The sequence below is a fragment of the Pungitius pungitius genome, chromosome 19, assembly GCF_949316345.1.
Source record: "Pungitius pungitius chromosome 19, fPunPun2.1, whole genome shotgun sequence".
NCBI classification, from domain to species: Eukaryota; Metazoa; Chordata; class Actinopteri; order Perciformes; family Gasterosteidae; genus Pungitius; species Pungitius pungitius.
In genome coordinates, this window is record NC_084918.1 from 16521220 (window position 1) to 16593308 (window position 72089).

At 44.1% G+C, this 72089-nt stretch overlaps 2 protein-coding genes across 4 annotated transcripts in view; both read left to right on the top strand.

The window, feature by feature from the left end:
* Positions 1-797: 797 nt before the first annotated feature.
* cubn (cubilin (intrinsic factor-cobalamin receptor)) lies at positions 798-39249 on the top strand. Its single transcript, XM_062559374.1, has 66 exons — positions 798-1108; positions 1678-1807; positions 3323-3418; positions 3611-3649; positions 3753-3854; positions 3982-4085; positions 4572-4698; positions 5572-5740; positions 6029-6160; positions 7129-7224; positions 7574-7698; positions 8907-9099; positions 9204-9322; positions 9421-9655; positions 9958-10139; positions 10289-10451; positions 11083-11273; positions 11493-11649; positions 11958-12133; positions 12250-12415; positions 12776-13001; positions 13245-13375; positions 14662-14851; positions 14962-15122; positions 15245-15426; positions 15572-15728; positions 16078-16265; positions 16436-16595; positions 16732-16913; positions 17150-17318; positions 17895-18076; positions 18531-18687; positions 18884-19000; positions 19075-19401; positions 19469-19601; positions 19678-19883; positions 21264-21445; positions 21626-21818; positions 22055-22252; positions 22466-22612; positions 22983-23173; positions 23690-23858; positions 24738-24912; positions 25260-25438; positions 25740-25949; positions 26249-26389; positions 26989-27173; positions 28801-28972; positions 29289-29492; positions 30101-30250; positions 30322-30443; positions 30667-30892; positions 31109-31296; positions 33852-34008; positions 34253-34402; positions 34487-34672; positions 34793-34922; positions 35112-35329; positions 35489-35688; positions 35962-36124; positions 36354-36562; positions 36683-36827; positions 37170-37351; positions 37534-37699; positions 38147-38382; positions 38917-39249. The coding sequence occupies exons 1-66, from the start codon at positions 987-989 to the stop codon at positions 39022-39024; spliced, it is 10974 nt and encodes a 3657-aa protein (XP_062415358.1). The 5' UTR covers positions 798-986; the 3' UTR covers positions 39025-39249.
* Positions 39250-47731: 8482 nt separating this feature from the next.
* palmdb (palmdelphin b) overlaps positions 47732-72089 on the top strand; it is a 34263-nt gene continuing 9905 nt past the window's right edge. Inside the window, exons 1-8 of one of the 3 annotated variants that reach the window (XM_037455671.2) lie at positions 47732-47958; positions 58266-58316; positions 60483-60563; positions 61414-61544; positions 63377-63491; positions 65197-65221; positions 65773-65883; positions 67591-72089. The exon at positions 67591-72089 is cut by the window's right edge and continues 552 nt beyond it. In XM_037455671.2, the coding sequence (XP_037311568.2) occupies positions 58272-58316; positions 60483-60563; positions 61414-61544; positions 63377-63491; positions 65197-65221; positions 65773-65883; positions 67591-68831 (1749 nt within the window). In that variant the 5' untranslated portion in view covers positions 47732-47958; positions 58266-58271 and the 3' untranslated portion in view covers positions 68832-72089. The remainder of the gene's footprint in view (positions 47959-58265; positions 58317-60482; positions 60564-61413; positions 61545-63376; positions 63492-65196; positions 65222-65772; positions 65884-67590) is intronic. The other 2 variants (XM_037455670.2, XM_037455669.2) reach the window with 2 other exon arrangements.

Below are 72089 nucleotides of genomic sequence, written 5' to 3' on the forward strand. Positions count from 1 at the left end.
CTGACCCCATGACATTTTTCGAGGTCAAGGTTTGGAAATGAAGATTGGCAGATAGCTGAGAATATTAGTGTGGTAAATACATGTTTGTTTTTAGAACCATTGCACTAGATCCTTTTCAGTAAAAGATTCAAACCCAGTTTGTTATTATGAATATTCAATATTTATTTTAGCTACGTTTATATCTGATTAGGACTTTAAACATACATTGTATCTCTACCTGGCAGCATCACAAGCAGGCTGGTCTTCACCTCTAATGTTGGGCCTCCTGTGCTGCAGGGCCTTGTTACAGCGTCCACCATAAACACGCCTTTATCTTTATTGGCTGCCTCACATGATTTCAGGCGATTAAACGGAACGCCCATTGAGTGTGTGTGTGTTAGAAGATGTCACCTCAGGGAATAAGCAATGATGGGATATCATAAAAGACTGAGAATACTTGAGTGTGGTTTATAACAATAATAAAACATATACATGCATCAAAAGCACTTTTTAAACTGTAAAACTGGTCAGAATTATTATGCAACTACGAGCAGTCATGTCTGATACGCATTAAATATCTCCATACAGCGCTCGCTGTTCAGGACTTCCAGATATCTGAAATCCTACACACAAGGTTTTAAAGATAAATATATGAAGCTAAATTTGAATTGTGACTGATCATAAATCATGTTTTCTGATCACAGCCTGCTGTGACAAATACAGTAAACAACTTTTTATGAGGATAATTTGGATTTTGTATTCACCACATGTACATCTTCAAATTGACTAACATCGGCATTTAAAGTGCCACACAGCAGGTTACTCATCACCTATAATCATGTGAGGGACAGTCTCACTAAATAACAAAGTTAACCATCTTTGGCCATTTGCGACGTTCTTTATGGTTGTGCGGTCAGGTCAAAGTCTTTGCATGAGCATTAGAGTGTGGCAGCTCATCAAACCCCAGTAAAGTAGTTTGGAGTGTTGATGCGACACATCTCCTCTCTATGGCTGGAACACTGCGGCTTTCATGGCTGCTCTCCATGCTCATTTTCCTTCTGGTGGGACTACAGGGGGAGCCGAGGGACACAGCACCAAGAGCGAGAGAGAGGAGCGTCGGCAATGACCAGTGAGTTGGGCTTTGTCTCTAACCAGAACGTCTTAGAGTGGGCGATTAGTAATGACGACGTCCACCAACATTACTCTGCAGAACCTTTGTGCTGGCAAGGAACAACAGTCAGTTGGGTTAAAAAAGGACCTACTGATATTTAAGTCAATGTTAAAGAATCAGCCTTTAATATCCCTTAGTAGGCCAATTGCATGCAGTTTGTAATTGTATTCTCTGTGATTTCAACGACCAAAATCTCATTCCCAAAATGAGTAGTAATCAAAGAAAATAGTATGTAACTATAATCGCCATCATGCTGCAGCTGTTTTATCCACCATTTCCTCACTCCTCGATTCTCGCTTGAACCGGAAGTTTCATACCAGAGATGACAGATTCCAGATTAATCTGTATTAAATCTAAACTCTTACTGACTGACTACTGCCAGGTTCAAGCAGGATTTCTGATGGAATTTTATATCTGCACCTATAACCTAAACCTCTAATGGATGTAACTGTGGTGGACCTAAAAGACACTGTACCAAATTTACCAGCACACGGTCTAATGAGGCAAGTGGTGCTTTGACCCTGTAGGCCGCGTATGCTCTCAGATGATGGTCATCTCGTCTTCACAACCGGAGACAGTAAAGAAATCCGCTTCAAGACATCAGCATCAGGCCGGGTTAAAGTGGATAATGAAGACCTCACCCAGCTCCTGAGCCAGGTAACTTTACACTTTATCCTTGACTAACGTGCACACATCATGTGATGAATAAAGTAGGTTGCCATGCAACAGCTGCCCCTGTGGAGAAAAACAAGTTGTATTTGTGCTGTTTGTTTTTATACTGCAGCAGGTAATTGCTAGTCACATTTTGTGGGTCTGTGGTTTAGCCCCTCTGAATACTGAATGCTCCGGTACTAAACATAATTTGTTAGTGTTCGTGACAATTTTAGACATGTGTGTGAAGGGGGAGGGATGTGGGTACTTATTAATAATATTTTATAAAAGTGTCCTCATTTATTAGGGGTATTTTTGAAACCTAAGTGTGATATTCCCACACAAGCCAAAACAAAGGAGATGATTGAAGGAATATCTCTGTAAAAGCCACTGTGTCCTGTAAAACAGTCCACTAGGCAAGTTGGTTAACTTAAAAGGTTGGATGACTTGCTACTTGTAGCTTTTGATAACACTTAAATTAAATTGCTCATTTAGCGCAAATCAAATATTTGCAGCTAATAAGACTGAATTAATATAACTATACTACTACTAAAACTGTTAGTGTAATGTTTTGAGGTGATTTAATGGTGTTAAAATTGGCTTTAGCTTCTTTGTGTCACGGTTTGGCTTCGCTTCCTGTTTTAGTTTGAAGTTTCATGTCTCTTGTGGTCCTGGGTTAACTTCACTTCCTGCCTTGTCTTGTGATTGCGTGATTGTCTCCACCTGTGTCCAATCACCTGCACCTCCCTTGTGTATTTAAGCCCTGTGTGCCTGTTGTCCCCTGTCGCGTCATTGTCTAAATGTCAGTCCTCGTTGGAGCACGTTTTTGGTTTGTTCAGGAATAAAGAACACTTTGATTGGAAAACTCTGCGCTTGAGTCCTCCCTGCATCCTGCTTCAGCAGCGATCTTGACACTTTGTTACAGAATAGACTGCTTATTTCTCAGTAAGGCAACATGGACCTATAGACCGTTTCAGAACAATTTTATTTAAAATAGCCTTTTATGATACTTTACCCAGCAGAACATTTTTTTTTTCTTTAACCAAGTCCCATTGAAACCAATACTCATTACAAGGGAGACATGGTGTCAGGGTGCTGAGGCTGAGGTTGCTGTTGCTGGTGCGCAAGGAGGACTCAGACGCAGAGTTTACGGGTTTCCAAAAAGGTGCTCTTTATTCCAACAAAAAACAAGACTCCAACAATCAAATTGTTACTGGTTACTGATGATTGCAATTTTTTGTTATGATTTTTACCTTTTTTGACATGTGCTATATAAATTAAGGTCATTTCTAAATCCTCCCTATTTGAAACAATAGAAATAACAGGACTTTATAGAATTAAGCTTTTACATGGGAAGAATGACAAGTTAGTAGAAGATTTAGTAAAACATTTCCTAAAAAGTTGAGTACACACTACTTAATCTATTTAATTACATTAGACGTTCGGGTTTACAATGCAAGGATTTCTTCAGGAGCTATTTTGTTTTTAGCTGATTTGGAGTTTTTAACTGTCTGATTTTAGATCAAAACCAACAAGGAAGATATAAATGACATCAAGGTGAATGGAGGAGGTGTTTCCCCTGAAATTACCAACAAACTAAACCAGCTGGATACCAAGGTAGGACATTAAAGCCTGGTTTAATGCAACAAACATTGTTTTTATTTATGTAATCACATTTTAACACAATCCAGACTGTTTTGGGTTTATAATGTGAACTCTTTGGAATTCATCTGTACAAATATAATACCAGGATTTGTCCTGAATGCACTATACATGTCCATAGTACATACGTTACATGGTGCTTTCCAGGTGTCAACACTTCAGAATAAAGTGACTACACTCGAATCGGTAAGATATATAAGTCTCAACATGTACATCTGTTAAGGCTCAAACTCAAGACTGTTCCATATAAAGTATTTCCCGTTGCCTTTCTTCTCCCTTTTTCCTCCAGACAGTCCAAAGGCTGTCTTGCACCAGCAATCCTTGTCAGAATGGAGGAACATGTCTGAACTTACTCAACTCATACTACTGTCTTTGTCCCAGTAACTGGGCGGTGAGTTCTATTCTATTTGGAGCTGGTATTACACAATGAGGGATCACTACAGGTTAGTCTCATTTATAGCAGCTTGTTTTGCTGATTCTGAACCAGTTGGTCCTTCAACTCTGTTTGTGTGTTTCAGGGTCTTAACTGTGCAACAGATGTGAATGAATGTCAGGTGTTTTCAGGATCATTTCAGAGTTGTCAGAATGGAGCAACCTGTGTCAACACCCCCGGCTCATTCAGGTATGTCTAATGCTTCTCATATTACTTTACTGTTTACTCTCTGCAACAAAAGGAAGAATAACCTCCTTACAAAGCAGCCCCACTGCATTGAATCAATTGAAAAAGAGTTTGCCACACACATGTGCATGGACATGTCCAAGTGGCCTTTCCTAGAGATCCGGCTTGAAGGTGTGGTACTTGGACAGTTGTTCCACCAGATCAGCCAACCAGAGGCAGCCAGATACAAACAAGCATTCACACACACCGCACCCCCCAACCCAGAACCGAGATCTGTCTCCCCAAATCAGTCACATGTTCATATATGCTTCCAAATACCTTTGTGTTTGTGACCAAGCAACCCTGGTTTGGCCTTACATTGTTATATTTACTTCATCATACATTCTGTTACAACACATAATGTATCATTTGCTAGCCTTAAACATGTTCTTTTTTATCCAGATGTTTTTTGAGTCATGTACAGCTACTACTGTTTGTGTTTGTGTGCAGTTGTACCTGTTCTCCCGAATGGTCAGGATCCCTCTGTACGGTGCGTTATGATGACTGCAGGAATGCGGGACAGGACCTGTGTGTACATGGCACATGCATCGATGCAGACCGGGTCACCGCTGGACAGGTAACCGGTGACCAGAGCCTCTCGTGGAAACAGCTTCCCAGACGATAGTGCTCGTCCGTTTTCCTCAGCAGTTTCATTGGCCGCAATTTCTGTTGTTGGGAAATTGAGTTTAATTTGATTAAAGTGGGCTCCAATTTACTTGAAGAACTAGCTTTGCCAAGTGTGCAAAGCTCCTTTTGTATGAAAACGAATGCAAAGACAAAAAGAGTAGCTCATTGTGCATAACTGGTGTAGGGATGTAAAGCTCTGCCGACTTCATGAGGACCAGGGACCTTACTCCAACACTTTGTTGTCTTTGTCCGTTTAGTCGCAATGCTTTTGACATGGCCAGTTGAAATGTCATGTTCCTTTGTTTCCACTGTGAAATCCCTGCTCTTCCCATCTTAACCTCTCACTGGAGAGAGAGGAAAACCAAAAGAGACCTGACATACAGCGGAGAACTGTGCAAAGGGTTCCTCCATGTGTCAAAGTGGCAAACGGACCACTGCTATGCTAAGCTAGCTAGCTGGAAGAGTCCCCAAGATGATCAAATGTGTGTAGTTTTGTGTTTAAAATGACATTAACAATTAAAGAACAGTCAAAATACAATACATTACTCATTACCAAGATTAATGAATTTCAAAAAGTGTGATTAATTAATTTTTTTAATCCATTGACAGCCCTACTACTGTGTATATATGTATGTGGGATTTCTTTGTTTCTCCCAACAATACCAGTAGCAAAAGCAGTAGCTTTTCAGTAAAACTGTGCTCAATACAACTAACTAGAGCATTTGTATTGACTGCCGATCTGTTCTTAACCACTGCTCTCAAATGACAAGTCAGCATTATTTATTCTGGTGTTGATATGACTGATTATTTTTCCAACAAACAGCCTAAATATCAGTGCATCTGTGAGAGTGGCTGGGATGCTCCAGCTGGGAACCCATCCTGTGTGTCTGATGTTAATGAGTGCAACCTACCCAACAAGCCCTGCTCCACCAACCCTGCTGTTTCATGCTACAACACTCAGGGATCCTTCTACTGCGGCGCCTGCCCTGCTGGTAACCGTTACAAGCTCCACCGACACAATCAGCGCTCAGTGACTTGTCAAGCACTCTTTGCATTCGCTACACACTACTCGACACCAACCGACAAGATAGAAACCAAAATAACTTTGGTTCTATCAACAAAGATTCAAAGTGAAAATATCCACATACGAGTTTGCCACCTTTCTCCATTTCCCCAGCAGTTCTTTTCTGTAACCCCCCTGCTCCCCAATGCTCTCATTGCGCAGTACCTTGCCCAGCCCTATTGAATTTATACTTTTTTTTAAATTCTCTAATATTTAGGTTGGCAAGGCAACGGCTACAGCTGTCAGGATGTGGACGAATGTTTGACAAATAATGGCGGGTGCTCCTCCACTCCTGTGGTGCAGTGCCTAAACACCATGGGCTCTTTCCACTGTGGCCCCTGCCCTCCAGGTATTGTGAAGCTTCCCCTTCAGTTCAAAGAATGTAATAACTAAGAAACCATACACAGTGAAATATGAATAGAATCATATATTTTTTTCTAAATAGAGAGTCCTCAGTCTGAAGCGACTTACTTACCAGAAGATCCTGAAAGTTCTTCTCATCCAACAGTCTTTGAAAACTTCCGGACTGTGTTCTTTGTGTGAAACCGGATGTGATTGGCTGCGCATTCAAAAGTAGCTCCTCCCACTTTGACCTCTCTCTCCTCTCAGTCTCTGAACGTTCTAATACATTCAAAGGAATATACCTTAAAGCTTCTTCATGTATCATGTGACATAACACAGCATGGATAATATTGGTAATACACTTAATTAATAATACATCTTAAATCATCACAGTTCATCACATTTAAAGCATTATGTTTAAATCAGTTTATATGGTAGAAAAATCAAACATTTGCCTCTAAGGGCTTTCCTACATCCTTTTGCTGTTAAACGGCCGGACAGGAGAAAAAACTTCCCAAAAAGAAAGAAATCCATCAAGAAAGGATTAAGTGTCCTTCCCCTGGCTTTACCTTTACATTGTGAAAGGATGTGTCCAGTAATGAATTCATAATGCAGTCATTCAACATACTAATAGAATTCTAGTTTGTGTGAAATTAGATATTACAACAGATATTATCATTTTCACCGCGAGACGCGCTCATCTGCTTAACGGGGGGGTTACTATTCTAACTACAGTACTATGAATTCTGTGTGATATCTGGATATCCATCAGAGTGGTGGGTGAGCCTCTGTGTGTGAGAAGGATGGTGCAACTCAGCGTCTACTGTTCTAGTCTCTGCAACAGGACGCAATGATCTATGGATCAGAGACTAGTAGAAGATCATTCCTTTTAGTTCATCTCAAGCATGTCACCAAGCCTTAGGAGCTCCAATGCTCCCTCCCCTGCTTTTAAATACAGATGTTGTATTTGTGCAGGCTACGAGGGTGATGGGAGAGCGTGCACGCAGACCAACATCTGCAATATCAACAATGGAGGTTGTTACCCTTCAGCCACATGCGCTTCCAGCCCAGGTAAAATCAAACATTATTGAATTACTTTGGTCTTCTCTGGGAATGTTCTTTGTGGTATGGGAGCCAGGAGTCAAAGAAGGTAAATGTCATTTCTAAATTGGCTAGGTGGTCTTATTATTGATCATTATCAAAGCACAACTATTTAAAAAAGAATAATTTTTCTTCTTATTTATCTATTGAAAATAGATATATGGAAATGCAATATTTTTCTTTCAATAGAACGGATTCACTTTTAACTCAACATGGATCACATTTATTTGATTTGACAAAGTAACAAACTGTTATAATATTTTGGGACATGAGCACACGCCCTTCTCCTCCTAATCCGACCCCCCTCCCCCCACTCCAGGCACCAGCCTCCCTGTATGTACCTGCCCCCCAGGCTACGTAGGCAGTGGTTATGGACCAACGGGTTGCTCCCAGACGAGCAACACGTGTGAGACAAACAACCCCTGTGTCCACGGACAGTGTGTGGTGAGTGTGTTCATGATGATGTGAGAATGTCTCTTAACGTCATCTGCATTCAAGAAGAAAATGCTGAAAGTATTCTATATTTATTATAGGCAACAGATTTCATGAAATGCCTCAAACCAACAATGAATGTACCCTACTAACAAGTTGTGTGGATGTGTGTCTTTTTCCTCTGTGCCATAAGGCTTCATTGTTACTATCTATAAAACCACTTATTAAGGCATTCATTGGATAAGTCTCTTGGATCCTGTGATTCCATTGTGATTGCTGCCAGAAAAACTCCCCTCACTCCCCCTCGTCATTTAATATGTACTAAAAAATCATCATATTTCATACAATCCTAAATATAACATTTAACTAATTTAATATAGTCCAAAATCTAAACTCGCCGTGGACTCTCTGGGGAGCATTTCATTCGTGCTAGATGCGAGGGGGGGCGTGGCTTATTGCACTGCCGTCTAAAGTCTAAATAGTTCCACTATAGTGTTAACTCTGCCTGAAATCGATCTCACGGCGTCTTGTCCGTAACCCTGTGGCACGAAACGCTCGCGCTGCGTTTGACGTCTTTCCCGACGTTCACACCAAAGTTGAGACCCTCCCCCACAGTATGATGTGGACAGTACTGAGTTGAATGCATAATACACTTAAGGCGCGTTTCCACCGAGCAGTACGGTTCGGGTCGGTACGGGTCGGTACGGGTCGGTACGGGTCGGGTCTGTTAACCATGATTTGGCGAGCGTTTCCACCGCCAACAGTACCCTTACTTGATGGCGTGGTATTGGACGGAAAGTAGATTGACGTCATTCGATCGCGCGAAAACTGAAAGCTAACCGCAAACAACAATGGAGACAAACAGCCGATCCTGTTCTTGCGTTTCGATATGTGGCTGTTAAAGTAAATGCTACGCGGCGACATTGTTGCGACGGTGTTCCTTCGTGTGTTGTCTTTCCCCTTGCGGCACGCGCAAATGACGACACTCTTTCAACCAATCAACGTTCTGCAGTGAGTCTAGCTCCTCCCTTTAGTACCAAACAACTGTGCCAGGTACCCCAACGGAAGGGTACCCAAAAAGTGGTACGGTACGGTGCGGATCTTTGGTACTTTTCTCAGTGGAGACACAAATAAAAGGGTACCGACCTGACCCGTACCGTACCGTACCACTCAGTGGAAACGCACCATTATATATGCATCCTGCACTGCTGCTGTCACAGGCCACCACCTCAGCCCCTGGATACGTCTGCACTTGCAACTCTGGATGGGAAGGAACACTCTGTGACCACAATGTAGATGAATGCTCAAGCAACCCCTGTCAGAATGGAGGAACCTGCAGCGACAGCATCAATGGGTTCACGTGTACCTGCACCGCGCAGTGGACCGGACCTCTCTGCCAGAGCGCGCAGCAAGGTATGGACCACAGCCGTGATAGGGACACTGTGTAAACCTCTCAACCTAAATCTGCTGCATGAATCGCTGTGTGTGTGTGTGTGTGTATGTGTGTGTGTTGACAGTGTGCGGAGGCTACCTATCGGGCCCCGCTGGTTCCTTCAGTTATCCCAACACCCCAGGTCACGATGAATATGAGCACCAGGTCAGCTGTGCCTGGGTGATTCGCATTGACCCCAACAAGGTCAGCAGCAGTGCTCTTACTGTTTGTCTGTCACGTCCTCTGGACCCATTCATCAGATAGCATGTGAAATGTGTCAAGGTGCCTTCTCTCTCTTTCAGATCCTGCGTGTTACATTTCCATTCTTTGATCTGGAGAGCAGCTCCAGCTGCAACTATGACTTCCTTCAGATTCATGACGGGGACAGTGTCTCTGCTCACATGCTGGGGAAATACTGCGGCCAAAACAACCCACAGGAGCTGCACAGCTCCCACAACTCCCTGTACTTCTGGTTCCGCTCCGACCACTCGGGCAGTGCTGGTGGCTTCACAGTGGCTTGGCAGTCCCAGGAACCAGGTGGGGCTGCTCCGCTTTAACACATGACGCATGACCAAACAATGTTTACTACTGAATCCTACTTTAGGTAACAAATGTGTCTTCTTTAGTCTGTTGATGAATATATTTGTCCTCTTTAGGGTTAACTAAACATCTTTGTGAAACAGGACCCATGAATGATAGCACAGCGTTGGTTACATCACCCTCCATGAGCTAACCCTAGTCCACACCCTACAATAGCGATGCTAGTTGTCATAGTGTGTGGCTTTGGACTGGATTGAAGATGTTGTCAAGCTGACCCAAAGCGTGGTTGTTCCTCTTAGTGTGTGGAGGCCAACTAACTGCCAGCTACGGCAACATTAACTCCCCGGGTTACCCTGGAAACTACCCTCCCAGCAGAGACTGCTATTGGACGGTGGCCGTGGAGCCGGGCCGGCTCATCACCTTTGCATTCGGGACTCTGAGTCTGGAGCAGCACCCCGACTGCAACTTTGACTTTCTTGAGGTGAGAAATGCTGGATTGAGCCAAATAATCCACATTGGGATTAAAGTTATAAAACATCCTCCATCACTCAAAGCCAGGAGCTGTTATAGGACGTCAGATGTGCGTTCCATGTGCCATGGCCGATCTATCTCCACTCTCAAATATTGTAGATCCGAGATGGTCTTTTGCCTGAAGACGCGGTTCTGGGAAAGTACTGCAGTACTGCATTACCCCCCCCCATGCAGACCACTGGTCCAGCTGCATGGATCCACTTCCACTCCGACTTCAGCATCTCGGACCGAGGCTTCCACATTACATACACAACGTCACCAAGTAAGAAGCTCCAATGGAAGAGTGGGAGCAACATTACACAATGGTTAATAAATACCTCCCCCCCGGGGGTCTGAGGATGTACAAACGACTGATTGGAGCTGCACTGACAGCTGACAGCAGTACAGAGAGCAGCCTCACGATTGGTCCACTCTGAAAGGTCAGTGTTGATGCAGTGTAGTGTCCTCTGGAGGACACGAGTACGCTGAGACTTCACAACCTGGAGTGGACCATGGAAGCTCCTGCACAATGCTTTAAATTCCTGTATATTATTAATATTAGTGTAATGACATACAGATTCATGTTCTTTTGGGCATTATTATGTCACTGTGTCATAATAACGAATAATGAAATGATGAGCTGTGCTTCTGACACCTTGTTGTGGTCCCTAGCAGGCTGAGCGTGTACATACCTGTCCCAAACGTCTTGGCTCATCGCTTGTCTTTTGCTTCTCCAGAATGTTAGAATTGATCAAAAAGGAAAGGCAACACCTCCTCGGTATCTAGTTTCTCTAACAGAAAAGTGATGGTCAAAGAAAATCTTTTTCCTGTACTTAATACTTTAATGATAGTTGCAGCAGGTGTCCCTGGAAATGGAAGCCTTAAGTGTCTTACCCTGATGTGCTGTATCCCAGGTGACCCCGGCTGTGGTGGTACCTTCACTGACAGCGAGGGCATCATCATATCCCCCAACTGGCCCAACGACTACGCCCACAATCGGCAGTGTATCTATCTGATCAGGGTGCCAGAGGGGGAAAGGTTGGCCCTCAACTTCACCCACATGAACCTGGAGAGTCACAGCAGCTGCACTTTTGACTATGTGGAGGTAGGACCTGTTTGGGTAACTTCTTCTCAACATTAACCCCATACCTTCCAAAGTACATTTGGATAGAGCAAGAGATGGTTTTACTAATAAGATTTAAAGTTTGCGGATGCATTTTCTGACCAATTTGACGTGAACATTTTGTCATGATGAAGGTTTCTAAGGTTACTAGAATCAGTAAAACAAATACCTTGAGCCCTCTTCCGTTACCTCTCGTTGTAGGTGCGTGACGGGAGGACGGAGACGGACCCTCTAATAGGGAAGTACTGTGGGAGCGCTTTGCCAGCGCCTCTCCTCTCATCCTCCAACTCGCTTTGGATCCGCTTCAGGTCCGACAGCTCGGTCAGCCTGGCTGGTTTCAGGGCGCTCTACACAGTAGGTGAGATGTTGAGATAGGTCAGGTCAGTGGGCGGCTGCCACGCAGCCACATATCACCCCTGGTATTGGTGCTATTTGGTTGTAGCTCTTCTACTATTGGCCCGCCTTGTTCTGAGAAGGATGGAAGCGTTTCACAAAATCAAATTAGAGTCCAATGAAAAACAACGGTGCATTCAGTAATGGATCCAGTAATATTAGTTCATGAATACTGGTACATTTCTGACATAAGGAGCAGCAGTGACTCCTGGTGACGGAAATTATTCCATTCGTGCAGACTAAGCTGCAGCCACTGACTCCTTCTCTTCCCAGTGTGTGGAGGCTCTTTGTCTGGGATCGGCCAGCTTCGCTCCCCCTACCACCCGGAGGCCTACCCCCACAATAAGGTCTGTGAGTGGGTGATCAACCAGCCACAGAGCTACGTGGTCACACTGCACTTCCTGTCGTTTGACCTCGAGGGGGCTTCCTGCGCCTTTGACTTTGTAGAGGTAAACAATGTTACACTGTGAATGGACTTAAATATAACCTATTCTTTGGTGACCTGAATCCTGTGAAACAACATGCTGTGTGGCCACTACACACACACACACACGCTGTCCTCCAGGTCAGGGACGGCTCCACATCTAGCTCTCCTCTGCTGGGGACATTTTGTGGAGCTGAGCTCCCCCCCCGGCTGCAGTCCACTCAGAGATCCATGTACATCCGCTTCAAGAGCGACTCATCCATCAGCAACCGCGGCTTCGAAGCAGCCTACGACTCTGCCTTGGAGGGTGAGGGAAGGCTCTCGTTCAGTTTCTACTTGTTCATACTTTATGGGCTTTGATTTTGGAGGGAGCGACTACTTCCTACATCGTTCCAAAATAAAGGACACTATGAAGACCATGCTCAGAGATACGGACATAAAGCTCCACTTCCAGAAGCAGTGACATCATCTTATTTTCTATTAAACTACGACTGTGTGCTTGTGTCACTAAGGACAAATTGATGGCTCCCATTCAGCAGGAATGTGAAGTATACATTAGCGGTAGTCAAACATTAAATGTTGTATAACGTGCCAGCGGCTGCTACAGAGCTTCGTGTTGTGACCCTGCCAAGCTGCTTTGACCTGTTCTCCTCTTTTGCGGCACCAGGCTGTGGAGACATCCTCACCAGTCCTTCAGGCACCATCACAAGCCCCGGCCACCCCAACAACTACCCCCATGGTGCCAACTGTACCTGGTACATCAGCGTTGCCCCGGGCAACCTGGTTCGGCTGTCGTTTGACTCTTTCAACCTGGAGTACCACGTCAACTGTAACTTTGACTACGTGGAGGTGTACGACAACGGCACAGTGCAGACAGGAACCAGAATTGGCCGGTACCTGATCCATTCCTGTTTATTTATATATGCACATGTGAGATACACAGGAGCATGTACGTGCTCCACAGGGAGACTAGTAGACGTGAGAAGGATAGACGAGTGTCACTATTAAACATTAATCCAGTGAAGCAGCCTGAAACCATGTGAGACCACTCTCAGAACCTGGTGCTCCAATGATGGGCACAGCTTAGGGAGCATCTAATGCTTCCTCTTCATAGGCATGGGGGGGCTGTCTTGCAGGTACTGTGGCCGCTCGGTGCCTCCTTCCATCACCAGTAGCGGCAGCCAGCTGACCCTGCTGCTGGTGTCGGACTCCAGTTTGGGCTCTGAGGGGTTCTCTGCCAGCTATGTCTCCCTCAACGCCACCACAGGTAGACCATTGATGCTAATGAGTAATGTAAAAAGGCTAGGAACACACATGTAGCCTCCTCAATCATCCTGCACTCAGAACCTCATGATCCATAATCCAGAGATGACTTAGGGATGAGAACCATGTGTACCAGATGAAGTGTATGGATTTGCCAACATTGTGATATCGCATAAGTAAGACTTAACGCAGCGTATTTGAACCTTATTTGAATCATTAAATGTGGTCATGCTGGGGAGGCACTAGTCTTTTGATCGCTGAAGAAACGGGTCAGTACTGTGCTGAAATAACACCATGAATATATAAGTGTGATTGCTGCCACCTTTGTAGTTTTTCAAGCTCATTTCAGTAATAAAAACGTCCCTTTAAACCACAGAGGACTTGACAATGAGTGTCATTCAAAGGTAGGGTTGGGTATCGTTTGAATTTGAACGATTCTGATTCCGATTCCTTGTTTCGATTCCGGTTCCCAGCGATTCTCGATTCCGATTCTTTTAAGAGGCAGGGTCAAAAAAGTTTAAGTTTAAGATATTTTAAATGAGCTAGCTAACCAAGGGTCTTTCTGAAGGAAATAGTCTGACTTTCTCCATCAATGTTAATTCTATGAACTTTTGATTAACTTTACAATGAATTTCTAACAGGGCTGTTTTCAGCTACAATATAAATATCAAACTATGAACTTGGATATTGTATAAACATTACAATTATTAATATATTTTAACAGGGGTACACTTTCCTCAAGAGAGCTTTATTTTTGAAACCTCACAAAAACACATTTACACATGAGTGTGTGATACTGCAGGTACTTAAAGGTTACCTTGCTCCCACTGATGGGCCCTTGGAGCCAGAGGAAGAGGCAGCGCGTCACACACGGGGCACACATTTACTTCCACTCCACGACCTCGGAGGTGCTTCATCACATTTGACGTGCACCCTCTTATGCATGAAACAATTTTGCTGCAAATGTTGCATTTTGCCGAGTTTTCGGTTTGTTTCGATAAGTGTTACCACACTTTGGAGCGCCGACGCACGCTATCCATGTTCGTTGTGTTACGCCAACACTTCCACTGGACGCTTCTTCGTTGGTGTTCAGAGGTTTCTTTTTCTGGTCGGCGCCGGCGGACTGAGAATCAAAACTAGGAATCAAATTTTAAAGTTTTGAATGATTCCGGGTAAATCTAGTCCCGATTGTGAGTGTGAAGGATGAGTTTATTATACACTAACCAAACACAGTGGTGAATATTATATTCCATTACTTAAATCTTCTATGAACTGATTTTATCTCATCAGACTGTGGGGAGACCTTCACCTCTCCTACAGGCTCCTTCAGTTCACCCAACTACCCCGACTACTACCCCAGCACCAGAGACTGCATCTTCAAGATCGCTGTGCAGGTCAACATGCAGATCATGTTGAACTTCAGCCACTTTGAGCTGGAGGGCTCCCCTCCTTCCTGCAACTTTGACTTTGTTGAGATCAGGTGAGCAGTAGTTGAGATGGTCGGGTGTTTCTGCTCCTCCACACTGTGCGTGTTCACAAGAGACGCATCATCACGACCACTCACACCTCCAACCCCGCCGTCTGTCACAGGGACGGTGGCTATGAGACGTCTCCCTTGATCGGTAAGTTCTGTGCTGCTCAGGGACCTCCGGTGCTGGTATCCCATAGCAACCGTCTGTGGGTTAGATTCCACTCTGACCACAGCGTCACATACGGGGGATTCATCGCCCACTGGGACGGCACTCAGACCGGTGAGTGGCTCCTCTTATTTCACTTCATCAAGTTCCCTCCAGTTTGGGTTCTATTATTCATCACTTGCACAGCTTTGCACCTCCCATGTACTCACCCCTCTGACCTCCTCACTATTTCCAAGGCTGTGGAGGGATGCTGACCACTACATCTGGAGGCCTTTCGTCCCCCAACTACCCGCTGCCCTACCATCCCAATGCAGAGTGCTACTGGACCATCAGGACCAACCAGGGCAGCCAGCTCCTCCTCTCCTTCTCTGATTTCCACCTGGAGTCCAGCTCGGCCTGCTCTTATGATTACCTCTCTGTGAGTGCTGTAGCTCCCACTATGCACTGGTTCTAATGCTATTCCCTAGTTTTACAATAGTTCTCCTGCACCACTTGCTAATCAATGGCGTTATTCATGGCTCTTTCTACATTGTGTGTGTGTGTGTGTGTGTGTGTGTGTTCAGGTATATGACGGTAACAGCACTAGTGCTTCACAGCTGGCCCAGTTGTGCGGCACTCAGCTCCCCAGCAGCATCAGCTCCTCCAGCAACCAGCTGCACGTCAAGCTGCGCACCGACGGCAGCGTGAGCGCGGGAGGCTTCCTGGCGTCCTACACCTCCAGTAGGGAAAATAAAGCTGCTTAAACTCTTCCAGGAGCACTGCTAGGTGCCCATACATCAGTGAGGCCGTTGTTGTATCATTAGATACGTTTCCCCTTTATTTGAGTAAACCCATCGGTGACCATCTTACTTTGTCATTTAGGTATTTTAAGCCCTAACATTCAGCAGGGTGATGATGTTGCACCATTAAAACTCCCCTTTACAGTAGTAACCTTCTTTTAATTCTATTGGAGCATCTGCCATGCGAGTTTGGGTTGTGTCTGTTACGGCTGTGCTGCTAGTCCAGCGTCACTGTGTGTTAGTATCCATTCCTGCTCACTTGGTGACACATGAAACGTTGTTTTGTTCAGACTGCAGCGTGCTCATCTCAAACCAACACCAAGGGGTGGTGGAGTCACTGAACTTCCCCAACAACTACCCACACAACTCAGAGTGCAGCTGGACCATCCAGGCCAGCACAGGCAACACCGTCAACTACACCTTCAGTGCCTTCCAGCTGGAGGACTCCTCCAGCACATGTCCCTTTGACAGCATCACGGTACACATGGGCTCCGGGCCACACATGAGGACTGAGCGCTCTCTGTTTCCATGGTGAACCAGACGTGGCCCACAGTCAACTGGAATATAGTGGATGGGATGATTCACTTCTATGTGCCGTCTATGGTTGTCCACCCCCCATACACCTTTATTACTATGTATCTCCTGTAGCTTTTTGATGGGCCAAACCAGCAAGCTCCGCTCATTGGAACCTTCTGTGGATACACGCCCCCACTGGCCAACCACACTGCCAGCTCGGCTCTCACCGTGGTCTTCACCAGCGACTCCTCTGTGTCCCTGTCGGGCTTCCAGATGATGTGGTACCAGAATGGTAAGGGATGAGACCACTCACCTTCTCCAGTTTGAACTTGAAGAATCAAGGTGGTGGTTTTGAGGTCAGGTGAAGTAGAAATACAGTAACCTATAAGGGAGTGTTGGAATCAGCTGCTGTCTGTGTGTCCGTGCAGGCTGTGGTGGGGAACTCTCTGGTTCCACTGGATCCTTCAGCAGCCCAGACTACCCAAACCGGTACCCTGAGAACAAGGAATGTTTCTGGTATGTAACCACGTCGCCTGGCAGCAGCATCACCCTCACCATCCACGAGTTTGATGTGGAGTTCCACCCAGACTGCAACTACGACCTGCTGGAAGTAAGATGTGCTTCCATCTGCTGCTGTACCCTGTGTGGCCCACCAAAGACTGGTCCAGCTCCAGATGCTATAACCGCCCCTAACATTCTGTGCTATGTAACCCATAAGGAATGAATGTAGGCAATAACTGGACAATATCTGAAGTGTACAATTCACTTATAATCCAGACGTACGTCTTCATCCGTAGACGAAGTCTTACCTCATCTAATGACCCCCCACCCCACCCCCCCCCTCAGGTGTTTGGAGGCCCCGACCTGTTGGCCCCTCTGCTGGCCAAGCTTTGCAGCACCACGTCCAGCCCAATGCGTGTCTCCAGCACTGGCAACCTGCTCACAGTGCACTTCAAGTCTGACGCCTACGTGAGCGGCCGAGGCTTCAATGCCAGCTGGGCTGAGGTGCAGGGAGGTGGGTGGATGAGTGCATGGTGGCCACGCCCCCTGCCATACAATGCTAGCAGCAGGGGGGACATACAGGAGCTCAGGTGAGGAATAGTGTTGTTCAGGCAGAGCAGGTTACATGCTCCAGTCACCCCACGTTAGGAGCTACTGGACATCCTAAAGCACTTTGTGAGATAAATAACATGGTACATTTAGGTTTAAAATGTTTGATAGATACGACCTCTGGACTTGACTCGGGTTTGTCCATCGTAATCATTTTTAATATTAGGGTCATGTGCACCCTAACACCTGTTAGCACTGAGATGGAGGGAATTAGTGGTTTTATGGCAATGGGAATTGCAATAATGTTGGAATTTAAAAAATAGTAAGAGGGCTGCCACCTGCTGGTCTGCAACGTGCAGAAACCACTAGAGATTAATCATGGAACAGCCTCCAGCCTCTGAGCCTCCGAGGTTTGGAAGGAGCTATCCTATGCATAGGATGCTGCTCTGGCCTGGGCCTGGACCCACCACAGCTGCACAGCATGTTCCATCAGAGACGAGCTCTCTTAGTAGCCTTTAATGGAGGGACTTTCTTCCTGCAGGCTGTGGAGGACCTGTCACTGCTCCATCAGGGGAGATCCATTCTCCTTTGTATCCCAGCAGCTATCCCAACAGCGCCGACTGCTCCTGGATCATCAGCGTGGATCCCAACCATCGTGTCTTCTTCAACTTCTCTGACATGGACATTGAATATCATAGCAACTGCTCCTGGGACTATGTGGCTGTGAGTGATGGATCTAGGGGGACTTTGTGTAGTTATTTTTATTTTCGACTGTATGTTGGGTTATAGCTTGACTCTATGGCAAAGACACGCACTTGATCCCACACCAGACTGGAGACCTTTTGCTTTTAGCTCTGGGGCTAACTGGACCTAACTAACGTCAGTGACTGCAGACACACAGTAAAGCATGACGCCTTCTGGCTCCGCCCCTAGTCCGCTCACAGCCCCCTGGTCACCAACGCAGGACAACCCCCCCAAACCCTGGTTATTAAGTATCTATCGCCCCATGCCCCCCCTAGCTATCATCATCATTGAGACCGAGTTCCCCATCGAGGAATCCAAACATGAAGGTCAAGTCACGGACAAACTCTCCCAAGAGTCACTGACGATGGGGACAATGTAGAAATGTGCTGCATAGATCCAGATTTACTGAAACCACATGTCTCTCCCCCTGTAGATCCACGACGGTCCGACGGCTTCTTCTGCTCTGCTCGCCCGAGTGTGTGGCAGCAGCCTTCCTGCCTCCATCACCTCCACCCAGAGCACCATCTATGTTCGCTTTAGGTCTGACTTAAGCACCAACCATCGGGGCTTCAGGGCTCGATTCTCTCAGGGTGGGCCTCTCTGACTTATTACATTCAGACCGTTTTGTTACTCACTTCTACATTTCTATGTCTCGGACAATCTCACTGTGCTGTTTAACACGAAGATGAGCTTCATGTTCCACACAAAGATGCAGTGAATACAGAGAGAAGACAACACTTGGACAATGTAGTGGAGATTGTAATGCTTCTATTACTGCTGACACAGCCTGTGGTGCAACCATCATGACGGATGACAACGGGGGGGCCATTGTGTCGCCTCGGTACCCAGCGGCGTACCCACCCGACCAGAACTGTAGCTGGATCCTGAGAGCGCAGGAACCATGTGAGCTGCGTCCCTCAGACGAGACACGTGTAAAACAAACCCTTTGGATGTATAACTTGTCTCTCTGTTGCTAGTTAACCATGTGACTCTGTCATTCACCGACTTTGAGTTAGAGATGATTAACTCAAACTGCTCTCATGATGCTGTGGAGATCTTGGACGGGGACAACTACCAGGCGCCTTCCATAGGTACTTCTGCTCCTCGACCTCCTGGGTCAGCTGTTTTCTATGTTTACAACAGGAGCTTACAACTGAAATGTAATGGTTTGTCAGGGCGCTACTGTGGCTTTGAAATACCTCACCCAGTGACATCCTTCAGTAACTCCATGGTGGTGAACTTCATCTCGGACCACTCGGTGTCCAGTAAAGGCTTCAGAGCCACCTTCTCGGCATCCACCTCCAGTAAGACAAACCAGTGTTACTCCCAGTGCCAGAGGACGGCGCTCATTGTGTCTCTTCTTCTGCTCAGGCTGTGGAGGAGATCTAGTGATGGAGAGCGGCGCTTTCAACAGTCCCAACTATCCAGATGCTTATCCGCCTAACGTGGAGTGTGTGTGGACCATCAGGAGCTCTCCGGGGAACCGCCTGCAGCTGTCATTTCTGTTAGTCAACATGAGAACACACTGTAGGCCCGACTCAGCTGTATTTAATGATGAATGGAACCTGTTCTGCGTCCAGGACCTTTAGTCTGCAGGGAGACTCTGGCTGTCACAACGACTACGTGGAGATCAGAGAGGGCACGTCCACGGGGCCTGTGGTGGGTCGCTTCTGTGGCAACGAGCTGCCCTCTAACTACACGTCTGTGGTTGGTCACATCCTGTGGGTGAAGTTTGTGTCCGATCCGTCACTGAGCGGCGCCGGATTCAGAGCCACCTTCTCCCACTGTGAGTCCATCTGTCTGTCCGTCCCTCCCACCAACCAAAACCTGACCGTTCTATTTTCTTATAAATATATGAGTTGTGGATGACCATCCCAGCTGGTGTGTAACCAGAGCACTGTACTGGAACTAGAACAGGGGCTGTTTCATGCTTGTCCGGCTTACTAAAGTGCTGCTGCTTGCTACTGATTCCCCCGGATCACAATCCGTACTGGACATGGTATACAGTGGGTCATGTGTGCTATCTGTGTCTAGAGAGGGCTTCCTTACAGGAGGGAATCATACTATGCCTTCATAGGACCTCAGATGGATCCCATCAGCAACATGTGGAAGTCATTCATTAAGCAGCAAGTATTCATCAGTTACAAGACACACATTAACTCGTTTTTGGGACTTTCTCTTTCTGTAAATGTTTACATTATAATAGTGGTATTGTCAACAATGTCACCAAGCTTAATAACCCTTCCCATGCGAGTCACAGCTCTATCAAGGAACGTCAGACTGATTCTTCTTAAGGATGATGCTTTGGACTACACAATCAGTGTGCAGCATTCAGGGACTGGATCACTGAAGATACTAGACAATGAATGTGACTCTCTATTCTTAGAACTAGTTAATATGTTATTTAAATTGGTAGTGCTGCTGGCTGCTACTCATGAACCCTTGTGGAATACAATGAACTTATATGTTCCTTTCCAAATAGAAATATATCAGCTGCTTGCAAATGGAAAATCTGGCCCACTGTGGACGACCTGCTGGCCTGAAGCCCCACAGACAAATGTTCATTTTAAATGTCTAACCCACGGGTGTCACACATATGGCCCGTGGGCCGGATGACGTTGCTAGTGGGAAAATTATAGAAAGACATAAATTGCATTTCTATAAAAGTATCTGCTATTCCTAATGAGTCCACTGGGGGGCGCACTCTGAGTGAGCGCATACTTTGGACCAGGGGGTCCAGGTCGCTCACCAACGCAGTGACCTGATGTGGAAAAATATCACAGCTGGGGGGGTAGATGGCCATGACAGCTGGACCGTCGCCTATGATTTGGCTGGTCTGGCCCCCTTGAGATCAAAGAGCCATTATGTGGCCCCCGACCTAAAATGAGTTTGACACCCCTGGTATGCACGACCAAAGCCACGGTTACAGAGATATGTGAGTGACACCCATGTAAGCAGGGACCGTTACTACCACTTACTACTGAGACAAAGACTGAGTGACATTGTGGGTCACAGTTCGGTCCGTCTGGGGGAAACGTCTCAGTGGAGAGCAGCCTGTACCTCTACATGGTGTCGTGGACAGAAGACTGTAACATTAGCATTAAGCATGTTAAACTGTGGATGATGGACATCCCAGTGTAACACGTGTAACTTTGTTCTTTGTCAGTGTATGGTAATGATGTGGAGGGGGAGTTTGGTCAGATCGCATCACCGCTGTACCCCAGAACCTACCCCAGCGATGCCCACTACCACTGGACCATCACTGTGGAGGGGGGCAGCTACATCCAGATCCGCTTTTTGGACATGGACATAGAGGACCTGTATGACTGCAACTTCGACCAGCTCAAAGTAAGAATGAGTGAGATGGGAAGTCACGGTTATTTCATATTTGGGGGACTTTGACAGTGTTACTGCAGAGCAGAGAGAAATACAAGCACTCAGAGGAACTAGGAAGGATTCCTGGGACAGCAGAGACACCAGAACAGTGTTGATTCAGATGGAACCCCCTGATCTATTCTGTCCCTCCAGATATTTGATGGCCCTGACGTTCATCACTACCCCATTGGAACGTTCTGTGGTTTGGCCCTGCCCACTCCCTTAAGAAGTTCTGCAAGCACCATAACCCTGCAGTTTACAACAGATTCACTGGTGGGAGGACGAGGTTTCCTGGTGGAATGGACTGCTGTCCAGGACTCTGGACCCCCGCCCACTGTCATACCAGGTGGGACAATCTGAACACAGCACACAAGACATGCACACTACATGCGATTTTACATTAAAAAAAAGATGTAGAGGAAGATTTGTAGAAATGAAGGTTAGCGCCTCGGACTCCTCTTCACATCACATCACCAAGGTGGACCAAGCACTCGAGTATTACTTAGCGTGTGCACACCCCAGCCATGGTACGACATGTGAAGCAAGTGCATGTGTGTGTGTGTGTGTGTGTGTGTGTGTCAGGTGCTTGCGGTGGAGTGCTGATGACGGGGGAATCTCCTGGCTTCCTCTTTTCTCCTGGCTGGCCTGAAAGCTACGCTCCTTACCAGGAGTGCACCTGGTTGATACGTTCTCCAGGCTCGACGATAGAGTTGAGCCTCCTTTCTCTGGACATAGAGGACTACCCCGGATGCTACTTTGACAGCCTCGTCATCAGAGACGGTAGGCCATGAGTGAAAGCCCAAACCTCAAAAGCTTTTGTCCTGTAGGTAGCAAAAAGCCAAGGAACCCGTCAGATTCTCAGGCATCTGACCATAATACAACTCATTGTTAAGTCGGTATTTTTTCAATGTGTGACAACACAAGCTGTTGAGTTAGGTCCATTTATTCCTCTGAACAGCTAGTAATGGATTCCCTTTCTGTGTGTGTTCTCAGGTATGAGCAGCCTGTCCCCCCTGCTGGCCACTGTGTGTGGTCGAGATCCCCCAGCTTCTCTCCACTCAACAGGAGACTCCATGTTCCTCCACTTCTCCTCGGACGGAAGTATCGGTGGCCGAGGCTTTAATGCCTCCTACTCCAGAGGTCATAGGCCATGCCAGAAGCAAATAAAAACCATTAGATGTTTTGGTTGAACCATTTCATAGGAGATGATGGGTGGCCAGTCAACCATTTGAGACTCCAGGAAGTCACTGGCACTTCACAATGTGTTTTCTGATAAGAACACAACTCCTCCTGGATTAGACAAGGTTTTTCACACATCCAGCTTCACCTCAGCTAAAGCTTTAAAGGTGCTCATTGGCTGATTTAGTCACATTTGGAAGATGTGCGCTGTGCTAAGCTAAGCAACCTGCCTCGTGACAGTCTCACATGGGGTTTTATTTTGCGAGGGTAGAGGAACTCCAGGGTTTTGTTTCTCTCTTATGACACTCATCATAATGTTGTGTTTTTTAAGGTTGCGGGGGCCTCTTGCATGTAGACAGAGGGGTGCTGAGCAGTCCTCACTACCCTCAGAACTACCTGCCCGGTCTCAACTGCAGCTGGCATGTGATGGTGACACCAGGCTTCAGGGTTTCTGTCACCTTCCAGAGTCCCTTCCAGATTCAAGGCTATGGAACTGAATGCAGCTCTGGAGACTACCTGGAGGTACATACAGCAAATATGTATATATTCAAATTCCATATTACAGGTTTCATAGCCTTGTGTTGGTCGCCCTGAATCTTTCAAGCAAGCACATTGTGAGCGTGTGGACCTTAAACTGTCCTGCTCTATCCATTATGAATAGTGCCTTTAGGATGTATGGCATGGCCCTTAATGGACCGGACTGGAGTCATGTAACGTGACAAAGTGCCAAATAACGAAACAATAATCCTCTTGCTGGATTCATCACTCTAATAGCAGCTTGCCCTCTGCACATATAGACAGTGTTGAATGCAACAGGTTAGCAATGTATGTTGAATTAACCACTGGTAGTCACACAGTAATCAGGGCTGATGTTGTTTGTTGTCGATACTGATGGGATGCAATCCAACAGCATATGTGGGTTTCATCGTCTCCATAGTCCCCTGTCTCTGCCTGCCCACACTAAAGCTAATTAGAAATAATTGTGTGGATTACTGAAACATTTGTTTTCTGATTAGCCACTCGCTGTTGTCTCCGCAGCTAAGGAATGGTCCAGATGGTTCAGCTCCACTACTAGGGGGACGTCTCTGTGGTTCAAGTGTGCCATCTCTGTTCCAGACTACTGACAACAACCTCTTTATTCACTTTGCATCTGATTCCACCAATGAGGCCACTGGCTTTAAGCTGACATTTGAAGCCCACAGTCAGGGTATAACAACCTCTTATCTATTGCTTCAGCGTCAATAGAATTCATTACAACATTAACATGGTTGGTGTTTAGTACAGCAGTGTCAATAATACAAACAAATAATCAATGACAATGACAAAGGAGCAGTGTTATTATTCCAATTGGTGTTGATAGTTCAGGGGGTTGAATTTAAAGTGAGAGGTATTAAGGTGTGCAGACAGGTAGATAGAGAGGTATTAAGGTATGCAGACAGGTAGATAGAGAGGTATTAAGGTATGCAGACAGGTAGATAGAGAGGTATTAAGGTGTGCAGACAGGTAGATAGAGAGGTATTAAGGTATGCAGACAGGTAGATAGAGAGGTATTAAGGTATGCAGACAGGTAGATAGAGAGGTATTAAGGTATGCAGACAGGTAGATAGAGAGGTATTAAGGTGTGCAGACAGGTAGATAGAGAGGTATTAAGGTATGCAGACAGGTAGATAGAGAGGTATTAAGGTAGGCAGACAGGTAGATAGAGAGGTATTAAGGTGTGCAGACAGGTAGATAGAGAGGTATTAAGGTATGCAGACAGGTAGATAGAGAGGTATTAAGGTGTGCAGACAGGTAGATAGAGAGGTATTAAGGTGTGCAGACAGGTAGATAAGAGGTATTAAGGTAGGCAGACAGGTAGATAAGGAGATAGGAACGTAGATAGTTAGACAGGTACTTGATCATTTTGATTTCAACAGCCACAGGTTGTTTTTTACAGAAAATTTGGATTTTTGATTGCTGTTGGTATTTAAAGAGAATAGCTTAATATGTTTTATCAAAGATCAAGGAATATATGGACATGCCTTTAATAATGCTGGTTAATTGCAAAGTGGTCCCACAAATTTCTATTTTGTCCCCTTTTCTGCAGCATGTGGAGGCTACATTGAGCTAAATGATAACGATCCTCCCGGGTACATCACTTCACCTAACTATCCTCAGAACTACCCCAAGAACATTGACTGCATTTGGGTCCTAACCGTGCCCAATGGAGAAGCTATCCAAATTGACTTTGAGGACGAATTCTACATTGAGCCCACCAACAGGTACAGCTGCTACCCCTCTTCACGCTGTTTTTTGGTTATATTGCTTGGGTTTAGTGCATAAAGGTACCGTCTGGATACTCCACTGCCTTTTGTTTTTGCTGTGCTTTTTCTCAAGTCTCATGAATCCTTTTTTAATAGATACAATTCATTTATTTTCCCTCAACTGCTTTAATAAAATGTGCATACATTTTCAAGCCCTTAATTGAGGTAAGTAATTGAGGTTTTGTTAAAGAAAGACTCTTTGGAACTTGAACTTTAAACTCAATTTAAAAGCAATGAGCTTCATCATGTGATTTTCCTGTGATTCCATCGTCTTGTGACACCAGTGGGTCATGTTTTCTCTACAGCTGTTTGTATGACTACCTGGAGCTGCGGGATGGCTCAACAATCAACACTGGCTTCATTTCCCGCCTCTGTGGAACTACCCGTCCATCTACCCAACATTCAACAGGTCCCTCCATGCTGCTCAGGTTTCGCACCGATGCCAGTGTTGTGCACAAAGGCTTCAAGGCAAAGTACTCAATAGGTAGGCACATCCAGTTCAGATATGACCGAGTTCTATTCATGTCATAATTGGGACAAATCTAAAATGCTCAAATAATACTGCAGTCAACATAAATGAAAGAGACATATCATTTTACAAAATCCTACATCTGAATATTGCAGCACAGCTGTTTGTGATACTGTGGGGTCGAAGAGAGAGGAAACCTTTAAAATCCTAAATGGGATCTTTGAAAGTTGGACTCATTTTCATCTTTGTGAAACATGGCAAACTGGTGGTCGTTGAAAAGAAGTGAAGAATACATGTTGTTTCCAATCTCTCACAGCAACATGTGGAGGTACTTACATCGGTCAGAGGGGTACCATCCACAGCCCTGGTTTCCCAGAGTCCAACTATCCTGACCGCTCCAGCTGTGAGTGGTACCTGGAGGGGCCCACAGGGCATTACCTCACCCTGAGCTATGGGAACTTCAGCCTGCAGACTACGCAAGGATGCTCTGCTGACTATGTGGAGATCAGAGAGTACAATGCCTCAGGTCAGAAACATCAGCTCCATCAATGAAAAACAACAACAATACATCTGTACAAATGTTTCACTCACATGCCATCTCCTTTTGGATCGGCTGTTAGTGGCAAATATACATTTCTTAAAAATTCCAAACGAAGTGAGTGTTGAAGTTCACTTCCCAAACACTCACATTGTCGCCCATTGTCTACATTCATTTTTCCCAGTTAGTATTTTCCAGGTAAAAGTTCTACGAGGGAAGTAAGCATTGCAGAGTCAAACCTCGTGTTACTTGATACTGACATGAAGGCTGTGTCGTACTGTGTGCAGGGCGCCTCCTGGGCCGTCACTGTGGCAGTGACCCCCCGGCTGCCGTTGACACATCTGACAGTTTCGCCTACGTCAGATTTGTAAGTGATAACAGTGGAAATGCAGCTGGCTTCAGTCTGACATTTGAGGCCAGCATTGAAGGTAAAATTATTTTCTAAAGATCATTAGAACAAGATGTTTGTTGCACAGTGACAAAGTACTCCATCTTTACCCATTCAGCTAAAGCTGATTCCAGTGTGTCACTGAAGGGGTGTTCCAGCCCGTTATTTGATCCTTTCTATTCTTCTGACCACTCACAGCTCCTGTACACTACATGTCATGTAATCAATCACCCGTTCACATCCATCCACTGATGCCACACAGTGCCACCAGCACATCAGTAACTGTCATTACCAGCATGCAATGCAGGTGTAAATGTTCAAAGAAGCCACTGCGATAGCACAGCTCGATGCCTATTAATCATGGCAAACCTACTGGGCAGGGGGCCCATGCATGTTCACCCCTCCCATCAATGTACGAATGCCTTTGAATGGGTGAATGATGACATGTAGCGTGAATTAGAAAGGTGCTATAGAAATGCAAGGGAAATGACCCGTTATGAACGACACTTACATTCAGTAGGTCACATAAAATGGCCCAATATTTTCTCATAGAAATAAATAAATATTCATTTGTTCATACAATGTTTCTATTCATGTTGGGGATGTCCCGTTGTTTAACTTGTCCTCATCCAATGGCAGTCTGTGGGGGAGAGCTCAATGCCCCCTCAGGGACGATCTCCTCTCCCAACTACCCCAACCTGTACCCACACAACCGGCTGTGTCGCTGGGAGCTGGTAGTGTCACCAGGCCGCCGGGTCACACTCACCATGGAGGACCTGCGGCTGGAAGACTCCGGTTCTTCCTGTGCATTTGACTATGTTGATGTAAGTTCTTTGGTTGAATCAAACAGAAAGGCAGTAGAAAAAGGAGGCAGGCAGGAAGAGGCAAATAATTAGGAAAAGAGGCAGATTGAGGGCCTTATGGAGGAGAAGGACAATGAGACAGCAAAACACACTGACCCAATACACACAGGAGACATGGATTATTAGGCATGACAGGAGATGTTTAGCATTATTATCATCCTACCACTTTCTTTGTCCTTATATGTATGTATGCCCAAACTAGCATGGTTGTGAAATGTGTCTGTGCAAAAACTGTAGTCTTGAAACCAAAACGAACAGCCTTGTAAAACAAAGGTAATGAATAGAAAAATATTTCCTCCATTTCATTTGACCCGTATAAAGTAAGTGGACGGTCTATCGGTCTACCTGCCTGTGTACCTACCTGCCTTTCTACCTACCTACCTACCTGCCTGCCTTTCTACCTACCTACCTACCTGCCTGCCTGCCTGCCTTTCTTTGATAAAACATATTAAGCTATTCTCTTTAAAAACCAACAGCAATCAAATATCCAAATTTTCTGTAAAAAACAACCTGTGGCTGTTGAAATCAAAATGATCAAGTACCTGTCTAACTATCTATGTTCCTATCTCCTTATCCACCTGTCTGCCTACCTTAATGCCTCTCTATCTACCTGCCTGCCTGCCTTTCTACCTACCTACCTACCTACCTACCTACCTGCCTGCCTTTCTACCTACCTACCTACCTACCTGCCTGCCTGCCTTTCTACCTACCTACCTGCCTGCCTGCCTTTCTACCTACCTACCTGCCTGCCTGCCTTTCTACCTACCTACCTGCCTGCCTGCCTGCCTTTCTACCTACCTACCTGCCTGCCTGCCTGCCTTTCTACCTACCTACCTGCCTGCCTTTCTACCTACCTGCCTGCCTGCCTGCCTTTCTACCTACCTGCCTGCCTGCCTGCCTTTCTACCTACCTACCTGCCTGCCTGCCTTTCTACCTACCTACCTACCTACCTGCCTGCCTTTCTACCTACCTACCTGCCTGCCTTTCTACCTACCTACCTGCCTGCCTGCCTTTCTACCTACCTACCTGCCTGCCTGCCTTTCTACCTACCTACCTGCCTGCCTGCCTTTCTACCTACCTACCTGCCTGCCTGCCTTTCTACCTACCTGCCTGCCTGCCTTTCTACCTACCTACCTACCTGCCTGCCTTTCTACCTACCTACCTACCTACCTGCCTGCCTTTCTACCTACCTACCTACCTACCTGCCTGCCTTTCTACCTACCTACCTACCTACCTGCCTGCCTTTCTACCTACCTACCTACCTACCTGCCTGCCTTTCTACCTACCTACCTGCCTGCCTGCCTTTCTACCTACCTACCTGCCTGCCTGCCTTTCTACCTACCTACCTACCTACCTACCTGCCTGCCTTTCTACCTACCTACCTACCTACCTACCTACCTGCCTGCCTTTCTACCTACCTACCTACCTACCTGCCTGCCTTTCTACCTACCTACCTACCTGCCTGCCTGCCTTTCTACCTACCTACCTGCCTGCCTGCCTTTCTACCTACCTACCTACCTACCTGCCTGCCTTTCTACCTACCTACCTGCCTGCCTGCCTTTCTTTCGGTAACTTGTGTGTTTTCTAGATACTCAACGGGTTAATGGTCGACGCCCCTCGCCTACGGATATTCTGTGGTACAGTACCAGCAGGCACAGAGGTGCGCTCCTCTGGCAACACGATGACCGTAGTGTTCCACTCGGATGCCTCTGTGTCTAACGGGGGCTTCATGGCTTCATACTCCTCTGAGGAGCCTGCAGGTTAGATACTTCTGCGTTGTGTACAATAAAAGGACAGGCTTCATTAGCAACTGGTATCTGAATAAAATAATCTCATGTGACATATACCATTTTGATGTTGTGTAAAATGTAGCATGTTAATAATTGAACAATATGTTCATGTAATAGCCCCCTGGTGGTAGATAGTGTACAATCAGGATCCACATGGTGGCAGGAAGGTTCAAAAAGCCTTCAGGATGTGTGGTTAGATTTTACTTCATAAGAGCCTCCTCAGTGCCTTTACCAACGCTTTGTTAAAACGACCCGGCATCAACTGTTTCATGCGCTCTTTGGTTAGAATGTGGTGGAATCTTGAACAACCCAGCGGGTGGGAACTTCACTTCTCCTGGATACCTAGTGTCCAACTACAGCAACAACCTCAACTGTGAGTGGCTTATCCAGAACCCGCAGCACATCAACTCGTCTATAGTGGTGCTGATAGAAGACCTGCACCTGGAGAACCACCAGACCTGTGAGTCCGACTACCTCCAGCTGCGCCTCGGTGAGTTCTCACACATCTGCTGATTACTGAAATCTGAACACCTGCGCTTTGGATGAGGGACACAGTTTTATTATTAATAAGCAGCCGACAACTTATTTTACATTTTATTGACATTGGCTGCATATGTGGGGTGTCTTCCATGCCACACAATTTGGGCTCGCATAGAAGCTCCACTGAAATGTCTCTCTGGCGTTGCCTCAAAGTTAGACCAGCGGTTTGTCTCGATGACTTGTGATTGACATGTCCGGCCAACTTCTAGAATTGCTTGACCCGCCTGCTAACCGTCCATAGCATGAAGACACAGTTGACCGTTGTACCCAAACCACAAGCTCTCTTTCAGAACCAGTCTTAGTCCAAAAATCCTGTTACATATATCTTTTTTGTATGTAAGGAATTGGGATGTATGTCAATGCTATTCTTTATTATCATAACCGTGGCACATTGAGTAAATAGGGTGTTTCCTGGTAAGTGCAGGGTTGTTGGTTTGAATCCGGATTGCTCCATGTCCACCTTGCCTAATATACTTGTCCTGTGTTTGTCTAAATTGTCCTTTGGGTATAATTAAAAACATGATGTTGATGATCATCTCTGCCCCCCCCCCCCCACAGGTGACTCAGATGGGGAGCTTCTGGCCAAGTTTTGTGGGCAGACCACCCCCACTATTCCCATTGTCGTCTTTACCCATGAGCTCTGGGTCCATTTCAAGTCTGATGCCTTCCAGGGAGATCTGGGCTTCAAGGCCGAGTACATTTTCTCTGGTAAGACACATGGGCATGGCATATGGTACTGGTCGAAGGAGCAAGGTTGTGTGAGTATTCTCTCTTTGCAGAGTGTGGAGGTCTGCAGACAGGTGAAGGGGGGCTGGTATCCAGTCCTAACTACCCCAACACATACCCCAGCCCCAGTCGCTGTGCTTGGCTACTGGAGGCTCCAGTAGGACACACTATTACAGTGAGTCTGCAGTCGATGGTGATGCCTTTGTACTAAGCTACATTAAATTCAAGTTTAGATCGATGGAATAAACAAACTAAGACAACAACTATTTTTGTATCTATATAGTGAACATGTAAGGTGTCCCCTTAATCCACATAGTGTGCTACTGTTGGTTGCAGCTGGAGAGGCTGAGATCACGATTTGCATGGTCACATGTAACCTTCATTTTGTCTTAACACAGCTGACCTTCAGCTATTTCAACCTGGAGCCCCACTCTCAATGTGGCTGGGACTCGGTCACCATTTTCAATGGAGGATCTCCCGGCTCTCCGGTCATTGGCCAGTTCTGTGGGGCCACCTCCCCAGGCACCATACAGTCCGGGTCAAACAAGCTGGCTGTGGTCTTCCTGGCTGACCACAGTGTTTCCACAGGAGGCTTCATGGCCTCGTGGTCGGCGGATTCCTCAGGTGGGCCTCACTCACTAAATGAACGTGCTGAACCTGATTCCTTGGGATAGAAAGGCTTACAATAACCAGTCCACATTGCTGTCTGAGGTTTTCACCTCACTTTTCAGCTGGCAAATGCTTTTGTATAATCCCTGAGTGAAAGGGAACTAATTCACTGCCCTTGTACAAGATGACCTGTATAACCTTTTACATGCACGCACCTCTTCTCCTGGCCAGGTTGTGGAGGGGTGATCCATGCTGACATGGGAACAATCAAGTCTCCAAACTATCCCCAGAACTTCCCAGCCAACGTGGAGTGCTCCTGGCGGATCATTGCTCATGAGGGGAACCACGTGGAGATGAGGTTCAACACTGATTTCCAGATTCCAGACAGCAGTGGGACGTGCCAGAGCAGCTACATCAAGGTAACCGCACTGTCCGAAGGAGGCCTTAGTTGACAGAAATAGGACAGATGGAAGTGTCCTAAATGTGAGTGCAGGCAGAAGTACCCGAGGTAGTAGAGGTGCTAGGAGAGGGAGGAAAAGGATGATTCTATGATCGGACTTGAGAAGCTTCATGAAGCGATGACAGTCAGCTGGTGCTGAGCTCATTGGGCGGGCAGCCTTCTGCAGAGACCTCGCTGTGAGCTGGAGGTCTCTCTCTCTCTCTCTCTCTCTCTCTCTCTCTCTCTCTCTCTCTCTCTCTCTCTCTCTCTCTCTCTCTCTCTCTCTCTCTCTCTCTCTCTCTCTCTCTCTCTCTCTCTCTCTCTCTCTCTCTCTCTCTCTCTCTCTCTCTCTCTCTCTCTCTCTCTCTCTCTCTCTCTCTCTCTCTCTCTCTCTCTCTCTCTCTCTCTCTCTCTCAGGCAGAGGGGGGAGAGAGCGATACCGATTCTCTTCAGGAGACTTGTTTAATTTATGAGAAATTAGCAACAATTCTAGTGACATGTATGTAGCATGTTGCTTTTAATACAAAAGTCGCCGGGAGGATGATTTGTTTAATAATAGTTCAACCGCATTTCAACATGGGGGAATTTCCGTAAATTTCTCTTTTCTTCCATCCTGTAGCCAACTCACGCCCCCCCCTGGGAAAGTGTCCGCGCCCCCCCCCACTGAACTATCATCTGCTTTCATGCAGAATGAAGTATCTGTCTCCCTTGTGTTTCCGTCCCATCCTTTGGTTCCCCCTGAGGTTTAATGTGCCATGTTAGCTTCTCTAAAAGATCAGCTTCCAACTGACCAACTTAAATACTACTGTTTTGTTCATATTTACACACATTAACACATCGGTTATTTATTTATAACCGTTAATGAACTTTTCTCCTCGTTACCATGGTAACCGCTGTCATTACAGGACGGTTGCGTCCATTCTTACTGTGAGAATCTACGTACTTCTGGTTTAGCGGCGACGCTTTGTATTTTCATTTCATGGGAAAAACCACAAAAAGAATTAATGGAGTAAAAGTTGTTGGTATGGTTTTAACGGTAAGGGACAATGATAAGATACACGGACCTACACAGACCTGCCTGTCTTAAACTCCTGTTTTCAAATTGCACATTTTGTTTAGCCTATTTTTGTGGAGAGGGATAGTTGAAAGTTGACACAAAGTTGACCGCTTTAAGGCGGAGCTACACGCTGATTGACAGGTCTAACCGACCATAAAGCAGGAGATTACATTACATGTCATTTAGCTGACGCTTTTATCCAAAGTGACGTACAATAAGTGCATTTCCACATAGAGATACAAACTCAGAAAACAAGTAACAAGAAAGTACATTTTTCATCAAATAAGCAGTTACAAAACATGTTATAGAAAAGTGCCATTATAAGTACAATTTAAGTGCTATGATTTGTTAGTGCTACGGTTTGCTTGTGTTTTAGTCAAGGTAGAGTCTAAAGAGGTGTGTCTTGAGTTTTCGACGGAAGATGTAGAGGCTCTCTGCGGTCCTGATGTCATCGGAGAGCTCATTCCACCACCTGGGAGCCAGGACAGCAAAGAGTCGCGATCTCGCCGAGTGCTTTTCTCTCAGTGAGGGAGGAACAAGCCGCTTGATGCAGATGCAGATCGGAGTGTGTGGGTTGGGATGTAGAGTTTCACCATGTCCCGGATGTAGACTGGTCCCGATCCATTCACAGCATGGTACGTCAGTACCAATGTTTTGAACTGGATGCGGGCAGCCACTGGTAACCAATGAAGTGAACGGAGAAGTGGTGTGGTGTGGGAGTATTTCGGAAGGTTGAAGACCAGTCGAGCTGCTGCATTCTGGATGAGCTGCAGTGGTTGTATGGCGGTAGCAGGGAGACCTGCCAGCAGAGAGTTGCAGTAGTCAAGGCGGGAGATGACAAGCGCCTGAATCAGTACCTGTGCCGCCTTCTGAGTGAGAAGGGGTCGTATTCTCCTGATGTTGTAGAGCGTGTATCTACAGGATCGTGTTGTCGCTGCGATGTTGGCAGTCAGGGAGAGTTGGGAGTCAAGTGTCACGCCGAGGTTCCTGGCACTCTGAGTGGGCGTTAACACGGAGTCGCCGAAGTTAACGGTCAGGTCCTGGGAGGAGGATGCTTTAGGGCGGGGCTACACTTTGATTGACAGGTCTAATAGACCATAAAGCAGGAGATGCTTTAGGGCGTGGCTACACTTTGAATGACAGGTCTAATAGACCATAAAGCAGGAGATGCCTTAGGGCGGGCCTACACTTTGATTGACAGGTCTAATAGACCATAAAGCAGGAGATGCCTTAGGGCGGGCCTACACTTTGATTGACAGGTCTAATAGACCATAAAGCAGGAGATGCTTTAGGGCAGGACTACAAAACACAAAATTGTCCAAAGTGAGAGTTTTCCTTATTTTTGTCTCAAACTCAAATTCTTCTTGAGAGTTTGGTTGTACAAGCTGAACGAAAATAAGACTCGCAGTATAACAAATGACCAAAGATGCATAAATAGAAGAAATACACCTTCTGAATCGGAACGCTTCTTCCTACAGGTGTGGTCAGGTCAGACCCAAAATGCTGAGGCTCTGCTGTCAACAGGCTGTGGCTCAGGGGCCCCGGGGCCCATCGTTGCTCCATATAACATCATCACGAGCCGATTTCAGGGTACAGGAGCTCCAGGCAGAGGATTCTCAGCGTCCTTCAGCACCAGTAAGAACCAGGCAGCCAAGAGATCTTCACTGTGTGGATAAGGCCTGACTGACTGAATAAGTGCATCAACGGTGCATGAATGTGAAGAGTATGAATGGAACACCTCTGTGTTTGGTAGGAAACCAAACGGAGTGAAAATCCTTTTCACTTTGAGTTTCAATATTTGCCTTTTTGGTCCCAGTTGTCATGGTAGTAATGATTCAAGTGAAAGGATGCATGAGGCGTGATGTCTTCTCATCATCAGGGTGCGGAGCAAACTTTACAGCTCCTAGCGGTCGTGTAGTTTCTCCCAACTATCCTGCCAGCTACCCCGACCACTCCAACTGTAACTACACCATAGACGCTGGAGAGCAGTCTGTAGTGGTCCTCACTTTCCAGGTCTTCCAAGTTGAAGGCAAGTATTATCAGCGCAGGATAAGGACTGTGAGGTCTTAAATGTGGATATTTAGTTCTTGATGACCATTTGTCTGTTATCCAGCACATTCCAGCTGCCAGTATGACGGGCTGAAGATCTACAGCATGGCCACCGGCGGCCCTGCACTTGCCACCCTCTGTGGTAGCAGCGTCCCGGGGCCGTTCTCCACCTTTGGCCCCATGTTACTCCACTTCTACTCAGATTCCGTGATCCCTGACCGCGGCTTCATGGCAGAATACACAGCCATCCGTAAGTAGTGAGCAGCAGGAACAAATGCTGATTGATCCATCTGACAAAGACATCTTTCCAAAGTACATTGTTACAGTTAATCTAGTGAGGTCAAGGTCAGAGTTCACCGTGTGTGTGCAGCATGTGGAGGCTTCTACAACAGCACAATGGGTACAGTCAGCAGTCCAGCACTGTCCATGAGCAACTACCACCACAACATCAACTGCACCTACCACATCGTGGTCCGAGCCAACCGAGTGCTGGACATCAAGTAAGACCACACCAGTGGAAAGAAATAACCATCTTATTCTTGTATTAGCTCTTCTCACATCTAATTGAATTCAACCATATTGTCACTTGTGGAAAACCACATTAAGGCCTTAGATGTTTGAATGGAACCTTTTGGAGTGTGAAATAGCTCTAAAAGTAATTTCACCAACTTAACCTTCTCCCTCCAAAGGTTTAACACCTTCCACCTGGAGGCATCTTCATCCTGCCGCTACGACTATGTGGCGGTGTATGACGGAGCGGACATCTCGGCCCCCCTGTTGGGGAAATTCTGTGGTTCCGTGCTCCCACCGGACCTGCGCTCCTCCACCAACCAGCTGTTCATTGTCTTCAGGACAGATGCCTCAGTGAATGGCATCGGCTGGAGGGCTGTCTACAGCGAGACCCTCGGTAGGCCTGTGCATTGGTTCATTTAATGCACCAAAACGAAGCTTGTACTGCTCATATTGTTCAAATAATGAGATGGGTCCTGCTCGTTGGTATCATGCTGGTGGTGCATCCCACCGTCGTTGGTTTGAAGGCGTGGCTCTGATTCTGAACTCCTGGCAGGTGTTGCCCAGGGGTGCGGGGGCTACCTGGCCATGCCCATGGGGATGTTTGGTTCTCCAGATCCGGACCTGGATGGGCTCTATGAGCCCCGGATGGACTGCCTGTGGACCATCGAGCTGCCAGTCAACAGGGCCATCAACCTGACGTTCACCTCCTTTGAGCTGGAGAGCTCGTCCACGTGTCTCTACGACTACGTCAAAGTAAAGAGCCCCTTCCTTCATGAGAACAGACAATCAGCTGTCCTGTGATTCATATTAATGTGTATCAGTGGTTCCCAAACTGGGGGGCGGGACCCTCAGGAGGGTCGCAGCTTCATCACCAGCCCTAACACACCAAAAGTAAAGGCCTGTTCTTACCATGCTCCAAGTTTGGGAAATCAACTAGTGGACTGAAAGTCCTGAAGAGTTTCATAATATTCAAGTACTGAGATCCAAATGTTCTAGTCCTCTATGTGTTTCTTTCATCTCTTTCAGGTGTTTGATGGTGACAATGAGAACTTCCCTCTGGTCGGGACGTTCTGTGGAAACTTTGTTCCCGCCCATTTTGTATCAAGTGGAAACTTCCTGACGATTCGCTTCCTCACGGACAGCTCGGTACAGAGACGAGGCTTCAACGCCACCTACAGGGCCGTGCCGTGTAAGACGCCGTGTGCTCTTCATGCACAAGTCACGATTCCTTTCAACGTAACCCCAAAAGAACTGTTCCAATCCGTCCCATCGGCCTCTCCTTTTTCACTTTTCAAAGTGAACTACATGTCCTCTTCTTGATGTAGTCAAATCAAACAAAGATGTTGAAACTACATAACGACATTTCATGTTGCCAAATAGCACAAGTTACACTGTAATAAAGGTTTGCCTTCCCCCAGTGGTGTGCGGCGGGACTCTGAATGCCACCACCACCCTCCAGACGCTGGTTTCGCCTTCCTTCCCTGGTGCCTATTCTCCTTACACCTCCTGCCGCTGGGTCCTGGATGCTCCAGCCCAGGAATCCATCAAGGTCTCAGTGCAGACCTTCGTCCTTCAGCCCAGCCAGAGCTGCTCCACAAACTACTTGGAAATGAAGGACTGGCCTGTGGTGAGTGTTTCCCTCAAACAGCAGCTTTCACACAGGTGTCAACAAACTGAACTAAACTGAGACCCTGTTAATCATCCGTTGATGACGTAATGTCCTGAGTGAGATGACTTGTGTTTCCAGGGAGACTATGGGCAGTCACATAAGTTCTGTGCATCAGATGGCCAGACCCCAGACTTCTACAGCTCCAGCAGGACAGTCCTTGTGCACTTCAAATCGGATGCCTTCATGGCAGGAAATGGCCTGAGCTTATCCTACCAGATCGCCAGTACGTAAGCCTCTTTTACTCAATCCCACAGGGAACCTTTACTAGATATTAAGGGTACTGGATAGAGTTCCAACTCAAATCCAGCCTACGAGCAGAAAGTCCTTCTAAAGACGGAGGAGGCCCTGAAGGCGAGCTTCGCTGACGTAGGGGACGTAGGACGAGTGGAAAGTTTACAATCAATATGCATCCATGTGGTTGGATCTATGTTGTGGGTGTGGGGGGGGCTCTCCTGGTCAATCCCTGTCCATCCCTCTCCTGGCTGGGATGCCTCGTCCTTCTGCTGTCTGTCCACGTGCTTGTGCTGGGGTCGTTCTGTGAGGACTGTGCTGTGGTGCTTTCTAGGTTGTAGCCGGATCTATGAGCAGGAATATGGCTACCTGAAGAGTCCGGGCTGGCCTGACATCTACCCGCACAACCTGGACTGCACCATCACCCTGAGGGCTCCACAGAACACCTCCATCTCCTTCTTCTTTAACACATTTGATGTGGAGAGCCACAGTCACTGTGAATTTGATTACCTGGAGGTAAATGTATAGCTAGTATAAGCAATAACAACTTATATTGCATGTGTATGAATACAAATACGATAATCAACAAGTTAAATGGGTGCAATGTTCCAGTACTGAGGTCACTATTGTAAATGGTCAGACCAGTTTCCATCTCCACCACAAGCTCCAGCGAATCCCAACCCTCTGTTGTCTGTCAGATCCGTAACGGAAGTGAAGCCGACTCGCCACTGATTGGTCGGTTCTGCGGCAACACCTTGCCTAGCCCCATCTTCACACATTCCAACGTGCTCTACTTACGCTTCGTGAGTGACTTCTCCGCGGCCCGGGACGGCTTCGATGCCACGTGGACGTCCTCCCCTCACGGTCAGAGCCATGAATGATTTCATGAAGGCTTCCATTACACTGCTCATAGCATAACAATGGGTTGATTTCCAGATGCCTTTTACCAAATAAAAGGACACACACTAAAGCCCCTCGATGGGCTTCACGTAAAACCATTAAACATGGAGATTTAAAAACCATGAAGTTAAAGAATGTTTTCTTATCCACTCGACCCATGAATCTGGTTTAATTCAAAGCAGCAGCACAAAGCCTTGATTTGAAGTTTGTTCCAGATGTGTGGAACAGAAGAACTGAAGCTGCTTCTCCATGTTTGGTTCAGGGCCAAAACCAGAATCACAGCTAATACTACTATTACTCCATGTCACTCCTCATGTCATGTCCTCTCTGTTACAGTCTCCAAAGCTTTTCACTAGCACTGCAGCTAGGTTTAGTGCACAGACTCATAGATCTTCTATAACCGTGTACTAGGATGTGGCGGTACCCTGTACGGTGACCACGGCTCATTCTCCAGTCCAAACTTCCCAGCCACCTACCCCAACAGTAGCCACTGTGAATGGGGCATCGTGGCACCGAGAGGTCGCGTGGTGACCATCACCTTTGCCCAGATCAGTATTGATGATACTGGAGATTGCCAGAACAACTTCTTGAAGTTGTACGATGGCCCAGACGCCACGTCCCCCCCTGCTGGACCTTACTGCGGAGTGGTAGGTAGCCCAAGACAGCCATGCAAACTAAAGCAGTTATCTGGGAGGGTTACAAACGGCTGTCATCCTAATCCAGTCTACAATTAGCCATGTTATTTTAAAATCCATTTATTATTATTATTAGGGCTGTCAACATTAATGTGGCCAAGATTAATTCAATCAAATATTTGAACAGCTATCCTGCAGAGGACCCCCACCGTGTCCCTAAGAGACAGTGTCCTGTCTAATTGTGGGTCAGGTTGAGGACTGCAGAAGAGTTGCTAGTTCAATTATGCAATTAATTCATTTCAAAATGTGCAAATAATTAGTTCATTATTTTGTATCTATTGACAGCCCTAATTATTATTATTATTCATTCCTGTTTCAAAATAAAAGCCCCACTAGTGTCTTTCTGTGGACAGAATGCTTTTAGGAAGGACTACTACTCATGTGATACACACACACACACACACACACACACACACACATGAGCTGGGTGTAACTGTACACGTGACCTCTCTTTGGGAATGATGCCATCTGCTTCTCTTCTCTCAGGAAAGCGACATTGCTCCGTTCACAGCCTCCTCCCACCAGGTGTTCGTGGTTTTCCGAGCCCAGCACGCCAGCCTGCCTTCAGGTTTCAGACTGACCTGGAGCAGCTGAGCGGACGCCTCCAACCTGCTGTGCATGCGACCGGACCAATGTCGACAATCACAATAATAAAAATTTGCACTAACATAACTGTTACATGCGTTGTTTTATTTCACCTTTTAAAACACTGAAAGGATGGATGACACCTCGAGTTGGACAGAGTTTTTATGACACTTAGATTCCAGGAATGACAAAGTATTGGGCTTTACTCTTCAGTGTCCTGATCCTCGACTACTGCAGGCACCCAGCTATTTACTGTTCGACACATTACATCATCACTAATGACAACTTTCATATGGAATCAAAGAACTGAATTTAAATGAGATGTTTCCACCCTAATGAGAGCACAACTGTAAAAGCATCAGAGCGTTTCATGTTGAAAGCAGATTCATACTGGCCTCAAGTGAAGAACCGCCTCAGAATGTGTAAACCTTTACTACAGTCAACTCAAGTTCTTACTTACTCCTGAGAAGCATCTCCTGCCACTGCAGCAGCCTGATGGTTAGAACATATCTGCGATATGTACTCAGACACTAGAGGGCTCCATCTCATTAAGTAGACTCACACGCGGCCTGATGTTTCCAAACCAAAACGTGCTTTGTGGCTCTGATGGGGGTCTTCACCCATATACTAGGTTCTCTCTGTGATAGATATATATACACATTACTCCTCTTTCTGTGTGGACACAAATGAACATGCAGTTAATTAAACATTCTTGTATAGCCCAATCTGTGCACATGACATGCTCAGTCTGGGATTCTAATCTAATCTCTATTCTAATCTTTAATAATTTAGCACCAGGGTCAATTTAATGCTGCCATGCTTACCTTCAGATGACGTGGAACACACAAGGTTCTGCTAGAGGAAGTGTTGGTACTGTTCAAGAGCAGATGGAAACAGATTAAGTACCTCTTAGTTTTAAGTAATCATACACATGTCTCAAGAAGAAGAATGAATTCTGGGAGAACTGGGGATGCTTAACGCAGTCCTCTGGTTGGTCTTCAGAGGCAGAGCTGAGGAGCCTCACTCAGAGAGGAGGTGCTGGTTGGAAGGAGGCTTCCCTTATTTAATAAAATATAAGGGTAAGTCATATTCAGTATGCTATTCGATTGCATTATCCTACAAACCCAGACCCCGTCCCCCTCCCCCTTTCATTCCAGGATGGTTTGACCCAACCTGCCTAACGCCACCCGTCAAACCCTTTAAAACAATCCCTTCTGTATTGGAGACTTTCTCACCGTTAATGCAGCCAGGCAACGTGGAGCAGTCTTTACTCTCCCAACGTTTCCTACTCAACTGTTATTTATGAACTACTGATTGCTGTCAGGGTTAAATGCAGATTATTTCACTCAAAATAATTAGCAGTTAGCTGAGACCTTAGATTTGCTCCCCTGGAGACCAATGATCAGGAGAGGACACATGAGAACTCCTGTTTGGGGCAGGGAGGAGCATTTCAATTCATAAACTGTTCAATAATGATTATCCCTTCTTTTAACACCAACAGCCTGTTACTAAACCGTGTTCAGCTGTCCTGTTGCTATGTGCTGCTGGAAAACAGATCGTCCATCTGCTTATCTCTCCACCAGCTCTCCGTCCCTTTGTCCATCTCCCCAACCATCTGTTCATCAATGCTATTGGCTGCACACCTTTTTGGGCTCTGGCTGATAGGAAAGGACATGAAGGAAGTTGGTTTTGACCGAGGAGTTATTGTTCTAAAACCAGACCTTACATCCTTCTACATATTCCATTAGAAATGTTATCCTGAAAGATTGGAGATGTTCATAGTGAATTTCATTGAGTCAGAGGAAGGCACACTTTCTCAGTTCTTTCTCCTTTGTTAAAAATACGAATCACAATATCTCCTGGAAGTTTGTTAATCTCCATTGACATCGATTCACTCTATACCAACATGTTTCACAAAAGGGGCAAAGGATCTTTTATCTGGGCGTTGTCAAACACACACACCCCTCCATCGTTTAGCAACTTTTTGTTCAATCAAATAGTTGCTTAGACGTAGTTTAGCGTCAATGTTAGTTCTACTAACGTTATATTACTTTTAGTTTAGCAGCTGACCTAGTGATGTCTTCCCTCCCTTCCGTTCTCAGTGTGTCACAAGATTAGCTATTCCTCGCCTCCTCTAAAAATACGAAAAGAATTAATTGGAGACATCAAATCCTGGATGGCCAGCAACTTCCTGATTCTAAACTCAGCCAAGAGAGAAGTTATCTTGAATGGCCCAGAGTGCTTTCCATGTCCGCTGTCTCGTGATATAGTTTCTCTGGTGTCCAGCAGCACGGTAATGAATCTTTGAGTTCTTAGACCAGAAGGTAACCTTTAACTGAAGAATAAAGGCAGACCTTGAAGTCTGCTCTATCTCTTAAGCCTCTCCTTTCACAGGAGAACAAGTATTAGGACCCAAATGCAACCACAGGAGCTGTTATCGAGTTACCAAATGTATTCGTTGCTCCAAAAAGACAATTCCCGGCGCGAGCCCCGTGGCTCGACGTCGTTGGCAGGCAGATCACGGTGTGAGTCCAAAGGCCACGAGTACAAGGGGCAAAAAACAATCTCCAGGTCCACTGTGACGTCTATAAAGACAGATTTTATCATTATAGTCTGGAACATCACATGTCGTTTAGCTGGCGCTTTCATCCAAAGCGACTTACAATAAGTGCATTTCAACCATAAGGAAACTCAGAAGAACAAGAAAGTCAAATTTCATTAAATAGGCTAATGTACAACTTGTTGATAAAAACTATGACTAAATCTATGCTAACTTTCGTTTACGAGACGAGACAAAAAAGTTGGTGGTGACGAAGTCAAAAAATGTTCCCCCCTAAATTCGATACACCTAACAGACACAGCCCCGTACGGCGGTTATTAAATGTCATGATATCGTCAACGGACCCAGAACCAGAGTTGTGCCTGAACGCGTTCATTGAACGACGAGTTCATGAACTCGTTCATATTTTGGGCGAACGTGAACTGAACGTACTGTATTAATGCCCGATGAACGTCACTGTGAACTCGTTCATTCTGGTGTCTATGAACGGCGCGTACTTTCAGGTTAACGTTGTTCAAATAGGATGCCAGATTTCTATAGAAAACACACCGTAAACGCGCCTTAATAAGTAGTGGAAAAAACACCCAGTCTGGCAACACCAGCCTCCAGCGTCGCACCGCGCATGCGTCATCAAAAAAAAAGAAATGCATAAAACCATTATTCCTTATTTAAAAAAGACCATTCAAGCAGCATGTGTTTGAGGATGTACTGTAGGGGTGAACGCTGCAGCTGCTGCTAGTGTGGAGTGAATGGACAGCAACATTAAAGCAACAATCCCCTCAATGCTAATGTGAACCCTGGTTGGATAAGGATTCAAAATTGGATATGAAGATTAAATCTGATGCACAGCTTCAGTGTTAAAACTGATGAAATAATTGCTGTCTGTGGTTCTGGGCTGTGGCAATAATTTAGAAAAATAATAACTTGCAGCAACATATGGAAAAAAAGAACTGAACTAGTTGGAATTGTGAACTTAGTTCAAATATTTAAGTTTGAACCATGAACTGAACTAGTTCATTTTAAAATTTGTGAACTGATCTTTGTACTAGTTCATGTAGAAAGTGAACTTTCCCAACACTGCCCAGAACACTGCCCAGAGTCACTATTTTACGCTTCGCGAGTTTGAGTGTGGGTAAAGTAACAGAAGAGAAACCAAATCAAATCAAACCACCCTTGGCCTTGACAACAGCATACATTTTTCAAGGTACTCATGGACACAGTTTTTGAAGGAATTAGTAGCTTGTCAAACTATTACTACAATTGAATGACGTGGGAATCATTTTCTTCACCTGTAGTTCTTTCAAATAGCTCAGAATTCATATCAAACCTGTTTAACTTGTGTTGTATTCTTGTTCCAAACAATTTGAATTTTTTACTGCTAAGATTCTACCAGACCTGATCTGTGATTATTCATCACGTTTACATACATTTTCTGTTTTGTAGTTTCAGAGCTGCACAAATACTTCCTCCACAACAGAATGTGTGTGGGTGGGAGGCCGTGGATGGGAATGCATTAGGCCCACTGTCGCCAGCACAGAGGCTCCATTTTCATTCATTAGAAGCACAGGGGAGAATGTGGCATGGTCCTGTGGCATTTCCATCCCTCTCAGCCTGTTTAAACAAATGTGTTTGCATTTTATTTTTAGCCTGCTACCTTGCATTTTATTTTTAGCCTGCTACCTTGTCCTAACTGGATATGCCGCACAGATTTAAGGAACCTCAGGCACATTGTATGGCTCTTTTTTATCTACAACAAGATGGACAGGTGGTGAGCTCCTCAGAGTCGGTTATTTATCAATTATTACCTCCTATTAATACAACATGGTTGGGTAATTTGATTGAATGACTTCTGTCGGTGGAGGTGTTTATGGTCACATGATTAGGCTGAGGCATAGAGATAGAGCAAAAAGGACTTCTTTATTTTGTCCCACTTTAATCTAAGGACAGATACATAAGGGTATGCTTAACTTTTAGTTAAACTGTGCAGCATTAAATCAAATAACTTTGGTTACCCTGATACTTGATTTTGTGGACCATATGTTGTTATGGTGGCGCTATCTTCACTATCTGACACGCGTAGGGCAGGGGTCTTCAACTAAGATGTGAAGTGGTCCCGTTAGAGGACATTTCTAGAATATCTAATGTCACGGAACAAAGAACTGAACATCTATGTGTGACTGCAAATATAAGTAATGTTCTCTCACTTAACTAAATATTTAAAATTTAAAAGTAAATAAATGGATAAAATGTGAAAATGTCTTCAATGTTCAAACTAAACGTGTACCTGAATGCATCAGGGCCGTTCTCCTCACGTGGAGAAGCTCATTGAGCCTCATGATGACGTTTCAACGGGTTCTGAGCACATGAGACACTGGTTTAGTGCTGCAGTGGGAAGTATGAACAGAAACCAGTCCGTCCATCATGGATTAAATGCTCTACTTTCGCTGTCCATTTGTCCCTTATTTGTCCCTCATTTGTCTCACTCCTCCCTTTCTCTCGCTTTCTCCGTCTCACTCGTCTTTTTCTCAAATGTCAAATGTTGCTATCTTTCTTTTCTTCCTTTTATTTGTAATTTGCTGCTACCTCTCTCGTCTTTCGGCAGTATCATGTGGTGTGGTTTAACTTGAATGCAATTGGTCAGTGCTTTAAGCCACTACCGTAAAGACGAGTAAAGCTACGCAGTAACGTTTAAATCACAACCGTCTTTTTTTAGCTTTTCAGGAATCAGGAAACGTTTATTGCCATTATATGTTAGACATCAGATATGTGAAATGCTTAGTCCTTACTCTACATACTCTTTCAGTCATTCTGTTTCAAATGATCACTGACGATGGCCAAATGTTGTGTTTGTAAGGGCTCTATCTTTAGAATGGAGCAGCTAAAACACTGCACTTCACTAGTTGCCATGGAAACAGTGCCTAATGGCATCAGAGCGATGTATTGAGGGTGATGATGAAATGAGGAAAAGGACTGTACTATGAATCACTAGCTGTGTCTCAAAGTGGCTAAATAAACTGCATCCTTGTAGCCTGCAGCCTTCAGCAGCCTTCGTGGTAGACCTGGGCTGGTCCTCCGACATCTGCATGGTCTCTGAGATTGGACGGTCTGTCCTACGGAGAGACTTCCTGCTTGAGTCATCAGCATTACCTCCCCTGCTCCCGTTGCCTAGCAACCTGCTGAGCTTAACAATAGGAGCCTTAAAACCCTAAAAACTACAGTACAGATAGAGAAGATTATCTTCTTGACAAGGGGGGGGGGGGGGGGGGCAGCATGACGGTGCTAACGTTATAACTTATTACAAACATCTGTTACCAACGTCACTTAAGTGATTTCATGAACTAAGATGTGATGTAATATCTTAAATGTATATTGTTAGATATGAGTGAATTCTATTACTTAACGTTACTTAGCTTAACATTCCAAGATGAACTCTTCCGCGCCGTCGGTTCGCCTGCTTCCGTCCTGAATAAATGAGATCCTCGCCGGCCCGCACTGCATGCTGGGATATGCTATGCAGATCTGATGCGTCCTCCAAATCGGCTCCTAGTGGGCTGCGTCCCTCGACATACAATGAATAGAGGAACAGAGGATGGGTGAGTATATAACCCTGATCTGATTGGCCTCCCTAAATCTCTCTAAAAATCCCTTTCCGGACTGACTGGTCGTGTATAGGCAGGCGTCTGCGTCTTGTGTCGACGGAATCGTTTCAATTCATGGTTCAAAAAGGCTTGCGCGTGTGGCAAAGCATTTCACCTCCAGAACACTAGGTGGAGCAATGTTTTTGTCGAAGACAACTTAGAGTTACGTCTTTGTGTGTGGAAGTTATCGGTTTGTTTATTTATCAGATACGTTTTTTGAGTATTTTTCTCTCAGATTTCATATTCGTATTTACGGATTTCTTCCAACAAAAGCTCTTCAATCGGATCCATTCTCTCGTAAAAAATCGTTGTTTTATTAATGGCGGTATTATGCTATGAAACTGGAAATGTGACACTCCAAAAAGGATGCAGTTAGCAGACCAATCACAGCCTTGCGAGCTGCATGAGGCTTGCGTAGCACCAAACAGCTAATTGAAAGGACCACAGAAATAAACAGACAAAGTCTTACATTATTTACGACAGCATCCGCATGCACTATACTAAACAAAGAATAAGGGAAAAAAAAGCTAAAATAGCAAAAAAATATCTAAATAAGACTAACAATGATTGGACGTCTTTATAAGTGTAAACATGTGAAATCAAAATGTAAGCCACAAAGAAGATGGTGTTGAAAACCCATTAGCAGTGTGTGGTTAGGGTTAGGGTTAGGCTAACCCTCGGCTGCAGAGGGGACTGTGGGGAGCGGCTCAGGGGACGATGCCAGGTGGAGGCGTACTTTGACTCAGCTGCATTCAAAGGTATTAATTGTTTGTTTCTCTGTCAATTTAAGCAGTAGTGGCGATCCGGCAAGGGAGAGAAGAAGTGAGACGAGAGATCCGGACAACCAAAAATAAATTAGCACTCCTGCCATCTGAGGGCTGCATAAAGGACAAAGTAGTCCACGCACTTAGACCAAAAGAGAAAAACACACAAATCTTTAATTATCATGTTGTAGCCTATAGTATCATAGTTTTGTATAATGCGTAGATAGCTCGCAATTGTGTTGATATGAAATGTTTCCACAATCTTTTGTTTAAAGAATGCTAACTTGCTAATTGGAGTAGGTTGATTATTGAGAACGTACAAAGAGCGGCTACTCTGAGAATTCCCCACACTGCACCTGACATACTTAAAATAGCGTTAGCAAGCATCCTCAATGAGACGCTCTGCTTTCCAACAAGTTAAAAAGGCTAGCGTTACTTAGGCAGTTAACGTTAACTAAAACGTACCGGCTCTTGGATGTTTTTTTGCATTGCCATAGTGCTGCCATGGAATGCTAACTCAGTTTTCAGATGGGGCATTGAACTTTTTTGTTGATAAAATGTTTCCTTACTTTTGAAGTCTCGGTCTTGCATTTTCCCCTCTTCAATGCTCCTTTCCACCATGATTAAAGAACAACCTTTTCCTTGGTGCATGTAGACAATGGAAGCAGCACCGCTCCCCAGCACGTCCTGTAGTGCATTGCAATGCCAAATGAAAAAGGCCGGTAACGCTGAATCTTTTTATAATATACGGAACGTCGATGATACAAATCTGCGTTGGCGAGAACATCGACTAATTACTTAACTAGATACAAAGGTATTCAAAATTGTTGCAGCTCTATTGAAGACCCATCGAGTCATTGGCCTGAGATTTCAGTCTTTTCAAACTCAACGGCCTAGATGCACTAAAAGGTCTCCAGTATCCTGTAGTACACTAATGCTGTTCAAGATAATGGAGGAACCTCACCTTAACTGGTTGTATTCATTTCAACAGTGACAGGCCTCATTGGTTGAGGTATATATGCATCTGCTTCCCTGAGTCTTAAAAGCAGACCGATGCTAGCGTTCTTTCTATCTGCTCCGTCTACCAAGCATGTACAAATTCAGTGGGCACTGTTGCTATGGCAACAGCAACCTGTCCCATTAAAGCCTTTAGGTAGAGCAGTATTTCAAAAGGATCTAAAAAAACACTCTTGTCGAACTAAGACGCTGCATCAGTTATTCTGCTTAACATGTAGGGCTAACCGATGGCTTAGAGCAATAGCCTCAGCATCAGGTTCAGCTGGATGTGGCTTTTGATCAATGCACTTGAGTCACAGAGAGAGTGACGTGCAGACAGCCATATGTATTCACATCGCACTGCTCCCACTCTTTGAAGCTAAATATGGAGTGGTACACTAATTCTTTGTCAGCAATGGTGTCTGTGAACGTCCATCATAGACAGCTGCACACAGATATATTCAGAAAGACACTTGCTGTGCTTAAATTCAATCTTTATTAGTGGAAATGTAGCCAGTGATGGATTTAATGGTGATACTTACTTACTTAGCCAGTGAGATGAGAAATAGGTTGAACCTTGCCTCCAAAAACTAAAGTGCAGTTGGTGACAGTGTGGGCTTCATGTAGCTCTGGCTGAGTGGCAGCGGGGGCGGAACTTAGGGAATGGTTAGTTGAATATCTTGTTTGTAGAGTTGTACACTCATTAATGTACAGTTTGTACATTTGCATACACATTTTGTGTGTGTGTGTGTGTGTGTGATGTCACAGAGACAATCACGTGGCTGAAATACCTCTGCCAGACTCACATGGAGTAGATAAAGATAGAGAGGGAGAGGGAGAGGGAGGAGAGCTTTCCCCGTCAGTGCGACTCTCTCAGCCTACACAACCTCAGCCTCAGTTATGTTGTAAGGGCTGTGAGAGAGAGCTTTGCCTTCCTAGCACACCCTGTTAGCACCTTCTCGGGGACGCACACAGCACACATTCGGTGAGTAGACCGCTGTATTGCTCTCGCTGTTTAAATTTGCCTTAAGTAAAAACATCCATTTGAAGCTGAGGACTTTCTTGTCAGAACAGATTCCAAAGGACAGAGATGACATGAATGTTAGAGTTATGCAGAGGTAACTTGTGGTTACAGAAGCGCAAATGAGCCAAGAGGGTCTTTTGATTCGGTAATCTTTTAATTCCTTTAAGCTGTTGGCTGCTCGCTGCCTCTTGGCAGGGGTCTGGCTTCAACTAACAAGACTTTTACTCACTATGGCAACAAAGTCATCTATTATATCTCAAGCTATTTTCATGCTCTCAAGAAATCTCATTCGAGACATTGAAATGAACATTGTCAAAAAAGGTTAAGCTGCCAACCAATGTGCCCAGACCCACACGGGTACAACCCACTTCCATGCTGTTGTTCTGGTCACCTTCACCCTTTACTTCCCACTCATTTCAGCACACCTCTGTCCAGACCTGAAAACACTGAAACTAAATTCAAATGATATTTTTGAATACAGAAAGGTATTCAGTTTAGCTTAAGAGATTCAGTAGAAGAATCTATCAGTCCCTTAGCAAAGGAATAGCAAACAATTTAGCTAGATGTGTTTTTTTCTAGATGTTCAAATGAATATTGTGCATGGTTAGCATGGCTTAGCTTAAAGGCTAAAGTTAGTCGCACATACTTAGCCCTACCAACGGGTGTATTTGTCTGATCCCTACCCAAATATTTAAAATACATGTTTATAGTTTCAGGGGAAGTTAAAGGGGCGGGAAATGTGCCTCGGCGCAAGATAGTTTTCTTAGAAGTGGATCAAGAAAAAAACAGAGCTAATCATCCATTTACCAAACTTAACGCTAATGTGACTGCTGGTTGTGGAAATACACACTATTTCCTAAATTCCCAAGGTGATAACCTGGTATTACAATTGAATATGTACAGTTTCTGAAGTTTCAGTAAATGCAAAAAGTTTAAAGGAGTGTGTCTTGGCCTGAAGAATCCCTAGCGGCTCATCATGCAAGTTGACCAATGAGTGCCGAGTGTCAGCCACAGGCAAATGTAGACTTTATAAATAATTTCATAGCAGGCCATGCTGTAGATTTGTGAAGGCGTCTGCTGTTTATCCACCAGAGATCAGATTAAGGGATTAGAAGTCAGGAGGACCTTGGCTGACTGTCCAGACAGACAGGAAGGTATTGGGGTCATGTCATTGGGATCGGTGTCTGCCATGGATCATGGACAAAGCACTGAGAGGCGGACAATTTTACTCAACTCATTTGGCAGAAGAACTCGTAACAATTCAATTTCAATGTAAAAGTGCCTTAAAGACTACAGCTGGGACATCATTCAAGGTGAGATAGTAGAATCTGTACGACTCCAAACTAAAACACCAAACCACTGCAGGACACTGATTGTTCAGCTAATTAGCAGCCCTAACCGAAAGCCATGGTCAAATGAATAGACATTCCTACCACAGAATCAGGGCTTGACCTTATCACCCGCCCACCCACCAGTCTCTAAAGCAGTCTCTCTCACTGGCCACTTTGGCAGGTGGGATCCTATTAGACCCGTTTAACAGCTCAGGGCTGTTGGCCGAGGGTCGGCCAGCAGAGATGTCCATCCAGTAGTTGTCTCAAAACAAATCTAAAATAATACACTCATTTCAGGTTTCTGAAGCCTTATGCATTGACCATGAGACAGACACCAGTGTTTCCCATGCGATTGTGTCTCTGGCCATTGTGTCTAAAAATTAAATTTAAAATGTTTTTCTGCACATCAGTTCCACACAGAAATGAATATGTCCGTGTGAGTGTGAGCTTGCAGCAGCGGGGCAGAGCACCAGAGTGACTACCACCCCCGGTTGAACCTGTTGGCTTAGGCCCGCCCCTGTAAACCTAAGTGAAACACTGAACGTTGTACCGTCACGGCCACCGTATGTTCGTTACTAAGCAACAGCAATGTTACCTGCACAGAATGTAAACTAGTGGTTGTAGTCATCTAGACATCATCAATTGGTTTATGGACTGATGTTTTGAAGCCTTAAGTTTGATGATTATGCCATCTCCATCCTGGAAATATGTCTGTCGCCATCTTAGCTTAGCTTTTTTGCAACCAAAGAAAAGTAGTTACAATTTAAAACACTTTTGGAATGCGCAGGAGGGATGCATGTTCATCCCCTTAGCCCCGCCCTAAAGCATTCCCTGCAATATGGTCTATTAGAGACCTGCCAATCAGTGTATAGCCCCGCCCTAAAGCATCCCCTCCATTATGGTCTGTATAACTGGACCATAATTCACTAAATTAAGATCTTCCTTTATTAAAGAAGAGTTGAAACTAGAGATTGCGACCATACACCTCATGTTTACAATGTCAAGAGAGAAGAAGAGCTGAACCATTCAGTAGAAAATCAGAAAAGCAGGGTCAAGATTTGTGTTACATCTAAACCAACCAAATATAAGGATACAATTAGTCAGCTCTCAACCAAAGACAACCCATTGTAGGTTCAGCTTCAGATGGCATGACATGTAACTAAACAATGCATCATTTGGTCACAACACATCCATGAAAGCATTTTTGGGCTGTAGAAATCATCTCCCTAATGAAAATTGGGTTTTCTCTTGTGATGAGAAGTGATAGTCTATAGGCCAAGTAACTTTGGAAACTGCCAAACAGTATGTGCAAGCCAGTGACTGTGCTTTTCTCTAAATACCCCGTACTCATTGGAACCCACAGACAGGTTTTGCCTCACATGGCTTTATACTGGACTAGTATGTTCCAGTAGCATTTATTATGGGCTCTTCTAACTGGTGTTGTTGCTCATACCAGGCATTGCATCAGTCAAGGTTAAAGTTCAGAGTTTTTTTCTGGAAACCTAACCTATATTAGTTTGAGAACACGAAACACATTCAGAACATATCTGTATCCAGTCGTTTACTGCAGTTTACAATTGGAAACATAGCATTAAGTCAAGGTATCGATGTCTGTCTATGTTAACCCATTATGATTGACAGGTGTTGAGGGTTTTCTTACTACCACCGCTCTTTTAAAAGAGCTATGTGTCACCTGCTGTAAACACACATGCAGTCTCGGATGCACAGTGTCAGGTTGGTCCAGCTTTGAGCCAGGCGGCGCCTCTATTTTCAGCTGTGTGGGATCAGGCCTCCATAGTGTCAACAGGTGGATGGACTAATCGGCAGAATGACTCGCTTTAGCCTCCCCTCATTCTTCCTCCCTTCTGTCATTCAAATGTAATTCTGTATATGGCTTCTCAGAGATTGTGCCACACTTACCTTTTTGGATCCCCCCCTAATACATTGGTAGATCTCAAGTGGGACAGACCATTAAAAATCCCAGAGGGGGGGGAGACACGTCATTTTCAAGTGGGCGCTGCTGCCTGGAGTAACGCTATCGCCGAAAAGGTGTAACGAAGGGTCCCCACACTTTTTCGGCTTGCAAGCTTCTTTTCACTTAACCTTTTAATCCAAGTCATGACGATCTACCCCCACTTTTTAGGAATAGCAGCTACTTAGCTCATAGAAATGCAATTGATGTCTTACTGTAATTTTCACACTTAGCAAAGTCATCTGGCGGGCTGCACTGGACTCCCCCCCCGGGGAGGTAGCTCTTGCGTTGTGCGGTCCGCGGGTTTGTGTTTTCAGTTAAAGAAAAGTAATTGGAATATTGTACTTAGTTGCACTCTCAAACAACAGCACTGGTTTCAAACCCGAGGCTTCAAACCAGCAGTCCACAAATCAATTCCAGCAACTCCGTCCACTGTGCAGTCCAAACTAGGAACAATAGTATTACTAAAAGGAGAGAGGAAAAGGCATTGATTCATAACATTTGATGAACCATTTAAAATGAGTATACATGAAAGTTGTACTAAAGAAGTACTGTCTAACTACAAGCTGACAAATGGAAATCAAGTGTCCTCCCAGAACAGATTGCTGTGCCGAGGCCATGTGTGGGTGAAAGGCGGATTTTAGTTGTGGTTGTGTGAGGGGGCTAAGCATGAATGTGTAAATATATAATATAAATGCTTCTGCTAAGAGCGAACTACCATAGGCCTTTTAGGACAGACTTGTACATAGCAACGGTATAGACAGTGTGGACATTTGCTTTCATCCAGTCATCAAGCATTCACGGTACATTAGTTTATTTCTCAAGCAACACGTAAATATTGCTTTACATGTTAATAAACTTTATTAACTAATTTTTTCAACGTGAGAAATTGGATGTGGGACCGAAATGAGTGACTGTGACGCTCACTGAGCCCTGAATTTATATTATCACTTCTATCAATCCTGAAACGTCTTTGTTTCACGTCCCGTTGGCACTTACGGCTTTGAATGCTTTCTAGCTAAAGTTCTAAGAGCAGTGGTTTGTCACGACTATACACAATTTGACATCAGAAGTTAGTTGGTGTTTGGCCTGGTCTTTGGCCTGATTTGATTTTCGATTAGAAGACTACCTTTAAGAAAGAGGATGTTGTGTCCAATTCTAAACTCATCTTCTGGTGTCTTGTGTGTTCCAAACAGTAGCCTTTAGTGTAAACAATGTAACCGAAACGACAATGTGACTAATATAGCTGCTTCACTTTGCCAATAATCTCATATGCGATGAGCCCCCACCTCACACAGATGATGATAATGACCCTAAGAGGCTGCCTTTCTTCCACTGCGTGAAGCATTTCAATGAACTAGACAAGGTGAAACATACTTTCTTGGTACAGGACACCCATGTGTCCCCTCTGATATGCAGAGGACTACGACAGTAGTAAACATGGACAGGATGATATTTACACGGTGAAGCATCACCACATGAGGAAACACGTTGCTGCTCATCCACTGAGCACTATGTTCCCTCCACAGTATTTCCCTTAAAGTCTGACCCATGCAGAGCTAAATCTCCAATAAGTGAGAGTGGGTCCAAGGAGATTACACAGAGAAATGAGACATCTCGTTATAAACTGTGTATATGAACAGCAAGCAGTCTTTCTAGAGTCTATACATTTTTTGAGATCTTTTTGTGCAAAATGTAAGTATTTTATCAAAGCAACTTTTCAATTTCTTGATTCTCTTTTATAACTTTTGAAATGTTTGTTTTAGGCTTCCGGCGCTAGCCAAGGTAGCGAGGTTTGTTCTAACAACGGGTCAGGGCTCTGTACTACGAAGCAGGATCTGGGTATAAGGAGTTAACTTCCCCGGTTAACTCAGTTTTCAGCAGTACAGCGGTGGTTCACTTCTTTCCTGTGTCAATCAGGATTGTAGCTGAGACTGAACAGCTAAGCTGCTTATGTTGGATATGAGAGTTTAACTATTGCAAAAAGCAACAAACTGACAAATCCAGAAAGGTGATTAGGCAAGAAAGCACCTTCATCTTTGTGAATGTGTAAAGTTATCCACTTCTCACTGGTATCGCTGCTTTTATCTAGAGCACATATAGTTTATGACTACCTAGATGCTCAACAAAGAACAGGATTCAATATCAATATTTAAAGCAATACATTATCCACATTTCATTTATCATAAGTAGAGCTGTACAAGATAGTTGGTAGCTTCTACATTGTTAACATTAAAATATATATTGTTAAAGCTATTAGTATCAGTTCTTTTTTAGAATGAGACACCAACAGTGGCTGTAGAGCTTTTTTTTTGCAGACAGCACCATCAATTACATTCATAAAATCACATAATACATAATGTGTATATTGTTTTTACCATTTATTCCTATTCAAGATGAGCTTAAGTGTTAAGTGTTCTGCGGTTACAGTCCTGCAGACTACGCATTCTCCTAGATGATCTTTGCTATGGTACCTTCATGCCTTCTTTTTCTCTTTCTTCTCATGCTTTATACACTCACCGGCCACTTTATTAGGTACCCCATGCTAGTAACGGGTTGGACCCCCTTTTGCCTTCAGAACTGCCTCAATTCTTCGTGGCATAGATTCAACAAGGTGCTGGAAGCATTCCTCAGGGAGTTTGGTCCATATTGACATGATGGCATCACACAGTTGCCGCAGATTTGTCGGCTGCACATCCATGATGCGAATCTCCCGTTCCACCACATCCCAAAGATGCTCTATTGGATTGAGATCTGGTGATTGTGGAGGCCATTTGAGTACAGCGAACTCATTGTCATGTTCAAGAAACCAGTCTGAGATGATTCCAGCTTTATGACATGGCGCATTATCCTGCTGAAAGTAGCCATCAGAAGTTGGGTACATTGTGGTCATAAAGGGATGGACATGGTCAGCAACAATACTCAGGTAGGCTGTGGCATTGCAACAATGCTCAATTGGTACCAAGGGGCCCAAAGAGTGCCAAGAAAATACTCCCCACACCATGACACCACCACCACCAGCCTGAACCGTTGATACAAGGCAGGATGGATCCATGCTTTCATGTTGTAGACGCCAAATTCTGACCCTACCATCCAAATGTCGCAGCAGAAATCGAGACTCATCAGACCAGGCAACGTTTTTCCAATCTTCTATTGTCCAATTTCGATGAGCTTGTGCAAATTGTAGCGTCAGTTTCCTGTTCTTAGCTGAAAGGAGTGGCACCCGGTGTGGTCTTCTGCTGCTGTAGCCCATCTGCCTCAAAGTTGGACGTACTGTGCGTTCAGAGATGCTCTTATGCCCACCTTGGTTGTAACGGGTGGTTATTTGAGTCACTGTTGCCCTTCTATCAGCTCGAACCAGTCTGGCCATTCTCCTCTGACCTCTGGCATCGACAAGGCATTTCCGCCCACAGAACTGCCGCTCACTGGATGTTTTTTCTTTTTCGGACCATTCTCTGTAAACCCTAGAGATGGTTGTGCGTGAAAATCCCAGTAGATTAGCAGTTTCTGAAATACTCAGACCAGCCCTTCTGGCACCAACAATCATGCCACGTTCAAAGTCACTCAAATCACCTTTCTTCCCCATACTGATGCTCGGTTTGAACTGCAGGAGATTGTCTTGACAATGTCTACATGCCTAAATGCACTGAGTTGCCGCCATGTGATTGGCTGCTTAGAAATTAAGTGTTAACGAGCAGTTGGACAGGTGTACCTAATAAAGTGGCCGGTGAGTGTATGTATGCTACTTAAGATAAGATGTTCCCCACAATGGGGATATTCACAGGATCGCGGCAGCAAAGTGGACACTGCACACAAGATGCATGGTAAAATAAATGACAATACAAGAGCAGCAGTAATAAGTACTGTAAGTAAAAATAGACAAAATAAAAAGTTAAGACTGCAAAAAAAGAACCACCGTAACTAAATAACTATGTGTATATTTACACCCAGTATATCACAGTGGTCATTGCACACATATCTTGGTTTTCTTTGAGGATGGCTTCAGTGATTTCATGTTGTGTGGTTGTACAGCCTGAAGCAGCAGGAAGGAAGGACTTGCGGTACCTCTTCACACACTAGGGGTGAATCAACCACTGGCTGAAGGAGCTGTACAGAGCTTCCAGGCCGTTGACTATAGGGTAGGAGGTGTTGCTCATCACGGATGATAGCTTAATCATCATCCTCCTGTCTCAAGTGAACACCCAGCTACATATAAGATCTCACAATCTCAATTTTCTTTCCCTGGATGTTCCCTGGTCCGTGAGGAGTCCACCACCAGCTTCTTGGTTTTGCTCGAGTTTATCCTGAGGCCGTTCCGCTGGCACCACCTTAAGAAGTCCTGTTTGAGTTCTGAGTACTCCCTGTCATCACCGGTGGAAACGAGACCCACGATTGCAGAGTCGTCAGAGAACTTCTGTAGGTGTCAGTTGGCAAAATTACTTTTAAAGTCAGGTGTATATGGTGAAGAGGGCAGTTCTTTGTGGGGCCCCTATGCTGCAGAACAGCAGGCCAGACTCACAGTCCTGTATCCGTACTGTGGACGGTGGGATGGTCCTGGATCCATGCAGTGAGGTTGTGGTCCAACCTGGGCTGCTCCAGCTTGTCCTATTTATATTTGCTTCCAAGTCTGTGTCACATCACTGGGGTGGCAGCTAAACGACTATGGCTAAAATTCAATGTAATACTCTGTACTTGCCCAGTGGAATGAACCTTTTCATTGCTTTTTACCTTTCAGAACTTGTCTTACAACATAAGACAGTGTGGCTGAGGCTTTACAAGCTGTTATAACTAGTTCTTTCCAGTTTGCCTGCTTTCCTTCCACACTACCTTGGTGCAGACCATGTGTCTTGCTAAGTCCCTCGTCACGAGGCGATGGGTGTGATTCCACCACTCTCTCTTCAAACAGCGTTGTGAGAGCTTTGTCGGGTGAATCTTAACCTCATTCTGTTGTTGGCATTATTACAGAGAACACAGACATGTTACATTCCCTGCAGTCATTGGGCCAATCCTTAGGTCTCAATGAATCATCCATCTGACATGTGACACAGACATGCTAATTCTGTGATAAATCATTGGTGGGAGACACATTGTTTGAACCCAGTACACAGATCATTTACAGTAGTAGAGTATGATGTCATGTAATGGGAACTAAACATCTAGTAAAATTACAAATGTGAGGATATATTCAGTGGAGGAAATAAGTATTTGTAGATGTATTACAACAGTGATACACAGAATATAACCAGAGATGGGTAAAAATACATCAAAATGTATTTCAGTACAAAATACCACACAAATACATGTTTTCAAATAAATGACAAAATACTGGTGGCAGAAAATGTCAGTACAACTAGACAACAACTAAATCAGGTATACATATATTTTTCCCAGCAATAACTCGGTAGCTACTTAGTCTATTGATTGCTGTATAAAAATCAGTCTATATATTAATAAAATGAAATCACCAACAGCTCTTAAAGCCCATAGAGGGCCATGGGGCGTGGCCCCACCTTGAACCAAAAGAAAGATTATATTTATATTAAAAATGCATTTTACAAATAGTCAATTTTTTTTTTAAATATGGAATATACCCAGTGATATCTACAAAATAAGATGACTGCGCAAAATATATGCTTTTCCTGGACGTCGTTTCTGCCCGTCTGCATGTCTCAGCTGGGCTCTGACCAGGTCCAAAAGAGGCAAGAGATAATTTTATAGATCTGAGTAGGGTTGCCAACCGTCCCGTATTACCCGGGACATCCCGAATTATGGGCAATTTTGATTTGTCTCCAGTCCCGATTTCCAATCACAGCCTCCTAAGTCAATGATGCGCGAAAAACTCCCAGTTGTTGTGAAGTTGTGCGCTGCTCATTGTGCAAGCCGCCGACCCCCGTCGACCGCTAGCACCCAACCCAGTAAGCCTGCGAAAGTTGGGAGAGTTGGCAAGATGTGATGAAGCAAGCTGCTTCTCTTCACCTACATCTGTGAACAAACATTCTCAGTGTTGAAGTCCAACAAATCCAAATACAGATCCTCTCTCACTGATGATCACCTGTCAGAGGTCTTTTTTATTACTAATACATTGGTTTCCTTGTGGATTATTCTGTAGGTGAGCATTCCGCTAGGAAAAGAAGCTGAGAGCCCGTACCTTTTTGTTTGCTTATCTTTATTATCTATTGTTCAGTTTGGGTTATTAAAAAAAACCTGTGCATAGTAACTAGTCATTTAAAGGATGGGGAGCCATGAGCTCACTGACTCTGATGTCATAGATCTGCTTTGGTGAGGACGTGTGTGCTGACACAAACCTTCTGTACATACAACAGTAGACGCTGGATTACTGAGTATAAATCAGGCTAAAGTAGGCCTATAGAGAGGGGAGTTATTGACGGGCAAGATCAAGGAGCCAAGAGGACGTATGTACAAGCTAAAAAAACAACAATCCCTCATCAGTGTGGAGAGACCATAAACTGCACCTCCATTTGCACTTTTCATCTTAATTTCACTGCTGTATGTATTGTTTATTTGTGTTCTTGTACATACGTATGTGTATTCTTTGATATATTTAGATTGTATAGTTGTTGTATAATTTACATTATTTTACCTTTTTTTGTGGGGTCTTTTTCTTGTTCAATTGTCAAAAAAAATGTGTTTGTGGAGAACATGCATGTATATACATGGTGTCACAAACAGACGTTCCCCGTCTCCAGAATACTGAGGTCCGAAGCTCGGGATCTGACCTCTGAGGCTTCGGCAGCTTAAGTGCCCAGCCTCTCCTGATGAGACGAGCCACAGGTGCGTCAGTGGGCTGATCCTGAATGGCACAAACCACTGTAGCGCGACACAGAGGGGTGACTGAGATCCCGAGCTTCGGACCTCAGTATTCTGGAGACGGGGAACGTCTGTGACACATGGCCAAATAAGTTAATTCTGATGGATGATCCTGACGTAACCTGTCTGTCTCGTAGGCCATTATGGAGGAGGCTAAGCTGCTGAGGGAGAGGCTCCAGGCGATAACGGTAAGGATAGTTCCTGTGCTCCTGGCAGTGTTAATAGGATGTACGCTCTGTGTCACATATTGAGAGCTGCTTTTCTGACTGTTTCTCAATAATAGAAAAATCCATTTTATGGCTGCTTCCCCCCTTCTATTTTGTGACTGAGTGAACTCTGTGAACATCTCGTCTCGTACAATGCCCAGCGTACGTCACCAACAAATAAATGGGCCCTTTTTTAGCTTCATAGGTAATTTGACTATATCCAAAAGGCCCTTTTTTTAGCTTTATAGGTAATTTGACTATATCAATGTCCTTTTTTGGCTTTATAGGTAATTTGACTATATCTAATTTGACTACATCCATCGGCGTATTTTAGTTATAGGTCATTTGACTGTATCCATGTTCTTTTTTAGCTCAGTATCAGAAGCCATTTATTGCCACATATACACATAGAGGAATTTGACTTGGTGCATTGGTGCAATATAGGAATACAATATAAGAATAGGTTTTTTGACTATATCCATGTCCTATTTTAGCTTCACAGGTAAAAACCCAGCCATATTTGTAACCTTACACAGCTTCCTAAACGTACGTGGGTGATGGTTAGACTCACAAGAAATTCCACCCTTATGATCATTGTACCAGAGTCTCTGTGATCCACAGTCAGACGCAGACAGAGACAGGGGTATAAATAGCAGCAGAAGTCATTAGGGAGATCCCCTTTCACTCAGGCTTTGTGATCCTAGATAAAGCCTGCAGTGATCCCCCTCACTGGGACACCCAGGAACACACTGCCTGGGACAGTGTCTGGGATCGTGTCTGGGATCTGTAAATTATTGAATGAAACATCCAGCTGTTATTAGATCAATTGTCTTACTGCAGGAGAGGAAGTTCTAGTTCATAAAGAGGTGGACCCACGCACTCAGAAACAACAGGTCGGGTCAGGTCATGAAGGTTGTGTTGCAGATATTTATGGCCTTCCTGTTGTCAGCTGAAGTTTCAAAACGACCATACAGAGTTTGTATTGTCATGAAAACCTGTTTTGTGCAGACCACGACAAGTCCAGGAAGTCATGGAAATGTGTAATATTCATATGTTCATGTTTTTCATTTAAGATGAATTTGAAATCATTCATATGCTTTTAAAAAACAGACGCTCAAGAAATAAGCAGGCATACACTCTCATCCAACAGTAGCTCAGGGATGCGGGCGAGGTCATCCGCTGTGTCAGGGAGGTGTACATTTAACCGTGGTTGGACACATGTTAGTGCCATTTTCCATGTTGTAATTTAGGTTTAGACTATTTTGATTCATGTTTAATGATGATTTAGTACATCATAAGTATAATTGCGCTATGATTACAAAATTGTATCTAATTTGCATGTTAGTTAATACATGTTTAGTGTACATGCTTTGCTTGATACAACAGACTTATGAAGAAACCCTGTGTAATGATATACTGAGCAGATCTTTCAGTAAAGCGAACGGAGCAAACACACTGTTTTCTTCTGTTGTTCAACTCCTTAAACACGTGTAGACTCGTTTCCGTTTTAGAGTGGTTAAATGAAAAGAAGCAACTGTCAAATGTAAGAAGGGAACTTTAGCCACTACAATACATATGCAAAAGTGCATGTCATGGGTTACGACAAACAAAGACCTAGAATGAGCAAAATATAGGTAATGTGGGGGAAAACATTCAAGATTTCAAACATGGGGGAGCAGCATTAATGAGCCAATTCAATGAGCCAGCTAAAGGAAGCAGACATCAGAGCACTGCTGCTAGCAAAGCAACAACCTACCACTAGCAACTGCTACGTGGAGCAGCACATCTTTCCGCCCTTTTACAATGCAGCGGTCCATCCGCTGGTAGGAGCGTGCTCACATGTGCACGCACGTTGGGATGCAACTCCCCCTCGCAGAGGGATGAGTGCATGATTGTTTGGCTTTGGGGCCCAATTGAATAGTTGTGGAAACACTGTGTATACTTCTCATTGTTACTTTAAATGCTATATTTACTCACATTTTTAATTATATACCAATATTTCACAAAATGTTTGGTTATGGAAATTTGGTTTGAAGTCATAAATATCTATATCAAAATGTGTATGAACTCTGAGCACAACTGGGGGAATGGTTTGATATGGTAAAACGTACACATTACACAAACATGTGTTTGATTTGTCCCACAAAGGACAAAAGAAGAATCCAGGAGAACATCGCAAAGAAAAGGAGACTGATTGAAGAGGAGAAATTAAAACTCCAGTACATGAAGGTACATTTTACTGTTTAACAGGAGGAAAACTACGAGGAGATAAGATGGTGTACTGTTATATTTAATGATAGAAGATGGACTCGGGCAGACACAGAACCGAGACTCCAGTGTCAAGTAGGACAACAGCAGGAACAACTACCATCCCATGTAACCACCATCAAATTTGAACCATCATCAGACGTAACCACCATCAAATATAAACACCATCACCTTCAACGCTTCCTGATCAGATAAAACCACCATCATATTTTAACCAACATCAGATATGACCACCATTAGATGTAACCACCAAACATCTGACGTAATTTCTATTAGATATAACAACCGATGTCATCGACGTAACTATATATTTAACTATTATGCAGCTAAATCTGTGAAGTAGAAAGAAGCAAAGTCAGGCTTTATGAGAACAGTAATAGTAATGTGACTAATAATAATAGTAATCTACATGCTTTTGTTGACTGATTCCACTGCAACAATATCAGTTTATCCCTGTACAATCTCAGACACAACCAGATGGAAGGTCAGACCAATTATATTCAATATAACTCATTTCACCCACAATCAAAAATTAGCCTCAGAGGGCTTTACGATTTGTACAAAAAGAATATCCACTGAGTTTTTTTTAAAACTGTGCAAAGTCTAAAAAGCAAAATATCACTTTTAGCAATTGATAACATAAAAATGATCAATCGATAAAAATGATCCTTGCTGTGTACCTTTCCCACTTAATTTCTGCTGATCTACTTTGTTACGGAAGGATCAAAACTCTGAGGGCAAGATGCCAAGATGAACTGTTATCTTATTGTGGTGTACAAGTCGCGCTCAGGTCGGTGTGTTTGATTGACAGAAGAAAGCCCTGAGGGAGCAGTGGCTGATGGATGGTCTGAGTCAGCAGTCGGAAGAGGAACTGGAGGCCCTGAGGATTCAGGCTCAAGACGAACAGCATCAGAGTGACCAGCTGCAAAGCAACATCCTCAGGTAAATCTCATTGTACCTCCCACAGAGCTGGCAGAGTGCTACCACAACATGTAGGTCAAGGCATTCTGAGTTTTTTAAAGTATCCTTTCATTTGTGAAACATCACAATCCCAGTAGAGAGAATCAGTTGCTGCAGAAGCAAAATGCATCGAGTAGCACGTCATTCGTCCATTTAAGTTCCAGGCATATATTTGGATACCACCTTATTAAAAGCACAGCATATTCTTTATTGACACAATGGGGAAGAAAAACACCCCTGTCCTTAGGGAAGAGTAGAGACCTAAATATGTCAGACTCAAGCCAGTTGGCTATGAAATGGTTCCCACAAAAGAAATGATCCCACACATATTGTCACAGTTTGGGCTCTACGTACGTGATACATACTGTTGTCTTTGCTTCCATACTGTACGACCTCAATACATTCAGCTCAGGGATTGGCTGAGACCGCTTGTCCATACCTTCCAAAACTGCACCTCCAAACTCTTCCTAACAATTCCCACCTTATGGCTGTGATTTCCTTATATGCCTCTCTACATGGGCTATGAATGCATACTACACACACACATTGTTATATCTGATGGTCGCTTTCATTCAAAGCGACTTACAATAAGTGCATTTCAACCATAAGGAAACAAACCCAGAATAACAAGAAACAAAGTGCAATTTCATCAATAAGCCGATTTACAACTTGTTAAAGATAAACTGTACTTATACTGGAAGTGCCACAAATTGTAAGGTGTTTTTAGTAGTGCTGTCAAACGATTAAAATATTTAATCAGGATTAATGTCATAGTTAACTCAAAACTTATCACAATTAATCACACATTTATTCTATCCTAAATGTCCCTTCGTTTATTTTTTTCCATAATTTTTTCTTCATTTTAATGCTCAACATTGAAAAGTGGATTGACTTGCTTTATGCAAATGTTTGATTTTACTGAAAAACATCATTGCTCCTGAGGAGTGTTCAAAATATGTCAGACATGGAATTTGACTTGGTGGTTGGTGGAGAACATCACACTAAGACAATAAACAGCAATACTGATAAGACCACATAGTGCAAGAACAACATAGGGCATGAGCAGTTTTTAAATAAAAAAGTTAAAAATAAAGTGACAAGTGACAGGTGTATGTGCCGACCGGCCCTCAGAGGGCGGGGGTAGATCGCCATGACCTGGTTAGTTGAAAAGTAGCTACGTAGAGATTTGTCTGGCCACCAGATTTTAGTTGGCCTCGCTGAAGAGTTCAATTGGAGACTTCATTTCTGTGGCTTTTGGGAGAGTGCTAGTTCTACCTTCTTCCTTGGAGAGGCATAGAATGATGTTCATTCTGTGCAAGGAGGAAACGTGTGGAAAATATATCCCTGCTCTACAAAGAAGACTATAGATAATTACAGACTATAGCCACCAAGGTAGAGTAATAGCCTGCACTTTACTACAACTTTAACATCAAATTCATCTAGGTTAAATTGTAGAGATAAAAACGAAAATAATGATGACTGGTATGCTTTTGAACAATATATTTACCTAAATACATAATACCACAAGGTCATGGTGAATCCATAATGGTACGGTGTTGCCTGAAGGCAACATTTGCATTTGAAGAAGTTTACATTCATTAATTAGCAACAAAGTACATCCGTCCCCTTCTCAGGAACGTAATACTGCTTATCTTCACTGCTAACGATCTGAATTGGATAACTGGAAACGAGAATTCCCTTACCAGCAAACACAGCAATATTACCCAGAATGCCAAACGTTGGGGGAAATGTAGTAGCTGGCGCTTCTGCTGTGCTTGTTTAAATCATCAACATGGTTAATATGTGTTTTACAGAATAGAGGAGGAAATCGAAGCCTTGGAAACACAAGAACTCAACATCTCTGCAAACGAAGAAGTAGTTCTGAAACGTTTAAAAGAGGTGGAGAAGACATCTGATGACATCATCAAGGTAGGCCCAAATAAACCTTCTATACTCTGCTCCTACCCTGCAGTGTTCCTTACTGATTATATTTGCTTAAAAATCCAGTTCTTAACCCTGACTCATTATGACATGACAACCAAAAATCCTTAATTTTTTAACGAACCTGCTTCAACATGTGATTCTAAAATCACACAAGGTACCAGCAGACCACACATGTACTTAAACCATTCAGTGATTTATATACCAACGGAAGAAATTTGAAGTGAATTCTTGGTTGGACAGGAAGCCAGTGTAAAGAACTGGAGTGATCCACTTTCCTGGTCCTACTGAGGACTCGAGCTGCAGGATTCTGACTGACTGACGTTTTACCTGTGAACACACCATTACAATAGTACGTCTAGATAAGATGAAGTTTTCCTAAATCTTGTTGAGACATAAGGGATGTATTCATGGATATGTTCTTCAGGTGATTGGAGGCTGATTGTCTAACTGTCTTCATTGTTAACAATAACCTCAAAACTCTTATAAAGCATTATTAAAACTTATTTGTTTCCATTGAAAACTTTTATTGTCTTTAGCCTTGGTGTCATTCATATTTTTTTATGAAAATTGGAATCTTTTGTTTCTTAGACTTAAATCAGACGTTTTTATTTGAAATCATTTATTTGAACTTCACATGTTTACTGACCGAGTGTCAGCTGGGAGGAGAATGGGTCAGCACAGAAACATGGAGTTAAATATGAAACTGGTGCTTCACTGGTGAAATATATTCATTTTTTGAGTGGAGAGTATATCTTTTATTAACGGATCTCTGCAATGCAGACTTTACATCTCTGGATGGTCTGTGGCTGTGCATGAGAGAGTGAATGGGCGACTTTCTCCAGGTGCAACTGGGCACAGAACTAAACATGCCCTGTGGGGGAAGCCCATGTTGCCCCAGATACAGAGACAATGACATTCAAGGCCTATTAGTTTTTAAGCTGTTCAGAGAGTTCAATTACCGCATTTTCTCGACTATAAGGCGCACTTAAAATCCTTTTTTTTTCTAAAAAAACGACGCGTGCGCCTTGTAATCCGGAGCGCCATATATATGGATCAATTGGTTGATCCATACTGGTTAACGAGGATCCATTGGAGGCAATTAGAACGCGAAAGCACCACCTGTCAACACCGCTAGCACATCCCCCCCCGGTCGACACTGCTAGCGCAACCTCCCCCCCCCCTCTCCCCTCGACACCGCTAGCGCAACATTTCCCCCCCCCCTCGGCAACACCGCTAGCACCCCCCCCCGTTGACCGATCGATTAGGGTCGCGGCTTGTCATTAAGGGGTGATGGTGGGTCCCGGAGCCAGACCAGTTGAGAACCACTGGGTTAGAGGACGCCAAATGTCTTTTTACGAATATCTTTATATTCACCCCCTGCCTCCTGCCTGCCACTCCGACTCCAATCTGTGTTTCTAACAAGATGTCCTCTGAGGCCTGTGTGGGAGTGCTTTGCTGAATAAACTGGCAACTAGAGGGATTTCTCACATGGTGGGTGTGCTGCACTCGACGACTACTGGTCATGATTATTTTTTTGGTGACTGTCTGGAAATGAAAGACACAGTAAAATAGCTGTGCCTTTAATGTGACTTTGGCATGATTTGGAGCATTAGACTGTAGCTCTGCTGTGACGTTGACCTCCTGCTTCTCTCACCACTTTGACCACCAACTACTCTGTCTTCACATGTAGGCGCTAAACGCAGACTTCCAGTCAGGTAAACACCTTTGTAGCATGTTGGTGTGTATTCTACTTTCTCGTGATCTTTTATGCAAAAATCAAATATAGCTGTTGCTGGGCTTTATTAACATGGCTAGATGGCTTTGATTAGTCGTAATGTTCTTACATTTTAATATCTCTAATATCTAACATATGTATGTATAGCATTAAATAATCGATTGATTATTATGAAAAAGGATAATTTTTTACCATGCTGTCCATATACAACTAGACAGAATGTGTAGCTCAGGTAGGTGCATGAACCTGAATGGAGCTGCTTACAGTAGCTCTGTTTGACAATATTCATCTTAAATTTAGTAAATTACCATTCTACTCAGAGATTTCAAATGATGACTTTAAATTATTATCTACTAATGGTCTAAAAAAAACTGATTAACATCTTGTTACTGATATTTACGTAATGCCTTCCATAACAACGTTACCGTAACAAGATCCTTAAATTATCTAATGACCTAACATGGCCTCTCTTGGCATTTCAATTGTTTTATTGGACATCACATATATATATATCAACCTTTTTCTCCTCAGATGAAATACATCATGCCCCCCCACCACTCCCAGATATCCCATCATTCATCCAAGAGACACCAACAAAAAACTCTCCTGTGCTTGAGCTTATTAGTGAAGGACCAAAGAAAGGTACACATAGAATTTAACCACTGCTTTTGCTGATAGAATACAAATAGCAGTGGCGGCTGGTGGATTTTTGTTTTTGGTTAGGGCCACCCAATCAGTTTCAGTAAACATCTCAGTATGATTCATTGCTAAAAAACGTATCAAACATGCATTATTACTTTTCAGTTAAATTTTCATCATTTATTCCAACAGTTTAACATAATAAGGTCATCTTATTCATACAATCTGGTATAATAATTATATATATATATATATATATAATTAATATACATATATATAATTATTATATCAGATTGTATGAATATCATTTACAATACTCAGTAAATGATACAACTAAAAGAATTACAAATATGTAATGTAAATATCATGAAAATCATATAATATGCATGTATATAAACATAAAATCAAATAGAACATGTGAACTCAGGTGACCGCGGAAGCAAACTAAACTTGGTGGTGTTATTTAGCAATCATTGTTTACTAATCAACCCATTTCATTTCAAATCAATCCTGGCTGACTCCAATCAGTCGAAGTCATCTGAGTAAGGTGATGACATAGAATGTATGGAATCGTTGTTAGTTTCCTCTCTTTTGACAGATGACACTTACTTAACGTTATGTAGCGTTGCTGTTCCGTTTGGTTGCCACAACTGCTCGTTCTCCCCACTACTATTAGATTGCAACAACTTGGTCGATTAAAAAGTAGCTCGCGAGCCGAAAAGGTGGCGGCACCCTTGACGGAAATGAAAAAAGGCAGTCCTTGAAATCTGTTTTATCGGAGAGTTATAGGACACGTACTGGTCAAAAAGAACTCCAAGATTATTTTGGGTGCTGCTGGATACCAGAACAATGCCATCCAGAGAAACTATATCACGAGACAGCTGACTTGGAAGATGCTTCAGGCCTAATAAAGAAAACATCTAAGTATATAGAGGTTAAATAAAATCGGTCCAAGCACAGAAGCTTGTGGGACTCTGTGACCAACATTGGTAGTCATTGACGTTTCAGCGTTTAAAAACTAAAATCAATCCGATAATTACGACTTAAACCAGCCAAGTAAGGTTCCAATCTTATGTTCTAGTCCCTGCAACATGATTTAATGATCAAGGGTGACAAATAGCACGGAGGTCCAGAAAGACAGGAACCGAGAAAAGTCCTTGGTTTGATGCATGTAGAAGATCATTCGGAATTTTTACCACAGCTATTTCTGTGCTGTGATGCACTCGAAATCCTGATTTGGTTTGATAAATTCTCAAACAAACAATTCTTATGTAGAGAGTCATAGAACTGATTTCTGATTGCTTACTCAAAGCTCTTAGAGAGGAAGGGCAGGCTAAAGATAGGTCTCTAGTTAGCCAACTCCTCTGGAGCAAGAGTAGGTTACTTAGGAAGAGGTTGAAATACAGCTACCTTGAAGGACTGTAGTACATGTCCTGTCAACAGAGACAGATTCATAATATCCATATATATCCAGTTATATCTCTTATTTGGTGCAGGATATCATAAACTATATATTTTTGCAATATACAGGCCGTACACTGGTCTTAGTAAAAATGTATAGGCCAAGACAGCAGTATTAGTTTTCCTAGGATTCAAAACAAGAATATATGTAACATTAACAAATGTTCAGTGACAAGACATGTCATTGATCATTATTTGTTCTCCGAGCTTAATCCAGTGAAGTTCATTTAAGTATTTTCTCCATTCCAGCTACTTTTGTGATGGAGATCAGTGTGGAGCATGATAAGAGAACAGGCAAAAGTCAGGTAGTCTCTACAGCAACTATCACCCCGGAAACAATACAAGAGAGGGGCTTAAAGGTGTACGATGATGGGCGGAAGTCCGTATATGCTCTGCAACAAGACGGAAGTAAAATTCACCATGGGACAGTGGCAGTAATGACGCCCACAGAGGTAGACGAGCTGCTGCATCAGGCCACAGAGAAGAATGTACCAACTGAGGTGCAGTACCATCAGCCTGTCTATGCTGTACCCTACAAAGGAAGCAGCACGCCTTCAACACCTAGGATAAGGAGACAAACTCCAACACCCAGCCCCAGACCATTTCAAAACTCAGGCCTGCCCAGAAATGAAGATCAAATTTTCAGAGAGAAAAAAAAATGCAGCCTGGACATGGAACCATCACAATCTACAAACATATCACCTAGCCCAAGTCTTATCCAACCTGAATCCATATCAAGAGTCCAAAGACCAAGACAAGAAACCATTTGGCCTTGTCCTCACATTCCAGGACAATCAAAGAGTGACAGTCATGGTGAAACTCTTCTCCTGGGACCCACCAACAGAAAGACGGATGCCTGCAGTTCAAACCCAGCGGTTCTTGTCTCAGTCAAAGACTGGTCTGGAGGTGTACCAGCACCCAAACAACCAAGTATAGATGGCTGCAGTCCTCCACTAGCCAACCATAAGGCCGGGGTTGATCTTTATGTTCTCGCAGAGAGTTCAGGTGATGTTAAGAGTAATTCACCCATCTCTGCAGATGGCATTGCCTCTCTTAATCTCATGAACACCCTGCCAGAGGAGCTAGAATCAGAACCCATCACCATGATATTCATGGGCTATGAAAATGCAGAGGACAAGAATAAAGATGACATCCAAGCAGAGCTGGTTATTATCAGCAGTGATGAGGAGGAGGATGAAAAATCCTATTATGATCCGAATGAAAGCAGCGAAGGGTGTCTCTCGTACCATCCAGAGGGATACAAGAGTAAAGTCTTCCAACCCAAAGTAGGTATAGCAAATGTTAAAGGGTGCAGAGACGTTACTGAAGATAATGTCAGAAACAGTAACGATATAGGGCTCCACAAGCCAACATTCACCCACCCTCCTGAGAGACCCAGTCCCTACCTGGAAGGACAGAGGGTGGCTGTTTCTGCAGAAACAGACAGCATAAATATGGAGGAGATGAAACTCTTTTCAACAGGAAGTTAAGATGGCACCTAACCACTTCCTAAGAAACTGGATTGTTGGAGAGTAAATATAGGAATGTAATTTATTCTCTGTCTTTCCTTGTCCTTTACCATGTTTATGAGTTTTTGTAGGTTAGAGGGATTGAAGAAAACAACTGAGTTACTGCCAATGCTGTTAGTTAGTTTTATTAACCAGGGTAATATACATGGGCACAATGTCACTGCTTAGAATAATACTTATTTATTAAATTATTAAGTTGTTTGAAATATATTGGTAACTGTATTCATGCATTTTTGACTAGCATTAATCCATTTGAATATCTTATTGGTTACAGTCATTGTTTAAGGGTTTGTAACCTCATTCAGTACAAATTGCTTTGTCAATATTTATTGAGGTTGACATTTCAAGCATATTGTATTACATAGCTGTAGGAGCCAGTTTTAATTGATAATGGGTGGAAGATACCGAATTGGGCCAGCAGGTGTCACCATGGTGCACTTGCCTTATTAGGTGGGCACTTTCAGCCAGGTGGCAGGTGTTGCGAGACGGAGGAGCACACAGTTTGACCGCTCCGGGCTCCGTCACAAGTACGTGGTTATGGGTGACAGCTATATGGACTCCACATTCTGACAAATAAACCAAATATCCAAGCAAAAACTCAAAGGCGTGAGCGGGTTTATTGTGCAGAACGAAACAGGTGGTGACGAGGTGGCCAGCGCGTCAAACGCAACTTTTAGCCTGTCTACGCAGCCCCTCAGTGGCTTCAAGTTCGGCTTAGCCGCTACAATAGCATTATCCAATATAACTTACAATTAGCAGTTAGTCTTGCTCACACAGGACACGTATCATCCTGGGATAGAATCGCCAACCATAGAGTTGCGAAAGAGCCCTCTCTACTCAGGAGAACAAAATTGATTCTACTTTCCACCTGGACTAAGGAAGAGTTTGTTTTTACTTACAAATTTAAGTTATTCATTATAATAAACTTTTGGGTACTTTATCTACAGCTAATACGTTTTGTATATCATTAAAAATATACATAAAACTAAAAATTAGTTAGGTACTCTAAAATTAGGATGTAGATATTTAATTTGATTTAAACTTCATAGATTTTGATCAAAGATATTGACCCCATCTCATCTCATCTTCACCCTCTTATCCGGGGTCACGGTGGCAACAGTTCACTTTCACGGGCCGCATCTACCAGTTCTGACTCGGCGTTCCAAAGTGATCTAGTCCTGGGTCTTCCCCGGGGAACCTTCTCAGCTGACCGTGCCTGGAAAATCCCCCTAGGGAGGCGCCCAGGGGGCGTCCTTACTAGATTGCGTTGAAAGAAGAGAGTTGAGGTGGTTTGGCAAAGGAGCAGTGGCTCTACTCCGAGCTACCCTTGGAAGACGGTCTCTAAGGGAGATACCGGCACTACTGAGGAAATGCATTTCCGCCGCTTGTACCCATAACTTGGGGTAAGGCCACATTTCCTACCCGGAGAAGGCAATCCATTGGTTTCCTACTGAGAACGATGGCCTCAGATTTAGAGGTGCTGATCCTCATCCTGACCGCTTCACACTCGGCTGCAAACCCCAAAGATACCATTAGCACCACATCATCTACCAAAAGCAGCAATGAGCCTGCAGCACCTCGAACTGTGGACCCTCCTCCCCTCGACTACGGCTCAATATCCTGTCCATAATGACCTAAAACCACCACAAGGTTTCAGATCATCGTCATTGTCCAGAATCCTAGCACGCTTGAGCTTGGACTCAAACTGATAGCCGGATATTGTCCTTCAGGATTTTCTGGTAGAGAACGGAATTCATGGTTCTATAAATTATGGTAGGTGGTCCAGGTCCTGAAGCTTCAAACAGCCCCCGAAGAATTATACTACCCCCTCCATCTAATTGGTCAGCAGTTGCTTTCTTATTAAAACTCTCCCATGAATGCCATGTTTGCCCAGTCTCTTTCTTAATGTTGAGTCATAAACTCTGTCCTTAGCTGTTGAAAGGGAGGGCTGCAGTTCTTTTTATGTTGTTTGGTGACTTCTTGATTCAACAGGTCTCCCAGTAGACAGGCCAGGGGGTGGCAAGTGAAACATAACCACGCTCCCTTAAAAAGTGTGGTTTATCACAAGCTCATTCAGGATTTATGTTTTTTTTACATAGTGCCAGGTAGATTTGAATAGATTTTTTCCCGTAATAATTAAAATCATCATTTAAAAACTGCATTTTGTATTTCCTCGGGTTATGTTTGAAATTTCTTCCAATGATTTTTAACATTTAAGTGTGACAGCTATGCAACCAAAAAAAAAGATACAAGGACGCGGCAAAAACTCTTTCACAGCAACATAGATACATCAGACCTTATTAGTCTCCTTAAAAAATGATCTCAAGACATACAAACAGCTCAATTGATGATCAAAGGCTGATTGACAGCACTAACATTATTTTTTTAGTTTAAAAAGATGAACATTTAAAATTAGATAACTTAATTAGTGATATTAATATTGTGGACTTGTGTATAAAGCAGGACTGCATGACAACAGGGCTGCACAGAATTCTGTCTTAAAATATGATAGGACTGATGGCTGAGGGGAAAGTTACTGCTCTTTTTATGTAAAATTACTTTGCTGTGTGAGATGTGAAAATAATGATGGGGGAAAGAAGGTGGCATTTTAGACATCAGTCTTAGAGTATTCAGTCTTATAACAATTCAGTATGCAAGACAATAATGTGGAAAGTTAGACAAATGGCAAGCATAATCTCAGAAATTCAACATTTACGCAGTATCTCTTTTTAAAAGTGTAATAAACCAATGTTGTTATCCAAAAGGATTTAATGTGCTTTGTTAACAGAAATGTATCACAGCTGTTAACAAACATTTCTAATTTGTGCCAGTTGAAGCTGACAGGAAGTTCACACTGAGAGGGGCTGATTGACGACGCCGATGCTGAAACCCCACAGGAGAACAGAGTGGTGCAAACAACTAAAGTTTATTGATTTTTTCCTTTTTTAAGGCCAGACCAGCAAACAGGACATCTTTATTATGAGAAACAAGCACTCCACCCCACTCACACAGTTAAAGGCACAGAACAAAACATGGGACATGTAACAACCACCCACAAAACCACATACAAACATGTATGGTGAAGACATGAGCGAGTTGGTTTTCTGCCATGCCAAGCAGGCAACGGCTTAGCCCAAAGAATATCGATCAAACTGTCCAAAGCCCCAAGATTTAACAAAGCATTGTGTAAAGAAGTTCTAAAACTGCAGCAGTATGGAT

Excerpts from the sequence above, each read along its gene's own strand:
- cubn (XM_062559374.1), top strand. The coding sequence starts at position 987 with ATGGCTGGAACACTGCGGCTTTCATGGCTGCTCTCCATGCTCATTTTC. Across the intron at positions 36,828-37,169 it reads CTTATCCTACCAGATCGCCA|GTTGTAGCCGGATCTATGAG; the intron begins GTACGTAAGCCT and ends GGTGCTTTCTAG. Across the intron at positions 37,700-38,146 it reads GTGGACGTCCTCCCCTCACG|GATGTGGCGGTACCCTGTAC; the intron begins GTCAGAGCCATG and ends ACCGTGTACTAG.